Here is a 72,089-nt window from a genome sequence, read left to right as displayed (position 1 = left end):
GGCACAAAACGGGAAGCCGATCAGACACTGTACTAGAAACATACAATACAATAAGCCAATGGCAGGCACAAGCAGGGAAGCCGCATAGACACCTTACAAGTAAAGAAATCGTTACAAAACAACTGCTGACACAAATAGGGACGCCGAACAGACTCTCAACTAGAAACACACACCACCACAAGACAACTGCAGGTACAAGTATAGAAGCCGAACAGACAAAAACTAGAAATGCAAAATACCATAAGGCAACGGCAGGTATAAGTATAGAAGCCGAACAGACAAAAACTAGAAATGCAAAATACCATAAGGCAACGGCAGGTATAAGTATAGAAGCCGAACAGACAAAAACTAGAAATGCAAAATACCATAAGGCAACGGCAGGTATAAGTATAGAAGCCGAACAGACAAAAACTAGAAATGCAAAATACCATAAGGCAACGGCAGGTACAAGTATAGAAGCCGAACAGACAAAAACTAGAAATGCAAAATACCATAAGGCAACGGCAGGTATAAGTATAGAAGCCGAACAGACAAAAACTAGAAATGCAAAATACCATAAGGCAACGGCAGGTATAAGTATAGAAGCCGAACAGACAAAAACTAGAATATGCAAAATACCATAAGGCAACGGCAGGTACAAGTATAGAAGCCGAACAGACAAAAACTAGAAATGCAAAATACCATAAGGCAACGGCAGGTATAAGTATAGAAGCCGAACAGACAAAAACTAGAAATGCAAAATACCATAAGGCAACGGCAGGTATAAGTATAGAAGCCGAACAGACAACACACTAGAAATACACAACACCACAAGAAAACGGCTGCAAAAGAAGGGAAGCCGACCAGATCCCCAATTAGAAACACACAGCACCATAATACAATGTCTGACAAAAGAAGTGAAGCTGAACAGATCCCCATCTAGAAACCCAGGAGCATGTACAAGTAAAGAAGCTGAACAGCCACCAAACTAGAAACACACAACAAAAAAAGCCAACGGCAGACACAAGAAGGGAATCGAACAGATACTCAACACAAAACACAAAACGATACAAGACAACAGCACGCACAAGAAACAAGATCCTACAACAACTCAACGAGAAACAAGGAGAAAGACCTTACCACATAACGAGAAATACACAAAGTCAAACGATACGGCAGGGACTTGGAGTAGGACGTTTAAAACACTAAAATACACCTCGTCAAACAACAAAGAGAGGCATAACAGACATTCATTGGGAAACAAAATATAAACCCCACAGGAAGAGCAACCCACACCGTCAAACGACAACTGCAGGGACGAGGAGCAAGGCCCAATAAGCACTCAGTGCAGAATACACAAGGTAAAACGCCAACGGCGCGACGAGGTGCAAGGTCCATCGGACACTCGACGCAGAACACACTAGGTCAAACGCCAACAGCAGGGACGAGGAGCAAGGTCCAGCAAACACTCAGCGCGGAACACACAACGTCACACGACAACGGCAGGGACGAGGAACAAGGTCCAGCAAACACTCGACGCGGAACACACAAGGTCAAAGAACGACGGCTGAGACGAGGAGCAAGGTCCAGCAAACACAACGCGGAACACACAAAGTCACACAACAACGACAGCGACGAGAAGCAAGGTCCAGCAAACACTCGACGCGGAACACACTAGGTCAAACGCCAACAGCAGGGACGAGGAGCAAGGTCCAGCAAACACTCAGCGCGGAACACACAACGTCACACGACAACGGCAGGGACAAGGAACAAGGTCCAGCAAACACTCGACGCGGAACACACAAAGTCAAATGACGACGGCTGAGACGAGGAGCAAGGTCCAGCAAACACTCGACGCGGAACACACAAGGTCACACAACAACGACAGCGACGAGGAGCAAAGTCCAGCAAACACTCGACGCGGAACACACAAGGTCAAACGACAACGGCAGAGACGAGAAGCAAGGTCTAGCAAACACTCAGCATGAAACTCACAATATTACCCGACTGACAACGGCAGGGGCGATGAGCGAGGCCCAGTTAACACTAAGCGCGGAACACACAAGGATACACGACAATGGCAGGGACGAGGAGCAAGGTAAATCAAACACTCGACGCGGAACACACAATGTCACACGACAACGGTAATGACGAGCAGCAAGGTCCGGCAAACACTCGACGCAGAACACACAAGGTCAAACGCCAACGGCAGCGACGAGGAGGAAAGTCCAGTAAACACTCGACGCGGAACACACAAGGTCAAACAACAACGACAGAGAGGAGGAGCAAGGTTCAGCAAACACTCAGCGCGGAACACACAAGGTCAAACGCCAACGGCAGGGACGAGGAGCAAGGTCCAGCAAACACTCGGCGCGGAACACACAAGGTCAAGCGCCAACGGCAGGCACAAGGAGCAAGGTCCAGCAAACACTCGACGCGGAACACACTAGGTCAAACAACAACGACAGAGACGAGGAGCAAGGTCCAGCAAACCCTCAGCTCGGAACACACAAGGTCAAACGCCAACGGCAGGGACGAGGAGCAAAGCCAGCAAACACATGGCGCGGAACACACAAGGTCACACGACTACGGCAAGGACGAGGAGCAAGTCTTCAGAGACACTCATTGAGAAACACATGACACCACTAGACTACAAACATGTTGATAAATATTCAATTTAGTTAAACAAATAATGGTTGAGGTAAAAGTATTTGTAAAGACAATATGCAAGTATATTTTTAAGATTAAAGTTTCAATAACTTATATGTTTATTATTGATTTTTGTAAAAGCTAATCTCCGTTACCTTGATTTTTTACTGACAAAAAACATTATATATATTCAAAATAAATATATCCATAAATCTTTATGCCTTTCTTTGGTGATTATAACCTTAAAGAAAACACTCCTTGTTAAGTATGTTTTGTATTGACTTGACAATTACATATTATTAATAATTTACGTTCTATATTAAAGCAATAGTTAAACATGTTTAATACGTTATCAGATTAATTGTAATGATTAATGATCAAAATTACCAACAAACGATTAAAAATCGCAATTCAAAGTATTTTTAGCACGCCTCTGGGTAAACCGGCAAATATATTATAGTATTTTATGAGGAAATTGAATTTTTATTAAGGGAGAGAACTCTTTCTCTTTTCCGTTGATTCTTTTGTCCACCTTCCACTCTTTGAAAACATTAATGAGGCGATTACCTTGTAGCTGAAGAAAAGTGCACCACAAGTGTGAGAAACATTATCGTGCGTGACGGTTCTTTGCCGTTCTGTGCCAATAAAATTCATTAGTATCCAGTTTCACCAACTCCAATAACCGAATTTATAATGATATGAAAAGTTTCTATCAATTGATCTGCATATCTTTCTATGAACATGTTACAGACACTGAATATTTATATATCATTCCGTCTTATGTAGCATAAGCCACTATAGTTTCAGTTTTAGTTTATTGGCAATGTCAGCAAATGCATGCTTTTGGTCAAAATCAAAATAAAATTTCACAAAAACGGCCACAAAAAGAAATGAGGAAAAAGAAAACAAAGAGCAATCAACATACAATATTGAGACAATACTCGCCCTAGAGCTTGTCCCAATAGGGTGTTAGTTCCGTTATATTGATTTACCAAAACAAATGCTACCAATGAATGCCATCAATTAAAATGGTGTGTATTTTTAAAGAATAGTTTTTAGTCTAGACGGTACTAGGTGAGAACCTATATCGGAAAAGTGCCTTAATATAGAACACTCGTTATAGGGGTGTTTTTCTGATGGCGATCGGTTTATTTACTATTTTAATCAATATAGACGCTTGCCTTAAATACAAGTTCCAAAGAACACGATACTTCGGTAAGTATTTCAAAAGCTGCAATCATTCAAAGTTAAATGTCAATACATGGCACGAAGGGAAATGACTTCATGCTTGCCACAATGACAGCATATTGGTACAGTCTATATTGTTTTTACTTAAATCGTCAAATTTTACTGTCGAAAATGACAAAAAAAACATGCTGAAAATAATTAAATTATTAACTATTAAAACAAAACATGTAGCAATAACTTCAAAAGGATGCATACAAATAAATAACGAGTTAAATCTGTTCCATATTTAGGTACCCCGAGGACGAAAATGGCAGTCCTTGACTGCGCGGTTAATAAAGTATTTTGCAATTTTGTAGTATCTTGAAAAAATACCATTTATATCAACCAATTGGTCTTGAATCCAAGTATGTTGATGGAAAATAGTGTAGTTGTGGTGCAAGTCTAAATAAAAATTACTTCAAAAATAGTGCCGAAAATGTTCCGATTTAGGTACTCACCCAGTATATATTTACAACGATTGTGAAGTTATGATAACTTAAACTAAGCATTTCTCGTTGGCACGATGTTGCGCGAAAGTGTGGTCTTGTGTTAATAATAGTTTATTGTTTCAATCCATGAAGTACTTGAAGCCAGTTTATCATTTTATTATATTTTATGTTATTATCCATTGGGTCAATTGTTCAGAATCGTAGTAAGACCTCTTTGTACGGTGATTCACCAGCGTTCAATTAGAGCGTTATTTTTGCAATACCCCGCTTAAGGTAGACCGGTTTATGCAAAATGCGGTACTCCGTACCGACCCTGTGCGGTAACCTCATATTTAAAGAGTGTAAAATTTTTATGTATGTTTGGTCTGTCTGTGTTGTCCCTACGCTGCTGACCCTCGTTAAGTGTTTGTAGGGGTAAAGAAAAGATGATTAAAAACAAATTAATTAAGAAGATGTTCAGCAGCTTTAACCCAACTTAGTTTAATATTTATATCTACGAATGAAATGTCTCTTACATTCTTCTCATATACAGATCTTATAAAAGAATTTGGGTAACTCATAACCATACACCATAATTTAAGAGCTCTCTCTCTCTCTCTCTCTCTCTCTCTCTCTCTCTCTCTCTTTACATACAACAGATAAAGGGAAACGACCAAGCTCACCCAGAATACCCGCATTAGAGGTCCGTTGTCGGACACCAAAAATGTGTTGACGAAATTTAACCAGACTTCACAACCATATGATGATAGGCACAACAAAAGAATCAAATATCAATAATTTGGTCTTAACATCTAGCTTAAGTCTGCTAAATACAGATAAGAGATTATCATATGCCTTTAAGGCTATCCTTCGTCAAGTATTCGAAAAGGTTAAGCATTGTTTTTTTAAACAGGTTATCTGTTAATCTCTTAACTACTCGGCTTGTCGCTGTAGTTTGCACTGTGAAATTGCTATGGTAAAGTACATCTTACAGAATTCTAATATATTTTAAATAAATTACACCGTGTTATCATTCCATATTGAACATTACGTTTGTCCAACAGCAATATTCTCTTCCAATGTCGACCAGCATTCTGTTATGTCAATCTTCCAAATCCTTTCACCAATAATGGTATATGTCCATAGGTCAAAAACGAGATTAATGTCCAAAGTTTGTTAAGACCTTTTATCAATACAAATCATAATTTTAGTTTAGAATGAATTCGTGCTGAATAGGATTGCTTATTTTGACAGCAGGAGAAAGGCCAACATGTAAGTACAAGATATATCTCCAGTTTATAGTTATACGATTGTAAAAGGTTTAAAAATCTGTGCAAAAAAGCAAGTCTCTTTATATGAATAACGTAAAAATTGAAGAATGTTCCGGCCAGGCGTATGTGATTTTAAATATCACAATGGTATTTAATATAACACGCATCCTGCTCTATCAATGTGCAGATGTTGGACTCATACATTAACAAAACAACACACATTTTAATCATGATGACTGTGATGTTCTGTTTCAGGTCCCTCGTTTTCTTTTGGCATCAGACATTTCCAGTATAACGACACCCATTTTTATTATTTTTTTATTTAGCTTTTTTTTTGCTTTTTGGATAAACCTAGTATTTCTTTTGATTCAGATGCATTTTGCATATAACACATAATTTTAAAACAGTTTCATTTTAATGTGTTCAATATTGTTATCTGTTTCACTTTAATCAAATCTATTCATCATCATACACAGCTGCTCTACGTATACATAAATGTATGCCGTTGTCATATTCAACAAACTCTGGACGGTTTCATATCCTTCATATTTGGTTCGTTCAAAGAATATTTCAAATGTTTTGGGGGTTTTCAGGTCAGCAATATTAGGTTCGATTCCTGGCTTCAAGCAGCTACAGGGGTCCAAGACGGATGACTTTCTAGACCGTTTGAACCACGTGTACACAACCGTCATCTTGATCGTGTTCGCCGCCCTCGTTAGTACGTCACAATTCGTGGGAAACCCCATCCACTGCTGGCACCCCGCAGAGTTCAACAAGATGGATTGGTATGAACGATATGCTGACAACTACTGCTGGATTTCTAATACATACTACGTACCTTTCACGGAAACCTTATTTCCCGTCAATATCGTTGATCGAAAGGATCGTGAAATTACCTATTATCAATGGGTACCGATAATTCTCCTATTTCAAGCGTTCCTGTTCAAAATGCCGAACGTTATTTGGAAACTGTTACATTCATATTGTGGAATCAACCTAAACAAGATCGTGAAGATGGCTGAACAGAGCCAGCTGTTGGACCCAGTGTCTCGCCAAGAGCTGGTAGAGAACATAGCGGCCCATATTGGCAAATGGTTGAACGCTGAACGTGTGTACAAATGGAATAGAATATCTGTCGTCGGATCAAAACTGGCAAGATTTTGCTGCTTGTTTTGTAGCAAACGAAATGGAACCTACCTCTCCGGATTATCTACAGCCGTAAAACTTATGTATGTTGCTAATGTCATTGGGCAGATCTTTCTCTTGAACGCTTTTATGGCTATGGATTATTCAGTATACGGTTTTGATATACTGGGAGGATTACAGACAAACCAGGCCTGGAAACAGAGCCCAAGGTTTCCCCTGGTCACGTTTTGTGATTTTGAAATCCGACAACTACAGAACATTCAACGCTGGACATTGCAGTGCGTTCTTCCCATTAACCTTTTTAATGAGAAGGTGTTCATCTTTCTGTGGTTCTGGCTGTTCTTGATGGTCATATTGTCTATCTACAACCTCGTCAGCTGGTGTTTCATCGTCATGCAAAAGAGGCACTGCTACCTGTACGTCAGGAAGTATCTGAAAATCACTTGTCAGATACAGAGCGACTTTGACGACAAGTTGTGTCGCCGGTTCGCCGATCACTATTTCCGGGACGACGGGGTGTTCGTACTGCGCATTATCTCAAATAACGCGATGGACCTGGTGACCACTGACCTCGTGAATTACCTGTGGCAAAATTTCCAGAACAAAGGCATTAGGAAAGCCAAAACGGTGGCGGAAAACGAGATGGACAACGCTAGCCATGTTGCTAATAGTAACCCTTATTCTGAGTAATGAATTATTTCGCATTATTGATTTGAATCGAATAAAACTAAACAAAACAACGCTCGATTCTTGTGGGTAATACAGTGGGTTATACAGTGGGTAATACAGTGGGTTATACAGTGGGTAATACAGTGGGTTATACAGTGGGTTATACAGTGAGTAATACAGTAGGTTATACAGTGAGTAATACAGTGGGTTATACAGTGGGTTATACAGTGGGTAATACAGTGGGTAATACAGTGAGTAATACAGTGGGTTATACAGTGGGTTATACAGTAGGTTATACAGTGGGTAATACAGTGGGTTATACAGTGGGTTATACAGTGGGTTATACAGTGAGTAATACAGTGGATTATACAGTGGGTAATACAGTGAGTAATACAGTGGGTTATACAGTGAGTAATACAGTGGGTTATACAGTGGGTTATACAGTGAGTAATACAGTGGGTTATACAGTGGGTAATACAGTGAGTAATACAGTGGGTTATACAGTGAGTTATACAGTGGGTTATACAGTGAGTAATACAGTGAGTAATACAGTGGGTTATACAGTGGGTTATACAGTGAATAATACAGTGGGTTATACAGTGGGTAATACAGTGAGTAATACAATGGGTAATACAGTGAGTTATACAGTGGGTTATACAGTGAGTAATACAGTGAGTAATACAGTGGGTTATACAGTGGGTAATACAGTGAGTAATACAGTGGGTTATACAGTGAGTTATACAGTGGGTTATACAGTGAGTTATACAGTGAGTAATACAGTGAGTTATACAGTGGGTTATACAGTGGGTTATACAGTGAGTAATACAGTGGGTTATACAGTGAGTTATACAGTGGGTTATACAGTGAGTAATACAGTGGGTTATACAGTGAGTAATACAGTGGGTTATACAGTGAGTAATACAGTGGGTAATACAATGGGTTATACAGTGAGTAATACAGTGAGTAATACAGTGGGTTATACAGTGGGTAATACAGTGGGTTATACAGTGAGTAATACAGTGGGTTATACAGTGAGTTATACAGTGGGTTATACAGTGAGTAATACAGTGGGTTATACAGTGAGTAATACAGTGGGTTATACAGTGAGTAATACAGTGGGTAATACAATGGGTTATACAGTGAGTAATACAGTGAGTAATACAGTGGGTTATACAGTGGGTAATACAGTGGGTTATACAGTGAGTAATACAGTGGGTTATACATTGGGTAATACAGTGGATTGTACAGTGGGTAATACAGTGGGTTATACATTGGGTAATACATTGGGTAATACAGTGGGTTATTCAGTTAGTAATACAGTGAGTAATACAGTGGGTTATACAGTGGGTAATACAGTGGGTTATACAGTGAGTAATACAGTGGGTAATACAGTGGGTAATACAGTGGATTGTACAGTGGGTAATACAGTGGGTTATACAGTGAGTAATACAGTGGGTAATATAGTGGGTTATACAGTGGATTATACAGTGGGTTATACAGTGAGTAATACAGTGGGTTATACAGTGGGTAATACAGTGTGTTATACAGTGAGTAATACAGTGGGTTATACAGTGGGTAATACAGTGGGTTATACAGTGGGTAATACAGTGGGTTATACAGTGGGTAATACAGTGGGTTATACAGTGGGTAATACAGTTGTTATACAGTGGGTAATACAGTGGGTTATACAGTGGGTAATACAGTGGGTTATACAGTGGGTAATACAGTGGGTTATACAGTGAGTAATACAGTGGGTTATACATTGGGTAATACAGTGGGTTATACAGTGAGTAATACAGTGGGTTATACAGTGGGTAATACAGTCTGTTATACAGTGGGTTATACAGTGAGTAATACAGTGGGTAATACAGTGGGTAATACAGTGGGTTATACAGTGAGTAATACAGTGGGTTATACAGTGAGTAATACAGTGGGCTATACAGTGGGTAATACAGTGTGTTATACAGTGGGTTATACAGTGAGTAATACAGTGGGTAATACAGTGGGTAATACAGTGGGTTATACAGTGAGTAATACAGTGGGTTATACAGTGAGTAATACAGTGGGTTATACAGTGAGTAATACAGTGGGTTATACAGTGGGTAATACAGTGGGTTATACAGTGGGTAATACAGTGGGTTATACAGTGAGTAATACAGCGGTCAGTCAATGTGAATTAAAGAAGAGAAATTTTCACAGAAACGGGAAATGCAGCAACCACATTAGACAGAAAAGAGATCCGAACTCTAAAATACATTTTAACAACTGTATAGTGTATAGTGTATAGTGTTTAGCTGTGGTTTACTCTTTGATTTGTAAAATTATGTAATCATAGTTAAGAAATATATAATTACGGGTTATTTTATGTTTGAATAGCTGCTATAGGTTTTTACTTGTAATCAATAAAAATGTTACCCTAAATTTGTTTTATTTCGCAAAATGTTACATGCACATTACAGACTGGCTTTATAACTGCTATGATGATAATATAAATTAAATAAAATATGACTCTCATCAAAAAATTTGCAAAGAGTAAGGACCACTTTGAACATAAAACCTACGCGTTAGGGTACATATGGCGAAATGTCTCACAGTTTGAGAAGGTCGTGACCAATGCACTTCTATCTCCCGTACTTACAAGGCCACAATGGTATTTAATTTGCTTACTTTTATGGTCAAACTTAATTTATTTAACCATAACACTTTCATTGAGCCATGTTTGAAATCGAATTTAAGTAAATTTGTTGTGTTGAAGATCAATATTGACAGTTGAAGTCGTCTTATACCGTACTAATACTGCGATGGAGAAATGGATTTAGCTTTTATGATTATGAATTTTTTAACAGATAAAAGTACATACTTTATGAACTTAAAGTGCTTTTCTAAAATATACTCGATTTCGACTGTTATTACAGGAAGTAAAAGAGTGAGTTTAAGTCAAACGTGTTTTGGATCTTAGGGGCTCGGCTCATGAATGTTTTGTTTCAACAGCCATTATGTCAATTGTCAGTAAAATACCTACTGCATAGATTATTAGGCATTTACGCCGCAGAGCATTAGGTCGCAATTATCGCCCTTAGTGTATCATGAATATTGAATAGTGCGATATTTCTGATAACTGAACAGTATCACTATAAAACAGAATATAAATAAATCTTTTTAGCGTATTCATGAACACAAAATAAAAAACCCACTCTACTCTATGGCAATGTCAATACTGGATGATTTTTTTTGGCGCCAAGTTTATTCTTTATTTACATTATTGCATTGAAAAGCTTGTTCTCCAAGCCAGACAAGTAGATCCAATTTTTTGGCCATGCTGGAAATCATATCTTGCCCACCGACAGAGACAAAAAGGTACCCGTTTGTAAAAAATCAATTATAATACTCATATTTTGTTTAACTTATATCCTAATCCGCATGTAAAGTGTCTGCAGGGACTCGGTTAACCTCTTTTCCGCAAAATACACTACGCTTGGGTTGGGATCAACCTACCTTACTTTCTCGGCCATGTAAGATACCTTTAATCTACTGCGTCAGAGTTAGCCCATGGCAAAGGATTTTAAAACGGGCATGAAGTATAGAAATTGAAACAATTACATGTTTTTTGCATTAAGACGCAAATGCCTTGTGGTCTTACAGTCGGGGGAAGTGCTGAATATTCAATAAATTTTATTTTCCAAATTGAAGTGGGCTTAGTATGAAACATGATCAGATTAATATTAGACATAACTTGGAAAGTAGCACTTGGTCATTAAATTTCTCGGCAAAATTCGGGAGCTTCAGTGCTCCATTCGTCTGGCGAACACAAACTTCTCAATATTCAATGGTCTTTCAACGGTAATGATAACATAGGTGGGAATTAAACATATCAGATTTCAGTGCCACGATTTCAACTCCGAGTGAGCTTAAGGCTGTAACCCCAAGCTTTCTAATACATATTGTTTTAATGTATGTGTGGTCTGTCTGTGTTTATTCGTAAAGTGCGTGGCTATCTTAAACTGTCCTTTCGGTCGTAGTATTGTGCCGTAGTAAATGTTTGACTACTGGGCTTGCATCTGTAGTTTACATTGTACTTGGTATGTTCTAGCAGTGCTAGCCCACCATGATTTTACTAGATTTACAATCAGGATTTAGGCACATGTTATAGAACAAGATACCCCACTGGTCATTTTCTTGCGTTTTGTTGCCTTCAGATTGGTGCTGGACACCAAGGGTACTATACTATACGCGTACATTCATTCATAACACCTCACCCAAAATATTTCAAATTTCCAGACACTGTGTCACTTCCAAATCATTGGCATATATACTAGTAGCAAAACACTTACGCAAAAAAGACTAAAATAAAATGCAAAGAATTTCTAGGCTTGCAAATTGTTTTGCAATATCATGACTATATTATGACAATAAACATAATTCCGCAAAAAAATATACTTGCAAACTTGTACGACTATTTGATTTATTTTCATTGCCGGGTAACGCGCCTATACAATGTACCTATGTTTTATCATTGACATTTCTGGCGGTGAAACCACGATATAATACCTATTAGGGCCACTTATCCAAAAACATATATTTCAACTTATAATCAAGCAAAAAAAGGCGTTAGAACAACTTTCAACAGGTATTAAACGCGACTTTATTCATTAAATACCTAATTCTCCTCCAAATCCTCCTCCTCGTCACCGCCATGGTCTGCATGAAGTTTGAAAACTATATCGTCATTTTCTTTCCGTACATTTTTCCTGGGTGTATTTAGATAATGGCGTCATTTTGATGAAGCAAAAATGTAAAGTCGGCGAACATTGCAAAATTAAGGACACACATAATCGTTTGAGAGGAAGATAAAAAGGAGAGTTATTTTAAAATGCCATAAAGCATTGTAAGTTTATATCTGTTCTGATAGTGCGTCTTTCGTAATAATATTCTTGGGCATCAATAAATGTTCGCTGTTTAGCAATATATACGTTAATAATACAGAGCAGAATAATTTCTGTTCTATTCTGTTATGTTCTGTTATATAAATACAATAAAAAGTACTGGGAAAAGTAGTTATATTAAATATAAACCCTTAGGCCGAACCATCTGATAAGAGCTGAAGGAAATTCTAAATTTTTGCAATATGAAAGTGGAAACCGTGGGCAAATTTCTATAATCATGAACGTATATCTTCACGCCTACTAAACGCCAGCTCCACTACTTATCGGTGGTGCCAAGAAAACGAGCTGTCGACACTCCCGTGTTGCAGCTATGCCTTTGTTTATCCAGACTGGAGACAAACTAGTAAATAGCTAAATACAGTGTGTGTATACCACGTGATAAATTGCGTCATAAATGCTACGTCGGAAGGCAATATTTTGCTTCGAGTGAAGACTTTCAACAAAGATAACTTTACTATTTCTTCACCATTTTAAATGAAACATAGCCCAGTCTTCGCCGCTTACGGAGACCCGCCTTCGGTCTATTACCAGAGTTTGATTGAGAGTTTAGTTTCTTAAAACACTTCGACAAACCTTTTCGCAATACGGCCGTCTGACAGAGGACTGCCAAAACATTATTTTGGAAAAAGGTTTTTCGAAGTGTTTGATGAAACTAATCACCTTATCGAACTCCGGTAATAAAACGAAGGCGTGGCTTTTTGAGTAGCATAGACTGCCCTTTGTTTAATTTAAAATGGTGTAGTAAAATTATTCACGTGGTATACACACACTGGAATATTCTGATTATGTTCACAGGCGTCTCATACAACTAGCTTGCTTTCATTTAAATTGCTTAAACTAATAATAATACTTTTTTTACATTTTTATTGGTATCAATATGGGTTTTTTTTCTAGTTTAAAACATAAAGGTCTCTGTAAAAGTAAAATTTAGAATATTTCTTCCTTTTTTCCAAAAAGATTACACTCAAAACGATAATGGAATGAATCGCCTAACTCATCCATGCAATTTCTACAAACTCTCATTCCAGATAAGGCGGCGCCCTTTTCAATGTGGAATCTTTGTTTTGTATGTCCATCAACATCACTGAACCAACAAATGGAAACCAGTTATTGAAGACTGCTGACAAAAAAAAATCACAAATATTTATATTTCAGTTCAAAATTGATGTTTTATGCATTTTTCTTAGACCGTTAGTAACGGTTTAAGCCAAAAAACAATAATTTTCCAATGGAAATTATTATGTAAATCTGCAATCTGATCTTTTGTCAGCAATCTTTTATCATTGGTTTGCGGATATTTACGCAAAAAATTGCTTTTTCCAAGACACAAAAAAGACCGGTATATCTGTGAGAGTGCAGCTTAAAATCATTTTCGTATTTAAAAGTGATAAATGTGTTTTACTACTAATTGTTATCAAAAACATAGAGATTAACAAACGATTTGTCTTTACATCAGCTGTCTTCTTCACAATATTTTTTTTGGATACATATTGAAGAAACCGAATATCAAAAGCTGAAATGACAAATACATGAATAAACTGTATATTGGTGTTTTAGATTTTTGTTCAGTGTTTGTTTCGCATTATATTATCGGAATGAAATGTATCAATATAAGTGCTCCCACGGTTGCTGAGTGTGCGAATCATCCATGTTAACCATATCACAGTTTGAACAAAAAATAACTGCCAAAGCTGTAAATAAATGTATTTGATGTATATGTGCTCAAGTCGTTTTCTTCTTTTGTTGTTTTCATATGGTCTTGGTTCCAAAGGATTAGACCAATACACGTGTTTGTTCCCTTTCTTTTCCCAGGAGAAACACAAAACTGACATAATGTAATGGGTTTATTTTTTCTTGTCAAGTAATAAATTCTCTTTCGCTCAAAATAGTATCCGTTTCGTCCAAGGTAATCTTTTGTTTTCCCCCTCTTGTCTTAGGAGAAACATAACAAGGTAGTTATTGTCTTGAAAAAAGGCATTTGGGGAACAGGTTACACTATGTGATCTTGTAGGAGCAAGTCAATTGGTGATGGAACAATGAAGTCGAGTCATGCTGTGAAAAAAAATCACATTGGGTTCCAGTTTTGAAATCTGGTATATTTGCAGAAAATGTGAATATGATTAGAAAAAAGCTCAAGACCCACTCATGATGCATCCAAAATGGCCGCCAAATTCGAAGATGGCCTCCATTACTATAACTAAGTTTAAATTAATTATTTCAAAATGCATACAAACATTCGCCGAAACCAAGGTGTTTGCTGGCTTGACAACCATAATATCCTTGAAAATGAGTGATTTACCGATTTTAAGGACACATTTACTAATATATTAATAAATTGATTATTATAACTAAGAAAAAAAATGTCAACCGTTTTATGTTTTGCAGTATTGTAAAACGTTCCTGAACATTATTTCGTGTAACCGGACCAAAAACTCAAGATGGTATTCACGGTGACATTCAAGATGGCCACATTGAATATATAATTCAGTACTTTTTCTATATTAATACGGCATACTTTTAAAGTGACACTTTTTATTCGAAATCAATACATAGACATGTATAACTAACATCAGCTTGGATTGACAAACCTTTAACTACTCACTGAATAATGCATTTATGAAAAATATCAATTACTGATAACAAGGCAATAACCGTGTATTTCATAGCAGAAAGCGCAAAAATATTAAATGATGGGTGAATGCTAAAAGATTTACTGCGTTCTACTTTAGTTCCATATGGTAGAAATACCGTGTTTTATGCTCATTTTTTTCAAATCAAACTCGTCATCCTTCATAAGAGCCATTGTTTTCGACATTTATTCATCCTTTTTGGAATATTTAAACAATATTATTAATTGTGGTAAATCTTATTTGGGAGTAAGAGTGCATCTTTAAATATGCTGGGATAACTATTTCAAAAGAATACTGCTCAGTTCAATTATGTAGCACGCTGCATTGACTACATCAAGGTCAAAGTCAATGCCAACTCTTAGTACCGATACGCCACGCTATTTTTCCTTTATAATTTACAAGTAGTTATTGCTAATGCAAATCCATTTGTATTCTCGATGGAATGACATAATTGCTTCAATAAACAACTGTTTACATTTTATGGAATCGTTAACATAATTCAGTAAACTACGGTGATACAATACGATGGCAGAACAACACTTTTATAAAAAAATGTTGTTTGTTTAAAATATAAAATTGCAGACATTCTGCGCCGAGAAGTGAAGCAGCAGCCGGTATCAACTATGTCACGATTATCATGTATCTGCAGTACATGAAACTTCGGACGTTCTTGGTCGAATAGTAAAAGCAGCACCCGATATCTACTATCTCACGACTGTCAAGTACCTGCAGCACATACAACTTCGGACGTTCTTGGTCGAATAGTAAAAGCAGCAGCCGATTTTTACTATCTCACGACTGTCAAGTACCTGCAGCACATACAACTTCGGGCGTTCTTGATCGAATAGTAAAAGCAGTAGCCGATATTTACTATCTCACGACTGTCAAGTACCTGCAGCATATACAACTTGAGACATTCTTGGTCGAATAGTAAAAGCAGCAGCCGATATTTACTATCTCACGACTGTCAAGTACCTGCAGCACATGAAACTTCGGACGTTCTTGGTCGAATAGTAAAAGCAGCAGCCGATATCTTCTATCTCACGACTGTCAAGTACCTGCAGCACATACAACTTCGGACGTTCTTGGTCGAATAGTAAAAGCAGCAGCCGATATCTGCTATCTCACGACTGTCATGTATCTGCAGTACATGAAACTTCGGACGTTCTTGGACGAATAATAAAAGCAGCAGCCGATATTTACTATCTCACGACTGTCAAGTACCTGCAGCATATACAACTTCGGACGTTCTTGGTCGAATAATAAAAGCAGCACCCGATATCTACTATCTTAGGACTGTCAAGTACCTGCAGCACATACAACTTCGGACGTTCTTGGTCGAATAGTAAAAGCAGTAGCCGATATCCACTATCTTAGGGCTGTCAAGTACCTGCAGCACATACAACTTCGGACGTTCTTGGTCGAATAGTAAAAGCAGTAAGCGATATCTAATATCTTAGGACTGCCAAGTACCTGCAGCACATGAGACTTCGGACGTTCTTGATCGAATAGTAAAAGCAGCACCCGATATCTACTATCTCACGACTGTCAAGTACCTGCAGCACATGAGACTTCGGACGTTCTTGGTCGAATAGTAAAAGCAGTAACGTTATCTACTATCTCACGACTGTCGAGTATCTGCAGCACATACAACTTCGGACGTTCTTGGTCGAATAGTAAAAGCAGTAGTAAAAGCAGTAACCGATATCTACTATCTTAGGACTGTCAAGTACCTGCAGCACATACAACTTCGGACGTTCTTGGTTGAATAGTAAAAGCAGTAACCGATATTTACTATCTCACGTTTGTCAAGTACCTGCAGCACATACAACTTCGGACGTTTTTGGTCGAATAGTAAAACCAGTAACCGATATCTACTATCTTAAGACTTTCAAGTATCTGCAGCATGTGATATTAAGGACGTTTTTGGTCGAATAGTAAAAGCAGTAGCCGATATCTACTATCTTACGACTGTCAAGTACCTGCAGCACATACAACTTCGGAAGTTCTTGGTCGAAAAGTAAAAGCAGTAGCCGATATCTACTTTCTTACGACTGTCAAGTACCTGCAGCACATACAACTTCGGACGTTCTTGGTCGAATAGTAAAAGCAGTAAGCGATGTCTGCTATCTCACGACTGTTAAGTACCTGCAGCACATACAACTTCGGAAGTTCTTGGTCGAAAAGTAAAAGCAGTAGCCGATATCTACTTTCTTACGACTGTCAAGTACCTGCAGCACATACAACTTCGGAAGTTCTTGGTCGAAAAGTAAAAGCAGTAGCCGATATCTACTATCTTAAGACTGTCAAGTATCTGCAGCATGTGATATTAAGGACGTTATTGGTCGAAAAGTAAAAGCAGTAGCCGATATCTACTTTCTTACGACTGTCAAGTACCTGCAGCACATACAACTTCGGACGTTCTTGGTTGAATAGTAAAAGCAGTAACCGATATTTACTATCTCACGACTGTTAAGTACCTGCAGCACATACAACTTCGGACGTTTTTGGTCGAATAGTAAAACCAGTAACCGATATCTACTATCTTAAGACTGTCAAGTATCTGCAGCATGTGATATTAAGGACGTTATTGGTCGAAAAGTAAAAGCAGTAACCGATATCTACTTTCTTACGACTGTCAAGTATCTGCAGCACATAAAACTTCACACGGTCTGGGTCGAATAATAAAAGCAGTAGCCGATATCATCTATCTTACGACTGTCAAGTTCCTTCACCATTCAAACTTCGAACGTCCTTGGTCGAATAGTAAAAGCAGTAGCCGATGCCAAATATATTACTTCCTGTAAGTATCTGCATATTAACGAGGACGAGGTGTGACAAAAGGAAGTGGTGTCATTATATGAGAAGCATTTTGGTGGAGTTGTCTGTATCACAGCTAAAAAAATTACCAATACATATTAAATATAATACGTTCATGCATGTATTCCTGTATCAGAATAATGTATGAGAGTTCAGTAAAATTCAAATCTCCCCCGGTTTATATCGCATGGAACGAGTGTTCGTTGACTATATGTTGTCGAACAAACTGATTGATCAAGATTTTCGAAGCAAATGGAATTGCCACACAGTGGAGATGTGGTGAGATTCGAACCTACAACGCAGCGCCGCAGATAAATCACCATCACGAATTACCAAAATATACCGGAAAACGAGGTACATGCTCGATTTCCTGCCAGACATTCCATTTTGTTTATGCAGAAGTTATAGTTCTTACATAAATCTAAAATATTAGGTACTTCATTACTAAAATGAAAATAATACAAAATTAATTATTTGATTATTGTTAATTATAGTGCAAAGATAGGTCCATCACAGGATGTGGTATTGGCCCAACATTATTGACAGAGGGAGCAATGTGAAGTAAAATCAGAAGACTATGTAAATATTGCAAATATTGGTCATGCAAGAAAAGCAGTTAACACATAGTATTAACATTTTTATTGGGTGTTCTATTTTGGTATTTCGTCATTAACCAATGTTCATGTATAAACTAACAATTTGTGAAAAATAACCCGGGGAGATGATCATAGCATAAAAACTATTTAAAGTATATGTCAAAGAGTTCTGGTACGAAGTTTATTACGATCAAACAACACTAACTATGAAAAGGGGGTAACCCTGGGAACTATAAATTACAGAGTTATCGGTCGTACAAACACACGTTGACATAAACCAACTTCAATTGTTCCTTCATGTCATGAATAATTTCAAACATACGTGGTTTCCAAGGCAGATAATTTGTAAACAACAGGTCACAGAGCTATGGATCTTTAAAGGTGAAATTATTATCTTTTAATATGTGATAGCCTAATACATTCTTCGTTTTGCGATTTCAAAATACAACAAGTGCATATTTGTTTATTAACCGAGCCTCGTATCTTACTATTTTTTCCCCCTTTTTTCTATAAAATGATATCCAGAATTTTCGTTCAGAAAAACATTTCATGTTTAAGTGGCACTATGCATTGTACAATTCTTTTACCGTTTTCGGTGTAACCAGGTGTGTTTACTATACTAAATAACAAAGTAAAGGAACCAAATAATATTACATGTATAAGGAAAATATCGTTACCCTAATGTGCCGTAATAGGCAAGTTTCACTGAACTTGCACTGTTTCATAGTTCACATGCATTATATAATTATATACATAATACAAATATGTTCAGTGTTATCTCATACTTATTTTGTTATTAAAGTGGCTATTATACAACTTCTTGCTTTTTACTTCCAATTAATTCTTTTTAAAACCTTACAGTTTTTGTTCTTTATTCAATTTCTTAACAATCGCCATTTAAGCACCTAACTTGCTTCGATTATAGCGGTGTGACTGGACAGGTTGAATCGGGAGGACTCATCGCAACGGTGTGACTGGACATGTTAAATCTGGAGGCCTCACCGCTGCAGTGTGACTGGACAGGTTAAATCTGGAGGTCTCACCGCAGCAGTATGACTGGACAGGTTAAATCTGGAGGCCTCACCGCTGCGGTGTGACTTGACAGGTTGAATCTGGAGGCCTCACTGAAGCGGTGTCACTGGACAGGTTGAATCTGGAGGCCTCACCGCTGCGGTGTGACTTGACAGGTTGAATCTGGAGGCCTCACTACAGCGGTGTCACTGGACAGGTTGAATCTGGAGGTTTCACCGCAGCGGTGTGATTGTACAGGTTGAATCGGAAGGACTCATCGCAACGGTGTGACTGGACAGGTTGAATCGGGAGGACTCATCGCAGCGGTGTGACTGTACAGGTTGAATCGGGAGGACTCACCGCAACGGTGTGATTGTACAGGTTGAATCGGGAGGACTCATCGCAACGGTGTGACTGGACAGGTTGAATCTGGAGGTCTCACCGCAACGGTGTGATTGTACAGGTTGAATCTGGAGGTCTCACCGCAGCGGTGTGACTGTACAGGTTAAATCTGGAGGACTTATCGCAACGGTGTGACTGTAAAGCTTGAATCGGGAGGTCTCACCGCAACGGTGTGATTGTACAGGTTGAATCGGGAGGTCTCACCGCAGCGGAGATACTGGACAGGTTGAATCGGGAGGACTCATCGCAGCGGTGTGACTGTACAGGTTGAATCGGGAGGACTCACCGCAGCGGTGTGATTGTACAGGTTGAATCGGGAGGACTCATCGCAACGGTGTGACTGGACAGGTTGAATCTGGAGGTCTCACCGCAACGGTGTGATTGTACAGGTTGAATCTGGAGGTCTCACCGCAGCGGTGTGACTGTACAGGTTGAATCTGGAGGACTCATCGCAGCGGTGTGACTGTAAAGCTTGAATCGGGAGGTCTCACCGCAACGGTGTGATTGTACAGGTTGAATCGGGAGGTCTCACCGAAGCGGTGTGACTGTACAGGTTGAATCGGGGGATCTCACCGCTGCGGTGTGACTGTATAGGTTGAATCGGGGGGTCTCACCGCTGCGGTGTAACTGTATAGGTTGAATCTAGAGGTCTCACCGCAGAGGTGTGACTGTAAAGGTTGAATCTGGAGGCTCACCGCTGCGGTGTGACTAGACAGGTTGAATCGGGAGGACTCACCGCAACGGTGTGACTGGACAGGTTGAATCTGGAGGACTCACCGCAGCGGTGTGACTGTGCAGGTTGAATCTGGAGGCCTCACCGCTGCAGTGTGACTGGACAGGTTGAATCTGGAGGCCTCACCGCTGCGGTGTGGCTGGACAGGTTGAATCGGGAGGACTCACCGCAGCGGTGTGACTGTACAGGTTGAATCGGGAGGACTCATCGCAACGGTGTGACTGGACAGGTTGAATCGGGGTGTCTCACCGCAGCGGTGTGACTGTACAGGTTGAATCTGGGGGTCTCACCGCTACGGTGTTACTGTATAGGTTGAATTTTGGGGTCTCACCACTGCGGTGTGACTGGACAGGTTAAATCTGGGAGTCTCACCGCTGCCGTGTTACTGTAAAGGTTGAATCTGAAAGTCGCACCGCTGCGGTGTGACTGGACAGGTTGAATCTGGGAGTCTCAGCACTGCGGTGTGACTGGACAGGTTGAATCTAGAGGTCGCATCGCTGCGGTGTGACTGGACAGGTTGAATCTGGGAGTCGCACCACTGCGGTGTGACTGGACATGTTGAATCTGGAGGTCGCAACACTGCGGTGTGACTGGACAGGCTGATTCTGGAGGTCGCACCGCTGCGGTGTGACTGGACAGGTTGAATCTGGAGGTCGCATCGCTGCGGTGTTACTGTATAGGTTGAATCTAGAGGTCTCACCGCAGAGGTGTGACTGTATAGGTTGAATCCGGAGGCCTCATCGCTGCGGTGTGACTGGACAGGTTGAATCCGGAGGCCTCATCGCTGCGGTGTGACTGGACAGGTTGAATCCGGAGGCCTCATCGCTGCGGTGTGACTGGACAGGTTGAATCGGGAGGACTCATCGCTGCGGTGTGACTGGACAGGTTGAATCCGGAGGCCTCATCGCTGCGGTGTGACTGGACAGGTTGAATCGGGAGGCCTCATCGCTGCGGTGTGACTGGACAGGTTGAATCCGGAGGCCTCATCGCTGCGGTGTGACTGGACAGGTTGAATCGGGAGGACTCATCGCAACGGTATGACTGGACAGGTTGAATCTGGAGGTCTCACCGCTGCGGTGTGACTGGACAGGTTGAATCGGGGGGTCTCACCGCTGCGGTGTTACTGTATAGGTTGAATTGGGGGGTCTCACCGCTGCGGTGTTACTGTATAGGTTGAATTTTGGGGTCTCACCACTGCGGTGTGACTGGACAGGTTGAATCTGGGAGTCTCAGCACTGCGGTGTGACTGGAGAGGTTGAATCTAGAGGTCGCATCGCTGTGGTGTGACTGGACAGGTTGAATCTGGGAGTCGCACCACTGCGGTGTGACTGGACAGGTTGAATCTAGAGGTCGCATCGCTGCGGTGTGACTGGACAGGTTGAATCTGGGAGTCGCACCACTGCGGTGTGACTGGACATGTTGAATCTGGAGGTCTCACCGCTGCGGTGTTACTGTATAGGTTGAATCTGGAGGTCTTACCGCTGCTGTGTTACTGTATAGGTTGAATCTGGAGGTCTCACCGCTACGGTGTTACTGTATAGGTTGAATCTAGAGGTCTCACCGCAGAGGTGTGACTGTATAGGTTGAATCAGGGAGTCTCATCGCTGCGGTGTGACTGGACAGGTTGAATCCGGAGGCCTCATCGCTGCGGTGTGACTGGACAGGTTGAATCGGGAGGACTCATCGCAACGGTATGACTGGACAGGTTGAATCTGGAGGTCTCACCGCTGCGGTGTGACTGGACAGGTTGAATCGGGGGGTCTCACCGCTGCGGTGTTACTGTATAGGTTGAATCGGGGGGTCTCACCGCTGCGGTGTTACTGTATAGGTTGAATTTTGGGGTCTCACCACTGCGGTGTGACTGGACAGGTTGAATCTGGGAGTCTCAGCACTGCGGTGTGACTGGACAGGTTGAATCTAGAGGTCGCATCGCTGCGGTGTGACTGGACAGGTTGAATCTGGGAGTCGCATCACTGCGGTGTGACTGGACAGGTTGAATCTAGAGGTCGCATCGCTGCGGTGTGACTGGACAGGTTGAATCTGGGAGTCGCACCACTGCGGTGTGACTGGACATGTTGAATCTGGAGGTCGCAACGCTGCGGTGTGACTGGACAGGTTGAATCTGGGAGTCGCACCACTGCGGTGTGACTGGACATGTTGAATCTGGAGGTCGCAACGCTGCGGTGTGACTGGACAGGTTGAATCTGGGAGTCTCACCGCAGCGGTGTGACTGTATAGGTTGAATTTGAAGGTCGCACCGCTGGGGTGTGACTGGACAGGTTGAATCTGGGAGTCTCACCACTGCGGTGTGACTGGACAGGTTGAATCTGGAGGTCGCACTGCTGCGGTGTGACTGGACAGGTTGAATCTGGGGGGTCTCACCGCTGCCGTGTTACTGTGTAGGTTGATATAGTATATCTGAAAGTCGCACCGCTGCGGTGTGACTGGACAGGTTGAATCTGGGAGTCTCAGCACTGCGGTGTGACTGGACAGGTTGATATAGTATATCTGAAAGTCGCACCGCTGCGGTGTGACTGGACAGGTTGAATCTGGGAGTCTCAGCACTGCGGTGTGACTGGACAGGTTGAATCTAGAGGTCGCATCGCTGCGGTGTGACTGGACAGGTTGAATCTGGGAGTCGCACCACTGCGGTGTGACTGGACATGTTGAATCTGGAGGTCGCAACGCTGCGGTGTGACTGGACAGGTTGAATCTGGGAGTCGCACCACTGCGATGTGACTGGACATGTTGAATCTGGAGGTCGCAACGCTGCGGTGTGACTGGACAGGTTGAATCTAGGAGTCTCACCGCAGCGGTGTGACTGTATAGGTTGAATTTGAAGGTCGCACCGCTGGGGTGTGACTGGACAGGTTGAATCTGGGAGTCTCACCACTGCGGTGTGACTGGACAGGTTGAATCTGGAGGTCGCACCGCTGCGGTGTGACTGGACAGGTTGAATCTGGGAGTTTCACCACTGCGGTGTGACTGGACAGGTTGAATCTGGAGGTCGCACCGCTGCGGTGTGACTGGACAGGTTGAATCTGGGGGTCTCACCGCTGCGATGTGACTGGACAGGTTGAATCTGGGGGTCTTACCGCTGCGGTGTGACTGTATAGGTTGAATCGGTGGGTCTCACCGTTTCGGTGTTACTTTATAGGTTGAATCTTGGAGGTCTCACCGCAGCGGTGTTACTGTATAGGTTGAATCTGGAGGTCACACCGCAGAGGTGTAACTGTAAAGGTTGAATCTGGGGGTCTCACCGCTGCGGTGATACTGTATAGGTTGAATCTGGAGGTATCACCGCAACGGTGTGACTGTATAGGTTGAATCTGGAGGTCTCACCGCAGCGGAGTGACTGGACAGGTTGAATCTGGAGCCCCACGGCTGCGGTGTGCTTGGACAGGCTGAATTGGGAGGTCTCAGCGCAGCGGTGTGACTGGACAGGTTGAATCTGGAGTTGTTCAATCTGTAGGTCTCACCGCAGCGAAGTGACTGGACAGGTTGAATCTGGCGGCATCACCGCAGCGGAGAGACTTTACAGGTCCAATCTGGAGATCTCACCGCAGCGGACTGTACATGTTCAATCTGGAGGTTTCACTGCTGCCGTGTTACTGTAAAGGTTGATTCTGGAGGTCTCACTCCAGCGGTGTGACAGGACAGGTTGAATCTGGAGGTCTTACCGATGCGGTGTTACTGTATAGGTTGAATCTGGAGGTCGCACCGCTGCCGTGTTACTGTATAGGTTGAATCGGGGGGTCTCACCGCAACGGAGACCCTGGACAGGTTCAATCTGGAGGTCTCACAGCAGCGGAGGGACATGACAGGAGGAATCTGGAGGCCTCACCGCAGCGAAGTGACTGTACAGGTTGAATCAGGAGGTCTCACCGCAGCGGAGTGACTGGACAGGTTGAATATGGGGGTCTCACCGCTGCGGTGTGACTGTATAGGTTGAATCTGGATGTCTCACCGCAGCGGAGTGACTTGACAGGTTCAATCTGGAGGTCTCACCGCAGCGTAGTGACTGTACTGGATGAATCTGGAGCTTTCACCGCTGCGGTGTGACTGGACAGGTTCAATCTGGAGGCCTCACCGCAGCAGTGTGACTGGACAGGTTCAATCTGGAGGTCTCACCGCAGCGGAGAGACTGGATAGGTTCAATCTGGAGGTCTCACCGCAGCAGAGAGACTGGACAGGTTCAATATGGAGGTCTTACCGCAGCGGAGTGACTGGACAGGTTCAATCTTGAGGTCTCACCGCAGCGGAGTGACTGGACATGTTCAATTTTGAGGTCTCACCGCAGCGGAGTGACTTGACAGGTTAAATCTGGAGGCCTCACCGCAGCGGATACTGGACAGGTTCAATCTGGAGGTCTCACCTCAGCGGAGTGACTGGACAGGTTCAATCTTGAGGTCTCATCGCAGCGGAGAGAGTGGACAAGTTCAATCTTGAGGTCTCACCGCAGCGGATTGACTTGACTGGTTGAATCTTTAGGCTTCACTGCAGCCGTGTGACTGGACAGGTATAATCTTGAGGAATCACCGCAGCCGTGGGACTGGACAGGTTGAATCTGGAGGTATCACCGCAGCTGAGTGACTAGACAGGTTGAATCTGCAGGTCTCACCGCAGCCGTGTGACTCTACAGGTTGAATCTGGAGTGTGTAACTGGACACGTTGAATCTGGAGGTCCCACCGCTGCCGTGTGACTAGATGGGTTGAATCTGAAGGTCTCACCGCAGCAGTTTAACTGGACACGTTGAATCTGGAGGTCTCCCAGCAGCCGTGTGACTGGACAGGTTGAATCGAGAGGACTCATCGCAACGGTATGACTGAACAGGTTGAATCTGGATGTCTCACCGCTGACACTACACCGATGTTGGGAACTTCTGTGGTGCAGGCTGTGACCCTGGTGCAGAGAAGCTTGCAGGCTGTCTTCTCTAGTATTTTCATTATTCTTCGCAATGAATATAAGGGCATGCCATGGCATATATATATGCACATAAATGATAGTCGAAATTCATAACTATCAAACAATGGTGAAATATGAAAAGCGAACTTCGTGAAACTTCTTATCTCATGATTCCGAAAGACGAGATCTAGTATCCTGGCAGACACTTGTTTTGCACGGAGAAAGAATCCTGAAATGAAATATGCGTCTGACTTTTTATCTGCGCATTATCATGTTCAATTGCTAGTGTCAGATAAATAACTGCAAACAAAACCAATATAGCCACACCATGTTTTCTAACAGTGTCTTTTGGCTAAGTCTTTTCAGAATTTTGCGCCAAATTGTTTGAGATCTTATTTTATTTCACGAATGTCAAAGAAAAACATATGTTAACGAGTTGCAGAAGCCATGAGTGAATATATAGTTTTTATAATCACTGGTGAAATAATGTCGATCGTACACTGAAATAGTTTATTTTATGCTATCGGAGACTTAACAGTATTTTAATTTATGTTTCTAAATACCCCCTTTTTGAATCACCATTTGCCCGAGGGACGCCGCTCAACGGAAAAAGTTTGATCGCTGATGACGTAGACTGTCGTTTCTACGCTGGCTAGTAGAGAAATAGTTTTTCAAGAGATTTTGCTTAAAAGAAACTTTTGAAAAATTGTATTGCCATTTGCAATCTTTTTTATAAGATCAAAAAACGTATTTGATATAATTTACTGGTCAAAAATGACGTATTCAGTGGGAATTAACTACAATTGATTTTAAAAGTAGTTTTTAAAGTTGATAATTTCACTCCTTAGTTTGCAGTGAAAATATCTCTGCTGTTATTTCATTGTAAACCTGATAAAACTCCATATTTAACCGAAAAGTCTGAAAGAAAGTTCTCCATTAGTAATAGTTGAGGAAACCGCTCTAAAACAGACATCGAAAACACAATTTATTAACACATTATTTGTTCCCTTTACATATTTTGTTAGACGTTTTTCGAGCCAAAACAGCCACTATATGCACATTTATTTAGCATGTCGGTAGTGTCTTCAATCTCGAAGAGAGTTCATTCAGTACAACAAAATCATACATCGTATGTATAATCAAAGCACTGAAAGTGCTTAGGGACGGTGCCTCTGGTGTATGGGCAGAAAAATATACAGGGAGAGCTGTCTGGTTTCAAAATCGTGTCGTTGTTATCAACTGTTGACAGTTTGGTTATTTCAAGAGCCAACTTTCGTCATGCATGACTATTTTTTATGAATGCATGTTAAGCAAGCGATCACTTCGTTCGAAGTTGCATACGAAGATTTCTGCGACCGTTTTATTAACGCTTTCGTACGTAATTACTCTTCAAAATGGGGAAGGATCGGACGAAAATGTAAACAAACCGTAGATGTGAGTATACTAAAAAAAATCGCAAATAGTGATTTGATCTGCTTCGCTTTTCGAATGATCAGAATAGACATTTACTATTTATTTTAATAAATATAGTGGGTGGTAACGTTTTGTCGACTACGGTTGCTACGGCATGGTTTGACCAGTTTAAACAGCTGTTTCCTGTGTCACATTGCAATGTTGTCAGGTTATGACACATTTCGATACCAACTATATTCATTTCTTATCGCTTGTATTGTGTATAGTAATTGTTATGGCGTTAACATGTTAAATAATCACATCCCAAAAGGTAAATGTACTATTACGTTCGTTAATTCTTTGTTCTATTCGATTGAAAACCCCGTAAGTACAAATTTAAGAAAGAGTTTAGTTAGCGAATATTATTTGAACTGTTTCCTTAAGGTATGTAAGTTTACACACTCAAATATGTTTTAATATACAATATTATATACTAGCCAGTATACAAATGACATTTGTCATTACAAATAAGTAGACCTATTGTCAATTACAGTATCCTCTTTGTTTGTTATTGATATGATTTATTAAGTTTTTCATTGCAGGCAATCTTTTGAAAAGCTCAGTCATCTGAGATGCAGTGTGGCAGCACTGAAAAACATTGGGTATGACTGTATATCTCAGCGTATGATTAAACCAACTATTGCAAAAACTATGCAAACAGTAATCGGGGAGTAGGATTATTATTATATTTTTTAGTGTTATTAGACCCAGTCTTTCAAAAACAGATGCAATTGCCATTATAACATAGTATGAAATAAGAAAATACTTGCTACTGCTTCTTGCAAACTACCGATTTTTTACCAATATATGTAATCTTAATACAAAATATCACTGTCAAGGCAGGCATTCCATTTGAATTTGAGAAATGGCTTTTACAAAACAAATTTGTACTGTAGTGTTTTTTTATCTTTTCACGTTTTATGGATAATAGTAAAAATTATGTATCTTCTATTTTACAGGTGCCCATCATAGAGTGTTTCTCTTTGCCTGCAATCAGGATACATCAACTGACCTTTGAACTGTGTTTTCCAACTTGGGATTCAAGCACATGCCCTCTTGGGTAGGAGAAAGTCAGACAAACACCTGTGGCTATATCACTATACTTCTTCAAGTCTTGCTCTATGAGTGATCATGATGTGAAATAAAACAAAATGCAGTCATCTTTTTGTTATATTAAATAAGTTGGGAACAAATAAAATATTTCAAACATTTTATTAATTCGTTATTTTGAAAAACAGTATGAATAAAAATACATGTATACCAATAGACAAACAAATAATTGGCAAAGAATGGGCACAAAAATATGAGAATATTGAAGTTGGAGATTTATTGTTAATATTGATTTTGATGTGACAGAAAATGCCCCAATTTGCCAAAAAGCATTGAATATCAAATGACAATGCATGGATTTACAAAATTCTGCCCAAATGAGTATAGATCTGTGAGTTGCTGTTTGGTATTTGTTCATAAAAGTCATGATATATAAATCAAAGTTTAAAAAAAAATGTTACAAACATAAAACAGTGGAGGATCTGATGTTATGTTGAAATGATATACTTGTATAAGCTATATAAATTGTATATGAGCAGATTCTTATGGAAATATGAGCTTTAAGTATTACTTTATTCCAAAATGGTGACCTAGAAGGTTTAGTTCCTTGTATTGGTCAATGTTATATTGTTCACTTAACAGCTTGAGGTAAATGCAAGATATAATACAGTCAAGTTCAGAAACTGCTCAACAATAAACCCTTCCTCTAAATATGGTGTACATTTGTGGGAAGTTATATCAAATCCTTCAAAAGGTTAAAGAGACATGGAGCAGACACAATTTGTTACAGACGGACAGACAGACAACTGGAAATAAAAGAATTAGTCTATTTCAGGAGGAGACATACTTAGCCAAATGGTTCTTGAGAAAAAGTCATTAAAAATAATTTATAAAAAGTACAATAAACAGGCAGTCATAAAAGTTAACATGAACACTAACTTAAGCTTAGATGAGCTGGATGAAAAATGTCTTAAACAAAATAATTGAGAAGTTGCCCAAAATGTTACAGCTACATATAAGAAATGAGCCAAGTATCAACAAGAGATGTTTGTCAAACATAATGCCCCCACCTGAGCGCCATGTTGTCAGAGTTATATGAACAATTGAATGAAATAAGCATGGACCGAGATGACCGCTGATTAGTCACTGACATTGGATGCCGTTAAGGCAGTTTTAAGATTATGACCATTCAAAGTGTGAGGATAGAGTGACTCTATGACCTCAAAATCCATATGATTCATCAGCTGGTCTACAAAAATCTAAATGTCAAGTTTGAGGGACATGGGTTCAGGCATTGACATGTTATCACACACTGACAGACAAGCTTTTTTCAATCAATGTTACTGTGACCTTGACGTTTGACCCGATGACCCCTTAAATGAAAGGGACTCATCTACAGGCCAGACACAACTCCATGTCAGGTTTGAGGGCCATGGGTACAGGCATTGTCAAGTTATCACTCGAAACATTTTCGCATTCAAGGTCACTGTGAACTTGACCTTTGACCCAATGACTCCTAAAATCAATAAGCGTCATCTCCTTGTCAGGACCAACTTCCATGTCAAGTTTGATGATCATAGGTTCAGGCATTGTTGAGATATCCCTGAGAGAGGATTTGTTGTCTTTTTTGCATTAAAGGTTATTGTGACCTTGACCTTGGCTTGATGACCCTCAAAGTCAACAGGGGTCATCTACTGGTCAGGCGGAACCTTTATGTCAAGTTTGATGACCATTCAGACTGAATGGCATGATTGGTCCAGGAATTGTCGAGTTTGCTTTCAAGATCACTTTGACCTTGACCTTTAACCCCTAAAATCAATAGGGGTCATCTACTGGTAAGGCCCAACCTCCGAGTCAAGTTTGATGGCCATGGGGGCATGCATTGTTGATTTATCACTTGGACAACCTTTTACCATTCAAGGTCACTGTGACCTTGATCTTTGGCTCGATGATCCCCAAAACCAATAGGGGTCATCTACTGGTGAGGCCCAACTTCCATATCAAGTTTAATGACGAAAGGTCTAGGCATTGTTGAGTTATCACTCGGACAAGCTTTAAAATTAATTTACCATTCAAGCTCACTGTGACTTTGACCTTTGACCCGATGAGCCCAAAAATCATCTACTGGTCAGGCCCAACCTTCATGTCAAGTTTGATGACCATACGTCCAGGAATTGTTGAGTTATCACTCGGACAAGCTTTGGTCTACAGACGGTAGACGGTACCGACCGACCGACATGTGCAAAGCAATATACCCCTCTTCTTCGAAGGGGCTCATAATAAAAAATGTCTTATTATGCACAGCAGTATTTACATTGACAGAGACATTTTTCCTTTGAAGTAGCTGAGTCCTTGGATGACATAACAGTGTAGTATGTTGGTTATAATATTTGTTTCCTTTTTAAAAGATATGCCTGCATGTATAAAGATGGTCTCTTCTTCCTGTATAGAGTCAACATCAAAGTCCACAGTAAATAGATTCATGTGAGTTGCACGAAGACAGAATTTTCAAGTTTAAACAATTTACAATGTTGAACTGATGTAAATAGCTCAGATCACAGCAAGGGTAAACTGAATCAGAATGAATCCATTGAAGGTGTTGAAACAGTTTCTGTTTGAAGGCTGTTCAACCCAAGCACAATCCTTTGATATGAGATGGTGGCATTAACTGTTTTGTGAATTCTGTCCTTGAAAAGTCTTTGGTAGTCTCAAGTATCACCTTGAAAAACAGTTAAGATGAATTTTGTAGAGATTGGAAAGTCTATTGCTCTTTCGGTAACTTTCATTCTAGGTTCTGAAGTATTTGTGACATGGCGCTGAGTCTCTGAAACGAAAAACAAAAATTATTTAAGAGCAAAATAAACAATGATAAAAAAAATGAGTTCATATACAAAATATTTTAAATTTACACCTTTTAACGGTCACAGAATATTTCACAGAGCCACTTGTAAAATACGTATAATGAAACATCAGTTGTTTTCTCAGTTAGATAAAGGACACAACTCAAAATCACTTAAAGCCGGATTTATAGACCTAATAATTAGGACCTATACATCATATACAAATATAATACAATAACATTAGTGTATTGTCTCTGACATGACGGACGGCTATAATGATACCTTGAATTTGGTTTTTTGACAACAGACTTATCTGCTAGAAATCATTAAAAACCCTTTTTATTTCATTTGTTTTCTTTAAGGCTGCACTCTTACAGATTAAGTTTTGATAAATTTTATCTTTTGTCCAGGAATGAGCAAATTTAGTGTAAACATCTGAAAACCAGCGATACAAGAATGCTGACAAAAGATTTTATCGCAGTTTTTCATATTTCTGTCGCAAATTAATGTTTTTGAAAAATGCATAAAACATCAATTTTTGAAAAAAATATGAAAACTTGCAATGTTTTTTTTTCAGCAGTCTTATATCACTTGTTTCTATGCATTTTTACATGCAATGTTACAAATATACAGTATCCAGTGATGTGGATCATTCCATATATATGCTGCACATCTTTAATATTATAATTATAGAATGTGCATCAAACTATATGCATGATAAGCTTAAAAGTTTGTATTAAATTGAGATTTGGTAAAAAAAAATGCTACAAATGACTGTAAATACATACATAATGCACGACTTCCACTTGATTCACTCTTGCGGTGTATTTACTTTTATCTTGCTTATAAATAACACAAGTAAACCGGAAATATGGAAATTTAGTTACCTATCCAGAAACCTGCAGTTCTGTGTAACAATCCGTCCCGCCTAGTTACCAGAATCTTGGATCCATTTCAAGATCTGAAATAAAAAATGAATAATCTATTTATTTATAAACAGGCTGTTTTCTTTCTGAAGCTTAAAATATGGTTGACATTTTTCTTTAAATGCAAGGTGGTTTCTGTTTTAATAAAGCCATTGCTTGAGCTCAAGTAGTCATCAGTCGTGGGGTTCAAGATCTGAACCTGTCCCACTTTTGCACCCAGGTTTACCGTACTAATATTATACTGTTCATGAGTGTGTCCCAGTACTACCCACAAAGGTCAGATTGTTTGCAAATTAAGTTATCAGGAACAGTTTGTCGAGCTGGTTGAACAATTCAACTGCAAGCTTTAAGTTATTTTAAGTTCTAAAGGCCTTTGAGTCAAGTTGATAGAGCACAAACTTGCAAACAGGGAGCCCCCAGTCCAAGTCCCATTACTAGCTGCAATGTTTTCAGAACCGCAAGAAAATTGAAAAAAATGTAGTTTGGGACAAACAAGTCTCCCAACTGTGACCAATAGAGCTTATGCTTACCTTCTGGCTGCTCTGGATATTTTAAAAAATACTTTTTGACCCATCCAACCCGCCGCATCCCCACCCCCAGGCAACTTTTAAATTTATAAGCTTCAATGTTGATTTAGAATTTCTGAACACTATTAGAGACATGATAATCTTGTAAATATAAGTCAAAGCAAGTTATTGAAAAATAATAAGAACTTTGACAGATGAAATGACAGATCAGTGTAATTACTGTCATAAAATCAGTCTGTTTTTAGCTTGTTTGTTTTACTTAAAACACCGTAAAATTCATATACCATGAGTCTAATGGTTGGATAGTATTTCAGTCTTTATTCCAGTGTTCTTATCACAACAAAACTCTTGAAATGCATCGAAATAAGAGCATTTTGTTTTTCAAAACATTTTGACAGTTGGCGCGAGGTTGCGTCCCCATTCGGAACTCCTCGGCCATTTTTTTCTCGAAAACAACCTCGGATGTATGCCGGTACATCAGTTAAAGTAGTTCGTATTTTTTTTAAATTAAATCATTTTAGAAATGTAGTGTTTTAGAATTGTATTTATTGATCTAAGTTTAAACTGATTGCCAGTGAAGTATATTATTGCAAACATAATTAAGATTTCCTAGAGTAAAGTCATAAAGTTTAACTGCTAAATAAAATCACTACTCGATCTACTTGCAGCGGACTTAAACGTACCTCTTTTTTAGTATGTAAACCGTCCAAATACATCCGAGGTTGTTTTTGAAAAAAATGGCCGAGGAGCTCCGAATGGTTGCGTCCCCTGAAAATTTAGTCAAAACGGCGTCTTAACGATTTGTTAATTTACTCACCGGGTTGCAGATTCCACAGAGTCGTCTTCTGTCTTGAAATTGGCGGTTGGTTTTGCTTAAATACGCCATAATAAATGAAAGATCGCCAATATAGAATATTTCTGTTGTTGTGGCGGCCATTTTATAGTCTACGAAGTTCGTACGCAAGCCTAAGAGCTTTCGTAGAAATTTTCGTAGATCTACGAAGAAACAGGTGCTTGTTCGTACGAAATTCTTAATTAAATGGCTACACAGCCTGAGATACATCGTACAAAGTTCGTAAGCAAAACAGACTTCGTACGAAGTTTAATAAAACTGGCCATTATTCTAGTAAAGCTTGGAGTCCGGATTTATTCTAGCAAGTAATTTGGTTGGTGCCAAAAAAAGGAAATAGTCCAATGTCATTAAATGTAACGGTCAGCTCGCGCAGGAAAAAATCAAGATAAAATAAATCATGCATTCTTAAGTAATGTATTTTAAACATATCCTTTGTGCTTTAGAATCATAGGTTTATTGCATAATTATTAATGTTCTTGTAAGCTATTGAATATTACTGGTGTTTTAAGCATTGAAAAACCGCACTCTTTCTTCGACCGAGACAGGCGGTAAATCGGTTTGTAACTTTTCAGCCGATTGCCCCTACTATGAACGCTGCCCTGAGCGGGCACCGTCCAAAAATAGCACACACGGTCTATAACAGCGATGATAAGTTGAACAATGTCAACCAAGAATTCAACAACCGGTGTCGCTAATTTGTATCTACAAAATTATTAGAAACACGAAGTAGAATAATTTCTTTCGCCCATTATCCCACTTGCATACGTAGTTTATACATACGTGAAGTGGCAGAACCAAATTCCCGATCCTGTTCATATGATCTTATAATTACAAGTGATTATGAAAAATACCAGGCAGAATGGGTCCGGTGGAACCCATCACAGTATGATCATCTATTAATCAGCCCACAAAGCAAGTTGCTTGAGAAAATGGCAGTATTCATAACATTGTACCTGTCTTTTTCTCCCCAAGACTTGACATTTGCTGCTTGGCATGATAAACCTTAGAAGACACGGAGATTGCCGAAAACATCCGAACACTACCGAAACATACCGACGATATGTAACATTGGCGCTCGAACTCGTTCATTACTGGAGAGGGTGCGATTCACGTGCATGTAAGCGTTATCTTGAAGCTTATGAGAGACAAATTATTATTGGGTGATTTCTTAGATAAAAGAATTGTTTTGTATCGTTCTGTGTAAAGCACATAGTGAGAAAAAACATTGCAGGAATATAAAAAAAACTGACAACTCGGACTAAAAATGCGTGTTTGAACGTTCAGGTAATTCTGCAATCCTTTGTTGTTGTTTTATTGTTGTTATATCATATGTAATTACGAATAGGATGTATTTAAACAAATTCTAGATTTACTATGCATTTTATTAAGGAGTATATGATATACATGAACCGAACAATCGTAAATGTATAATCGTGATAAAAATTATAGAAACCTTATCATTTATTTATTATTTTCGCTGGAGTATATCAAGTGATACTAACTGGGGTTTTAATGCTAAGAGAAAGTCATATACTTCTCGCTTATGAATTGCCTTATTGTTTCAACCATCAACATAATGAATTTGCGGTGGAATCTCTCATTCAGGAGCAATAGTGAGCATTTCCTTTGGAAAAAACACGGCATTTACGTAGGAAGGTATTACAGTCAAAGTGAAGAAATATAAAATTGTTCGAATTTCATCTGAAGATATCATACCGTTGAGTAACGTTGCTGATTTGCTAAATAATACTTTTAGTTTTCAAGTGTAGCTCTTTTCAAATATTGTTGAGATAACATACATGAAGTCATTTTCTTTAAACGATGCATTATGAATGGGGGTGGCTTTCCGGTATTATTTGATATTGTTCTCTCCTCGTGAATATACTGAATTGTACGGTGATTCGTGTGTTAAACGTGAGATAAAAGAAACGCCCTAGGTACAAAATTAGTATCCAAGTTCCAAAATGCATTTTCAAAGCAAAGGAATTGGTTTCATTTAAGTGCAAATGCTATTTCCAGGTATTCTTGGTAATTATGATTTTCGTGATATTTTTTGCATATATTAGTTGGAAAGCAGTGAATGGTCTATCGAGTAACGAGGATAACACACGGTATAGTCGCGATATGTTTTGCTAGCTTCCAGGAAAACATGACTTCAAGTCGATTTCTTTCGCTATATGAAATTTCATATTTTTTCATTTGATTTGTGTAGTATTTAAATATTCTTTGTTGATGAATGGTTTTGGCAACATACTCGATTAACTTACTGTCTCATTATAATGCGAAATAAATATACATTGCAAATATAACTTTTTTTGTGCTTTAATGAATGTAAAATTAACTCGTTATTCTCTTTTGTCATTATGATGTGTTTTCTTTTACGAAAACTGCATGTCATCCTTTAAAAATGTACGGATGGTATTATTTACCAAAGGTTTTACTAAACATACCATAATTTTAAACTTTCTTCCTCGAAATAAATTAAAAAGTTTACTAACAAAATAGAAACTAGTAATATCAGTATCCAACCAGGGTTTTCTAAGTACATTATTATTATTATTATTATTATTATTATTATTATTATTATTATTATTATTATTATTATTATAAAACAAATACAATTTTTACCCCGCGCCTTCCCCTAAATTCGTCTCAGCTTTTCTTTTTATTTCAATATAGGTGAAAAGGCAATAAAAAAAAACCGTCAAAAATGCACTATGTTTGAATAGAAATTGACCCCAAAGCCGCCAGCGAACGCTTTAAACTAAATAAGTTTCGGTTCTGAGGGAGGTGCGTAAACTTATGCCCCTAAGTTACGCCCCCTCAGACGTCATATCCTGGAGCCGCCCCTGAGCTTCATTCACTTAATGCACGTGCCGTTAACGACCGGCCTTTTGATTACCCGAACCCAATTAAACAGCCTGGCCTTTCCAAAAAGATTATTATCCACCACATACACAATGTTTAATATGTGTTCGTTCTCACACAAAAGTGACAACATTTACATTCAATACTTCATTAAGAGTCGCCGCCAACTACCATGCCGTACGAATTTTTCAAGAAATCGATTTGTTTTATTCTTAATACATTAAGATAACATAACCTAATCAGTCCAAAAATATATTTCTCTAAACCACACGAAATGGCGTTAAAATACATATTTTTTTGGATTTTACAGTTGCTTAAGCAGTCATTTAGACGTCGTTAGCCCGCAAGTGCTTGTCTTTATTCAGGTTTAATATTTCAATACATTTATGTGTGTGCATTTCTTCGCATTTCCACGCGGTTTCGCACAAGGTCATCTTCTTCTTCTTCTTCTTCTTCTTCTTCTTCTTCTTCTTCTTCTTCTTCTTCAATATTATTATTATTATTATTATTATTATTATTATTATTATTATTATTGTTATTATTATCATTGTTGTTGTTGTTGTTGTTGTTGTTGTTGTTTTGTTAAAGTTATTATAATTATTATTATTATAATTATTATCATTATTAATTATATTATTATTATTATTAATTATATTATTATTATTATTATTATTATTATTATTATTATTATTATTATTGTTGTTGTTTTTATTATTATTATTATTGTTATAATTATTATTATTATTATTATTGTTGTTGTTGTTGTTGTTGTTGTTGTTGTTGTTGTTGTTGTTGTTATTATTTTAAACAGTAGTGTTAGTAGTATAAGTAGTTTTATAGTGGTAGTTGTGGTAGTTTTGGTGGTCGTGATGGTGCTGGTGGTGGTTGTGGTAGCGGTAGCGGTGACAGTGGTAGACAGAAATACATGATCAAGAAATTAAATAGTCTGTGGTTTATGGCGCTTTTGAAATGATGGAATCCTTCTGCTATTGTTGAAAGGGTAATTCATCCATACTCCACATTTTAGATAGAGGGACTAAAGCTAAAGATCAACGACTAACAAAACATTAGGAACTACATGGACAAGACAAGTAGTATTATACTTTCAGTGTGTGTATACCACGTCATAAATTACGTCATATATGCTACGTCGGACGGCAACATTTTGCTTAAAATGAAGTTTTAAATCAAAGATAACTTTTGTTTCACAACACCATTTTAAATGAAACAAAGGGCAGTCTATGCCGCTTAAAGAGCCCCGCATTTGTTGTATTACCGAAATTTGATAAAGTCGTTAGTTTCATTAAACACTTCGACAAACCTGTTTCCAAAATAATGTGTTGACAGTGCTCCGTCAGACGGCCGAAATGCGAAACGATTTGTCGAAGTGTTTAAAGAAACTAAACTCTCAATCAAAATCTGGTAAAATATCGAAGGCAGGGCTCCGTAAGCTGCGTAGACTGCGCTATGTTTCATTTCAAATGGTAAATAAATAGTGAAGATATCTTTGTTTAAAGTCTTTTTTCAAATCAAAACATTCCGACGTAGCATTTAATACGCAATTTATCACGTGGTATACACACACTGACTTTACCCAGCTCCTATTTCAATCAAGGCAAATCAAACACTAAACTAGCGATACACAACATCACAAGACACATGACACAACATCACAAGACACATGACACAACATCACAAGACACATGACACAACATCACAAGACACATGACACAACATCACAAGACACATGACACAAATACAAAATACATTTATTTATAAAGATCGGGGTATCTACATTGGCGTCTCATTATATGTGTTAACACAGCGTTAAATATTGGTGTAAGTTAAAAAGCAGTGGTACACTCAACGTTTATTGATATGTGTGTTTACTTGTCTGCTGTTTTCAATAATTGTACCATTAGATAACGATTTAGGACGTTAGCTCGAAGATGCACTGATACACTGCTTGGTGTGTTGCTTTAAAATTAAGTGAGATAGACACGATTCTTTTATATATTTATATATATTTTGTATATATACATACTTATGTAAACTAGAAATGCATTTACAGATACAATATACTTCAGGTATAATATGCGTCGCCAAACAGCTTTATATGATTATTTCAGAAGATCAGTTTTTCTATCAAATAGTTTATTAACCGATGGCCTCTTAACATCTGCACAATGATGAGAAACCTTTATTGGCAGCAAATCTGTATCGCACAATCAAGAGATTTACCAACACCATTATCATAATATCGTTCCAATTTCTGCGAGCTTAGACGAAATTATCATTGCAAATACGTACACTGCCATGCGATATAGAATTGTTCAGAAGATTTATTATCTTAAGCCACAAAGCGTAGCTAAGAGTGAGTAAATGCGTTCGTTTGTGTAAGAAACAGCATGGTTATTTTCCTTCCGAGATAATTAAGTGTTTATGAGCATTGGACAAACTCAATTACAAGCTAATCAAAATTAATACAACAGTTATTAGTCGATGTTTTTCATCATCGTGCCGGCGTACAGCTGTCAAAGGTCAGAGTCCGATTTTGAAACATATTCTCGGTTACTAGAGCTGGGCCAGGATTTTGTCTAAAGGTTAAACACATTGAAAAGAAAAGCATTTTTATGCAGGACAATGGCAATCGATAATTTTTAACCAACACACCAAATATATTAGAGAAAACAGCAAATAGGGAGGGCGTACCTCGGCTGCTTTATTATCTGTAGATCGCCAAAATTGAACAAATACTTATTATCTGAAATACTTAGTTAACAGTGCAGCTTTTTAAACAAAACAGAACGATTAAAATACAGTTCCGTCTGATTTTCTTCCATTGCAAACGCTAAACAAACATTTTCTTTCATTTAGACCTCGTTTCCTTACATTTATTCTCGATGTTTTGAAGAGGAGTATCTCGTCACATTCTTCTACAAAAAGAAAATTAAAAAAACCTGCTGTTGCAATGAAGAATTGTCCGAATCTTTGTGTTCCTGTTGTTAATGTCTATTACTGGAATACCCTGGCTACTCAAATTTGTTTCCGAAAATTAGATAGAGCAGCAAGTTAATAATTTCCACGTGTGAGCCGCTTCTCCAGAGGCAGGAATGTGCGATAAATATTGCTAGGATTTGGCAATTAGGAAGTGGCCCTACTAGTAACGAGCCTCTAGCGGAAAGTCAAACATTTAGCAATAACAAAGTTTACCGAGCGATACTGGTTTGTCATGAAACGGATCAGATATTATTATTTTAACATTTTAGAATGAACATTCCTACCTTCCTATTTATATAGTTTATTGTAGAATAAACCTGTTTTAGTGCTGTATAGACTAAATAAGATACACACACCCCACCATCAACACCCCCTTTAATTATAATGAAGACTGTGTCAAGGCAAAACAAATTGTCAGTCCATAGTTTGTTCCGATTATTAATTTGTCAAAGTAAAGCAATTCTTTTCATTTATCGGCTGAAAACAAAATCATTTACCAAATTACTAATTTGTCTTTGTGACACATTTGTCCTCGTACGCGCCAGTTTTTAAAAACGTTTTAGAATGTTTATGGATTCCAATGAATAGTTCATGCTTTAATTATTTTGTATTCTCTTTTACAGTCAAAATGACGATGGAATGTACAGGAAGTTGACAGTGAGCTGAAACATCGTTGCTGCATCATGAAGAAGCGAAACAAATCGAGGAAAGGCAGAAGTGACATCAAAGATGATACGGTAGCTACTAAGGTCAACAAAGATGAGGAGAACACAAAGAAAAGCCCTAGCCGAAGTAGATCACGTGGTAAAAGATCGCTTTCTTCTTTGTTCCGCAGATCTGCCAATCGTACAGAAAGCAGTGATGGAGAAAATAACGCAAATCATGAGTCGGCGGAAAGAGAGGTGGAGCAAGTTTCAAATATTAACCCACGTGTTGATCCACGTGGTTACATACAACGTATGACTGTTCGCGAGGCTTTACTTTATAATAAACAAAGAGGAAGATCTCCAAACAGAAGAGCTTTGAAGCTAGAAAAGACCGTTCTTAAAGATGAACCTGACCAAATCCGAAACAGTTTGTCTACGTCCGTTCCCAATTTACTTGATCAAATGACCGATCAAGACGCGGAATCAACTACGGAACAGGGTTATCATAAGGCTAGCGCTACTTTGCCGAGAACCAATAAAAATCGCGGACACTCTGAGGGAGGACGTGTTAAACAACAGTTAGATTTATATACGGATCAGACGGACAATTCTGGAAATCTTCCACTTGATAAGCGAAAATATATGATAAATATATCACCAAATGTTGCAACTAATAAAAGTGTAGATATTTTAAAGCACAAAAGAAATGTATCTCTTCAACAGCATTCCAAACAAATATCGCACGAAGAACAAGACGATGATCAGACTTCTCGCAGGAGACATGAATCTTTCTCACAGTTCATGATGCTTCGAGAGACAAAACCACGTTCCAGATCATCTTCAACAAACACTCGTGCACCTCAACACGAAACAGATAGAGAATCACTTAATGCGTCCAAAAAACAATCTACAATGGATATATCAACTGAAGATGCTTATAAAACTGGCTCTCAAATTAAAGCCCAATTATTGCCACAACACACCCAAACAAAATACAATTCCACACCCAAATCACTTCAAAAATCCAACCTGTCCGTCAATATATCGAAAGAAGATGTTTTCTCACATGCGGAAGAACCCCAACCACAGTCGAGTCAAATCGATAGACAGCGACGACGTTCATACGTTTCCCCAAGACGATTTAGTCGCACATCACGAACTAGTGTCACATCAAACAAGTCCGACTCAAATTCAAGTCAACATATAATAGAACCTTTGATTAATAAAAGTGTAACTTCCGACACGAAAAGTACAAAGTATTGCAGGCAGTTTAGTAGAGATAATAGAATGCCCATGCCTGAAAAATCACCAAAAGTTCTGATTGATGCTGGGACAATCACAGATATTTTAATATCAAAAATAGAAACGGTTGAAGCACTGACGCAAACCGATGCCCAAAATTATTTCAAAGAAATAAATGAAAACAACAAAACACTGGTCGAATGTGGTGTTCAATTTGACCCAGTAGACTTCGATGGATGTGTTGATAACTTTACAGAAACTGGTATTAGTGATATTGTAAGTGAACACACTCCATCGCATCTTCAACGGGATGTTGTAGTTCTAGATAATGACACAGATATTAAATCATTGCGTAAACAAAGAAGTGATAGTGCATTCAAACCTATTCATGGTTCCCATAGTCTACTCAACGAAGAAGGAAAACTGGAGAGCGTTGAATGCCATTCTATGCCAGATCTAAATCAGCCATGCAAGACAAAAGGTAAAAAGGGAAAGGAAAAGAAAAACGAAGCATTTGCTGAAAAGGAGAAGAAAAAATTGGAACGATCAAAGACAGAAAAGCATAAAAGGGAACGACGAAAATCTAAAAAACGTAAAAGTCATTCCAGTGAAAGCGGACTTCTAAAACTAGCAAATGAACCAAATAAAGAGATCACACTTGACCATAGTTCCGAAGCTCAAGTAGGCAAGCAAAACCAGCAACAGCACACACACGTAAATGCCAATAAAAACCCCAAAAAGGCAAAAGGAATTCTTAAGAAGACACATAAGGATAATAAAAAAACAAAAACAATTTCTGATGCCTTGATCAAGGCCGGAAGGGCTGCCTCACTCAGTGACATACTGGACTTGAATGTTACTGAAACGAAAAAAGTGCATTTGTCCAAGCAAAGGAGTGCGTTAACAAGCACTCTTTCTCGATCTCTTGATAGCTTGGATAAGGTCGCCGATGAAACGTTTCAGGACGATTTAAAAAAAGGAAGAAAACATCATGTGAAAGCTCATACCGAGGCTCATTCTGAACATAAACCAAAATTATCCCTTTCAGCAATTGTTGCGCTAAAGGCTAAAATATCTCGTTTTAAAAAGGCTAAACAGCGTGAAAGGGAATTTCAAGAAAATCGTGTTGTTGATGACGAGGCAGAAAACGATGAATCTTTAATTCCAAACAATGATGATGCTTTTGAAAACACGGATCTTGGCGTTGCAAAAGTGTACTATGAAAATGAAATTAATACGAGTATTGGAAAATCAACTAACGATACTACAATTGACGGATCTGATGCCGAAGTAAAAGACCTAGTGTATGATAGAAAGATACAATTTGCAGGATTTCCAGATGATGCTCTGACAGAAGAAGAACTTATCAAGCAAAGACAAAGAAACACGAGACTCACATCCCGTCGAGAAAGTAAAGTCAGACAAAGACAGAAGAAGGTCATAAATTGTTGTAAGAAATTTGTAGCATTTCTATTTTCACATATTGGATTGTGCTCATTGGTTGTCGCGTATTGTATTCTTGGAGGTGTTGTTTTCAAACGCTTGGAAGGCCATTCGGAAATTATGAAGAAAAGGGAAATGACCCAAATGAGGCAGAACTTTACAGAAAGAATACACAGGTTGGCGTTTGAAACAACATTAACTAAAGGTAATAGAGAAGTATTTAAAGTGGAAGTGAATTCAATATTAAAGGAGTTTGCAGTATCAGTGCATAAACAGACTAAAGAGGCAGGATGGGATGGGAAAGAAATCGTGATGAAAGAATCCAAGGATAATACAACCGTAGGCGAAGCACAACCGGAGCAATGGTCGTATCCGAGTTCTCTGTTGTATGCCATCACCGTTATGACGACAATAGGTAAGTGTTTCTTATTCTATGTAGTAATAAATAATAAATTCCAACTAAACAAAAGTATATGCTAAAATGTGTGCAAGTAATTCAAATAAATACACAAATTCTGTAACAGGCCTAACTAAACAGGTAATATGTATTGCACAACTAGGCAAGCCGGTTAGAAATGAAATGAGTTCTATAAGTAAAGCGATGTTAAACACACACAAACTTAGTTAAATGTCGTTGACAACAGAACTAGAACTCGGTACCCATGTTTCTGTAGACAACGACCTTTTATCGTCTACGCCACTGAGGACAAATACACCATTGGGTTTTAGCATATAAACTTATTTCCTTAATTGGGGCATTCTTTCATCACGTTAATGATTTTTGTTGTTTAAGATAAATTAAACATACTTTAGAACAAAGCTATCCTTATTGCCGTCAGTTTTCGTTATAAGCTAGTTGGGAACGAAGTGGTAAGGATGTCTTTTAGCAACCAATACCATACAATACAAACCAATACATCAACCAATACCAACCACCAATACAACCAAGAGCAAAATATAGTTCCTTTCTTGAGGTAGTTTGTAGGAATATGTTAAAGTAGATTGTTCGAAGAGGTTAAAAGAATTTGTAAAACAGATTAAAAGAGATTGTAAGAAGAGGTAAAAGCAGTAAATGAGATTGTAAGAACTTGAACTAGTACTTGTGACCTTTTTGAGAGTCCAAGAGATCTAACCCCTGATGAGAGGCAGATGCATTGACCTCTAGACCACTCTCACTCTCAATAAATTATGTTCTGACCTGTTCAACTAGACTAATGTTCGAGCGTTGCCTACAGTTGACTACAGCTGCCTTCAGCACAGTTATATAGGTTAAAAACTGATGCTTAACAATTACCTTAACGTTTTAACTTTATACAACCGGCCTTTAACCAAATATACGTCAAGTGAAAGTGTGATCAATAAAATTCGAATATTGTGAAATAATATGACTTCAACCATTATAAAGCAATTCAAGCATAATGTTGAATTAAAGAACATGCTGCCAATCAAAATACATGTAAACTGAGTCTGTGTTGTAGCAAGTACTTAACCTTTGCAAGTATTTTAAATTATAAAGAACGAAAATCCGAAATTAAGGGTGTCGTGAAGGGCTGTTTACATTCGCAATAGTTATTGCCATATTGGTATGAGTTTTAACATTCGTTTAAGGTTGGAGACCTCCTTGTTTTTGATTATATATACTTTAATGAATTGACCTAGTTGCGATCGAAATTACATTGATGTCTAGATTTTCACGCCCCACCCACCATCATTTAGGAAGAAAGTTCCGCTTTAGTTGTAAAGAATAAGCAAGGTTAGGTAACATATCCACTAAGAAGACTGAAAGCGCTGCAAGCGCTGATAGCGATGGAAGGATGTAGGTGCGACAAGCATTTAACTTGCTTTATAATGTTGTTTACAGACAATCAAAATCGTATCCAAATAATCTTTCGAGCGGCCCAAAATGTTACCGCATGCTTGCTTGCAAATTCAAATTAACGTTGCAATCTTTAAAGCGTATTTAAGTCAAGTGGTCTTTAATTCTCACCAGACAATGATTGAATGAATGAATTCCATTACCTTTAGACAAATAATGCACATGTGTGGTCATCGTGCAAAGGTTCGCTCGTAACGACGACATTAATTGCGATTAGAACAAATAAGTACAAATTCGACAGTAAAGTATTGACAAAATGCGCCATACGTTTTTATGACAAGAAGCTTATAGACGAGCTAGGTGGGTTTAATCAGTTCTTTATTGAAATGTTTTTTACTACTTATTTTAAGGCAGAAAAGTTAATCAGATAAACGTGAAGCCTATTAAAATTCATGTTCTTCTTTGACTTGCCATTAAATTGAATTATGTGATGGTTTGTGAATCTTAAGATCTTCCCATGGTGCCGCTTAGAACAATATTCGAGTAAAGGAAGAGTCAGAGGGTAAGATGCGATCTGTTTTCATGACGTCATTGTTCACTGAAGTTTAGCGCGAGATAGATTATCCGTCTGGAAACATGTTAATTTATTTCATTTGATCTTGGATGTTCAACTTTACAGGACTGGTTTATAGTTTAAAAGGCATAAAGGAACTTGATTCCTGATTTTTTTGAACGGATTATTTACACAAGGCCCCAATATCCTAAAAAAACACTTACGTCTTTTCGCAATCTCAATATTAACTCATTTTATTACATTGCATGGTTCAAAAGTTTGTGCTTTACTCTTTCTGAAAACGTATTATCTCGTAGATTTTGTCGATAATAAATAATCAATCATAATAAATCAATAATAAAAAATAGTTAACACTTTCTAGAAAATAAAATCTATAGCAAAAAAAAACTGTACACATACATTTTTGCTCTAGAAATTATTTTCTTTCTTAGGATATTAAGCAATAATGTTAATCAATATATTGCAAAAAAGAGAGTTACGCATCAATTTCTGTGAAACATGAAATATTGCTTTCCGGATGAGCCAGACGACCTATGAAAAGTGCATACGTAGACATCGCACAGCCTCACGCTTGGTGTTCATGGGAGCCCTAAAATAGACGATTGGAAATTAACAAAATTTACCCGACCCATATGACCTGTGTAACGGGTGTTATAAGAAAGATGTGGTTGAGTTCAAGTTATATTGTTATAGATTTACTATGTAATACGTTGTATTGGCGGTTACACTTATGTGGGGGTAAGTTCGTTCAAACAAGAGGTGTTTATGACTTTACCATCGCCATCAAATGAGCAGCGCAATGAAACTGCACACTTGCCAACAGTGCGTGAAATATTCCCGCCAGATTGACGTCTACCTTTCCGCCGTAAACCACTTCCAAGCTTTTCCGAAACAATGAACGATTTGTTGAAAGTGATTTGTGATTAATTATACATTAATAGATAATCAAAGTTCATAATAAATATTGTTTTGGTTTGTATGTACAATGAGTGCGATAGAATGGGTATCAAACAATTAAATGGGGCAATACTTCCCCACCCACTATCATTGTATTTAAATAAAAATTAATTCTAAGACAAGAATAAGCTTTAATGATTCAGGTATTAAAATCAAAAAAGTTTGTTCGTGTTACTATGGCAACGGTTTGTCTTTTAATACTATGAATTCCATTTAAAGTACTGTATGTGGCTGCTTCATTGATCATGCAATATTTGGTTATTTTATCTGAAAAATAATTGATGTAAACTTCAGAACTTTATAGTTCAAACATGTCCATTTCGTCAACTCGCTCTTTGCGACGTGACTTAAAAACTGACTTGTAAAATTCCATTCAAGAATGGTGTTCAAGAGCACGCCACTTAAATAGGTTAACATGTATTTGTTATATATTTTTGTAGAATCTGGGAGTGTTAATCTTATGAACTATAATTGAAGTGAATATGTGATATGACTATATATATATAAGCATATCTTGAATTTAGATGGCCCCGTAGCCACCCACTTTTTCAAGTACAACAGTAAAGCATGTCAATTTAATTAATATGCTATATTCAACCACTAATTTAGCATCACCACTCAATCTGATAAATTCAGTAAGTAAAATCATAATTGTGAACACGTATACACATGTTATTTGCATTTAAAACGCATTGCCACGTTTCAACACAAAGTGGTTGTAGGTAATAAATAGTTAATGTTTAAGATGCAGTGTGTATGCATATTAGAATGTTTATGACATTGTATTAATCTTGAAGCGGGTGGATGAATGAACCAGTAATTGCAGCTTATCAGGGTGCGGCCTATAAAGGTTCCTAGGACTGCTGTAGACTGATTAATGGCCATATTACCGCCGTCTTTATTAGTGATGCAAATACAAATGTTACACACAAAGAATGTTTATGTACCGACTAGCAAATGTTCCAGTCACAGGTAATGCTAATGAAACGACGAATTCTTATAATTGGGTTACAACTTACCTAGTATTTTTGGAAAATGGATACGGTTTTTCTTCTTTGAAATAAACTTATTGCAGTATTTTTCGAACGTTCTATTGTTTCTTCGATTATGAGGCGACATTACTTTTGTTACGACAAAGCATTCACCTTCGTACCACATGAATGTATTTTATTTACTATGCAAAAAATACATGTCTCTATTATATTCTAAGAAAAAGACATGAAATAAATCGATTTGAATTGAATACTTATTTTTTTGTGTGAAGTTAAGCACCCGAAATCCGCTTAATTCTTCGGTAAGTTCTTAATTTTCTACCCCCAAAATGTATTGAAACAGTTTCAGCTACTAATACAACAGTGTCATTTCTCTGTCCTGGATAATGTTGGCCATGTCGTTCTCATATAATCAGTATTTGTCTCGATTTCAATGTTCAGTGTGTGTATACCACGTGATAAATTACGTCATATATGCTACGTCGAAAGGCAATATTTTGCTTAAAATGAAGACTTAATTCAAAGATAACTTTTGTTTCACAACACCATTTTAAATGAAACAAAGGGCAGTCTATGCCGCTTAAAGAGCCCCGCATTTGTTTTATTACCGAAATTTGATAAAGTCATTAGTTTCATCAAACACTTCGACAAACCTGTTTCCAAAATAATGTGTTGACAGTGCTCCGTCAGACGGCCGAATTGCGAAACGATTTGTCGAAGTGTTTAAAGAAACTAAACTCTCAATCAAAATCTGGTAAAATATCGAAGGCAGGGCTCCGTAAGCTGCGTAGACTGCGCTATGTTTCATTTCAAATGGTAAATAAATAGTGAAGATATCTTTGTTTAAAGTCTTTTTTCAAATCAAAACATTCCGACGTAGCATTTAATACGCAATTCATCACGTGGTATACACACACTGACTTTACCCAGCTCCTATTTCAATCAAGGCAAATCAAACACTAAACTAGCGAAACACTTTTCTTTTACTACACCATTTTTAATGAAACAAAGGGCAGTCTATGCCGCTTGCAGAGCACCGCCTTCGTTTCATTACCGCAGTTTGATAAGGTGATTAGTTTCCACAAACACTTCGACAAACCTGTCCCCAAAATAATATTTTGACAGTACTCCGTCAGACAGCCGTATTGTGAAAAGGTTTGTCGAAGTGTTTTAAGTAACTAAACTCTCAATCAAACTCTAGTAAAAGACCGAAGGCGGGGCTCCTTAAGCGGCATAGACTGCGCTATGTTGCATTTTAACTGGTGCAGAAATAGTGAAGTTATCTTTGTTTAAAGTCTTCATTCGAAGCAAAATGTTGCCTTCCGACATAGCATTTATGACGCAATTTATCACGTGGCATACACACACTGATGTTAATGCATGTGTTATCAGATGCGTGACGTTGAGCGCTTGTGAATTGGTTTAGCCGAAATTAACATCGCTGACCGTCAAAAGTCAGTAACATAAACATTAACCGATACACCATTTGTTGAAATGTATTGAAATGGTGTGAAGCTGTGTATGCCAATTTTCATTTCAGATTTTAATCCGTGTTTCAACAGCATGTTCGCAATATGGTTTGACATGGTGGCGATTCCCTTGTATTAAATTGGTACCTCAGGCAAAAGTTTTTTTTTGAAGTCTGATATTATTAATAATGTAATAAAGTCAAAATCAGCACCATCACTAAATAGTTGTAAATAAATTCCAGACAGATAAAAGCGAACTGATTTAGGAGAACACCACGCATAATCACACATAGCAAGTAAATGTTGTATGGTAAAGTCATCAACGTTATCAAACTGGTGTTGATAGATAGCAACAATAAGTTACTGACATCAGCTCACTATTATGAACGTACAAAAATGCACCGTTTGCAGTGAATGGCAACATTGTGAAACAAACTTCAGACTTAGCGTCTGCGTTTACATTGAAACTCGGTTAGTTGTTTGTGTCTTCCAATATTAAAACATTGTTTGTTTTCCTGGCATTTTCTTGGGCCCCTCAAGTCAGAGTTGCGGAAGTTTGCCTTTGTGGCTGTCACTTGTGTTACTGTTAAAATATATAAATAGTTCGGTTATTTGCAGAAAATGATTTTATACATCCCTCTGTGGCTAGTTGAATAATGCAATATGCTACTATGATAAAAGATAAAGAGACAACAGCGATTACATTTACACCTATTATGAAATTAATTGTTTTATGGCACAAAGACCAAATGTAATGAAAACAGACAACTACCACTATTCTAAAGGAAAACTGATGTAATCTATACACACATACAATATAACACACGTAATCTACACAAACATGACAACACACGCAATTTACACGAACATGATAACACACGCAACCTACACGAACATGATAACACACGCAATCTACAACCACATGACAACATACGCACTCTTCACACACACATGACAGCATACGCACTCTTCACACACACATGACAATAAACGCAATCTATAACCACATGACAACATAAGCACTCTTCACACACACACGACAACATACGCAATCTACAACCACTTGACAACATACGCAATCTACAACCACATGACAACATACGCACTCTTCACACACACACACACACACACACATGACAACATACGCACTCTTCACACACACATGACAACATATGCAATCTACAACCACATGACAACATCCGCACTCTTCACACACACACACACACACACACACGCACACACGCACACACGCACACACGCACACACATGACAACATACACACTCTTCACACACACATGACAACATACGCAATACACACACACATGATAAAACGCGCAATCTACAACCACATGATAACACACGCAATTTAAACGAACTTGACAACATACGCAATCTACACACATATGATAACACACGCGAACTACACATACATGACAACATACGCAATCTACACACATATGACAACATACGCAATCTACACACATATGATAACACACGCGAACTAAACTCACATGATGACATACGCAAACAACACACACATGACAACATACACACTCTTCACACACACATGACAACATACGCAATACACACACACATGATAAAACGCGCAATCTACAACCACATGATAACACACGCAATTTAAACGAACTTGACAAAACACCCAACCTACACGAACATGATAACACACTCAATCTACAACCAAATGATAACACACGCAATCTACACACACATGACACCATACGCAATCTACACAAACATGATAACACGCAATCTACATCCACATAATAACACACGCAATCTACAACCAAATGACAACATTCGCAATCTACACACACATGATGACACACGCAATCTACAACCAAATGACAACATACGCAATCTACACACACATGATAACACACGCAATCTAAAACCACATGAAAACTTACGCAATCTACACACACATGATAACACACTCAATCTACACACACATGATGACACACGCATTCTACAACCACATGACAACATACGCAATCTACACACACATGATAACACACACAATCTACACACACATGATAAAACATGTAGTCTACAACCAAATGATAACACACGCAATCTACACACACATGACACCATACGCAATCTACACACACATGATAACATACGCAATCTACAACCAAATGATAACACACGCAATCTACACACACATGACACCATACGCAATCTACACACACATGATAACATACGCAATCTACACACACATGATAACATATGCAGTCTACACAAACATAATAACCTACGCAATCTACACACACATAATAACCTACGCAATCTAGACACACATGCCAACACACACAATCTACACACACATGAAACATTCGCAATCTACACACATATGCTAACACACGTAATTTACACACATATGATAACAAACGCAATCTACACACACACATGATAACATACGGAATCTACACACACATGATAACATACGCAATCTACACACAAATGATAACATACGAAATCTTCACACACATGACAACAAATGCGTAATCTACACACACATGATAACATTCGCAATATACACACATACATTATAACATACACAATACACACACATGGCAACACACGTAATCTTCAACCACATGACAACATACGTAATATACACACATACATTATAACATACACAATACACACACACACATGGCAACACACGCAATCTACACACACATGACACCATACGCAATCTACACACACATGATAACATACGCAATCTACACACACATGATAACATATGCAGTCTACACAAACATAATAACCTACGCAATCTACACACACATAATAACCTACGCAATCTAGACACGCATGCCAACACACGCAATCTACACACACATGAAACATTCGCAATCTACACACATATGCTAACACACGTAATTTACACGCATATGATAACAAACGCAATCTACACACACACATGATAACATACGGAATCTACACACACATGATAACATACGCAATCTACACACAAATGATAACATACGAAATCTTCACACACATGACAACAAATGCGTAATCTACACACACATGATAACATTCGCAATATACACACATACATTATAACATACACAATACACACACATGGCAACACACGTAATCTTCAACCACATGACAACATACGTAATATACACACATACATTATAACATACACAATACACACACACACATGGCAACACACGCAATCTACACACACATGACACCATACGCAATCTACACACATACATTATAACATACATAATACACACACACACATGGCAACACACGCAATCTACACACACATGACAACATACGTAATATACACACATACATTATAACATACACAATACACACATACACATGGCAACACACGCAATCTACACACACATGACAACATACGTAATATACACACATACATTATAACATACACAATACACACACACACATGGCAACACACGCAATCTACACACACATGACAACATACGTAATATACACACATACATTATAACATACACAATACACACACACACATTGCAACACACGCAATCTACACACACATGACAACATACGTAATATACACACATACATTATAACATACATAATACACACACATGGCAACACACGTAATCTACACACACATAACAACGTACGTAATATACACACATACATTATAACATACACAATACACACACATGATAACACCCGTAATCTACACACACATGATAATATACGTAATACACACACGTGATAACATATACAATACACACACATAATAACACACACAATCTACAAACACACATGATAACATACGCAATCTACACACACATGATAACAAACGCAATCTACACACATATGATAACACACGCAATCTACACACACATGATAACATACGCAATTTACACAAACATGATAACACACGCAATCTACACACACATGACAACATACGCAATGTACACACACATGACAAACAAACGCAAACTACACAGACATTATAACACACATAATCTTCACGAATAGGACAACACCAGCGTGTAACACTGAGCTTAGTTTGAACTCTCTATGATATTATTAATGAAACACTTATATGTGTGCGTTGTGGCCTCGTTGTTCACATGTCTTTTTGGTGTTCACCCTGGTGCTTTTTAACAAGTTCATAGTTAATGTGTTGGCTGTTGGCTTATCCCTGTAGCCATGTGGCACAAAAGGAACACACTGGGCTAGTGTTTTTAATAATCCTTACCAAGACAAAAAAATATGCTTTCGACCCGACCTACCAACAGATCTTGCAGCACTAAGCTATTGCAATAATATTTCAGATAATAACTATTGCTTGTTTGTTTTTGTTATAGAATATCGAATATATTCACTTATAATGATAATAATAATAATAATCTCACAGTTAGCTATTGTTTGTTTGTTTTTGTTATAGAATATCGAATATATTCACTTATACTGATAATAATAATAATAATCTCACAGTTAGCTATTGTTTGTTTGTTTTTGTTATAGAATATCGAATATATTCACTTATACTGATAATAATAATAATAATCTCACAGTTAGCTATTGTTTGTTTGTTTTTGTTATAGAATATCGAATATATTTACTTATACTGATAATAATAATAATAATCCCACAGTTAGCTAATAACATCATCATCTAAACGTGGCAGTGTGCTTCTAACATTCGTTAAAAAATAGGGAATAACACTCCATTCCAATATAAAAACAAAACAAATGAGCGTTGGCACACATTTCCGGTTTTACATTTTTTGCCAGGTTTTGTAAGATAATATTATCGAATTATAATTATTTACAGATTCCCTACATTATAATGGTAACAATGTCAAAAGCGAAAACAGACAATATCTTATCAAAATATAGCATGTTTTTGTTGGTTTGTTGTAACAGTGTTCTGATTAATAGAGAATAATTTCGCATTTCGCTCACCTTTTATTTAATTTTCTTCCTGTTGTGAAGATAAAGTTTGATTAACTGATAATGTAAAATAAGCATTGCCAATATTGTCTTAATTATATTACACATTGAAATGATACAGACAATTAGAACATTATGGATTGATAATGCCACAGTAAACACCACGGATTGATTACCCCACTCTGAACATAACGGATTGATTACCCCACACTGAACATCACGGGTTGATTACCCCACTCTCAAAATCACGGATTGATACCCCCACTCTGAACATAACGTATTGACTACCCAACTCTAAACATAACGGATTTATCACCCAACTCTGAACATCACGGATTTATCACACACTCACACCCCCCAATCCGAACATCACGGATTTATAACCCCACTCTGAACTTCACGGATTTATAACCCCACTCTGAACATCACGTATTGATTACCCCACTCTGATTATCACGGATTTATTACCCCACTCTGAACATAACGTATTGATTACCCAACTCTAAACATAACGGATTGATAACCCCACACTGAACATCACGGATTTATTACCCCACTCTGAACATAACGGATTGTTTACCCCACTCTCAACATAAAGGATTGATATCCCCACTCTGAACATAAGGTATTAATTACCCAACTCTAAACATAACGTATTTAGAACCCAACTCTGGTCACAACGTATTGATTATCCAACTCTAAACATAACGGATTGATAACCCCACTCTGATTATAACGGATTGATAACTCCACTCTGAACATAACGGATTTATTACCCCACTCTCATCATAAAGGATTGATAACCCCACTCTGAACATAACGGATTGATTACCACACTCTCATCATAAAGGATTGATTACCCAACTCTAAACATAAAGTATTGATAATCCCACTCTGATCATAACGTATTGATTATCCAACTCTAAACATAACGTATTGATAACCTCACTCTGAACATAACGTATTGATAACCCCACTCTGATCATAACGTATTGATTATCCAACTCTAAACATAACGTATTGATAACCTCACTCTGAACATAAAGTATTGATAATCCCACTTTGATCATAACGTATTGATTATCCAACTCTAAACATAAAGTATTGATAACCCCACTCTGAACATAACGTATTGATTACCCAACTCTAAACATAACGTATTGTTAACCCCACTCTGATAAAAAAGTATTGATTATCCAACTCTAAACATAACGGATTTATTACCCCACTCTGATCATAACGGATTGATTACCCCAATCTGAATTGATTATCCAACTCTTAACATAACGGATTGATAACGCCACACTGATCATCACGGATTTATTACCCCATCCTGGACATAACGTATTGATTATCATACTCACAACATAAAGAATTGATATCCCAACTCTGATTATAACGGATTGATAACTCCACTCTTAACATAACGGATTATTTACACCACTCTGAACATAACGGTTCTATTACCCCACTCTGAACATAACGTAGTTATCACCCATTACTCCGAACAACACGGAAATTATTACCCCACACTGAACATCACAGATGTATTACCCCACTCTGAACATCACGGATTTATTATTCCACTCTAAACATCACAGATTTATCACCCCACTCTGAAAATCACGGATTTATTACCACCACTCTGAACATCACGGATTGGTAACCTCTCACTAAACTTCGCAGATTGGTTACCTCTCACTGAACATTACGAATTGAGAACCCTTCACTGAACATCACGAAATGGTTACCTCTCACTGAACATCATGAAATGGATACCCTTTACTGAACATCACGGATTTGGTTACCTCTCACTGAACATCACGGATTGGTTACCTCTCACTGAACATCACGGATTGGTTATATCTCACTGAACGTCACGGATTGGTTACATCTCACTGAACATCACCGAATGGTTACCTCTCACTGAACATCATGGAATGGTAACCTCTCACTAAACATCATTGATTGGTTACGTCTCACTGAACATCACGGATTGGTAACCTCTCACTGAACATCACGGATTGGTAACCTCTCATTGAACATCACGGATTGTTTACCTCTCACTGAACATAACGGATTGGTTACCTCTCACTAAACATCACGGATCGGTTTCCTCTCACTGAAGATCACGGATTGGTCACCTCTCACTAAACATCACGAATTGGTCACCTCTCACTGAACATCTAGGATTGGTTACCTCTCACTGAACATCACGGATTGGTAACCTCTCACTGAACATCACGGATTGGTTACCTCTCACTGAACATCACGGATTGGTTACCTCTCACTGAACATCACGGATTGGTTACCTCTCACTGAATATCACGGAATCTTAACCTCTCACTGAACATCACGGATCGGTTACATCTCACTGAACATCACGGATTTTTTACCTCTCATTGAACAACACGGAATGTTAACCTTTCACTGAATATCACGGATTGGTTACCTCTCACTAAACATCACGGATTGAGAACCCTTCACTGAACATCACGGAATGGTTACCTCTCACTGAACATCATGAAATGAGTGCCCTTTACTGAACATCACGGATTGGTTACCTCTCACTGAAAATTACGGATTGGTACCTCTCACTGAACATCACGGATTGTTTACCAATCACTGAACATAACGGATTGGTTACCTCTCACTAAACATCACGGATTGGTTTCCTCTCACTGAAGATCACGGATTGGTTACCTCTCACTAAACATCACGAATTGGTTACCTCTCACTGAACATCTAGGATTGGTTACCTCTCACTGAACATCATGGATTGGTAACCTCTCACTGAACATCACGGATTGGTTACCTCTCACTGAACATCACGGATTGGTAACCTCTCACTGAACATCACGGATTGGTTACCTCTCACTGAATATCACGGAATCTTAACCTCTCACTGAACATCACGGATCGGTTACCTCTAACTGATCATCACGGATTGGTTACCTTTCACTGAACATAACGGATTGATTACCTCTCACTGAACATCACGGTTTAATTATCCTAAAGTGATAGCATCATTTCATTTAAAAATATCTGAGTTCTTAAATGCATTCAAACAGTAATAAACAGTCAAAAAAGAGATAATTTTAATAGCAATACAGGCCCAAAGTATCAACACAGGAATCTCGGTTTGATTGAAACTATTGATAGACATCAAAGGTTGGTGCAACACGGTCGATATCCCCCTTTGTTTGGCCTGTTCACTGAAAGACTGACGGATGCGCACTTGTCTCCTAGCAAATATTATATGGGCCCCAATAGCAACGATTTCAACGAAGAATGTAATTCAACATGTTTATTATTGAAACAATATCTGGGCTTTAGTACAATGAAAGATACGCAGTCCTAAAGTATTCATATAGCTAGCTATATAGCGAGACAGTATAAGTTCCGCTATATACATATCGTATACCCGGTTACACACGTTTTGTAAAACCACTGTCACACTAGGGCTTCGTTCCAACTGCGTCCATTAAAAATTCAGAACACCGATCTGCGCGCAGTGGAATCACAAGCATCACCGCGGCAACACAGTGGCATCGCCGGTGAACGCTGTGGGATCGCATAGAACGCCGAGCGACGGCGCGCACAATCGGCGTTTGCATAACAACGAACCTATCCAACAAAATAGTATAAAGGAATGATATATGCAAATAATCGTTCATTTCACCATGATTGATGTGCAAATCGGTGGTTGACTTGCTTCCGTCTGCGGTGGGCATTTATCTTTCATCCTCTTCATTCGGACATGGTCGCAACTGTTCGAGAGCAAACGAAAGAATAGAGAACTGATGGAGATATTGTTGTATAGGTAGTATAACACAACACGCCGTCAGTGCAGTGTGGGCGCCAGAAAGCGCAGTGCATACATTTTATCCACTTTTTTTTATTATTTTCCGAATAACTTTCCTATTTGACAAGATATCATCCAGAACTCTCAAGACCTTGTTGAATATGTAGTCTGGGAGATTTTGACATAAACACAAAGTAATAATGTCTACAGAGTTTTCCGGAATAATGTGAATGTTTTTTGTTCAAAATCTGTTAGAATCTTCTTTTGTAAAATTTGTTTATCTCTTTACTACCCGGAAACATGTCAGCAAGAATGAATGTTAAACCTCCAAAAAATAACGTTCCTCTAAACTAAATAAAACATGTTCTTTAAACGTTTTAGTTTTTGACCTTCCCCACCCACTTTTGCATTGTGGCCGACCCTAAATTGTGCAATGTTACAGATTGAGATTGTGGCATAGGAAGCAATATTGCAGTATTAGAGGAGCAATAGATAAACACGCAATAATCAAAACCTAGCAGGCCATCAACGAATGACACACACCGTCAGAAGACAACGGACACATTTAAAATGCGCATCAAAATAAAATGCCGTTTTGCCTTTTAAAACAAATAACTCCACGTGTAAACTTAAACCGTAGTAAAATGTTTTGGTCATTCGGGATCATGGTATACGACTAAGTCATATATTTGCGTAAATCCACATTAGCGCTTAGCCGGTACTGGCTGGCAATGAAAGTGAGATACCTTGCCTTCAATATTTGGCAAGGACAGTTTGATTGAGAGTGCTGTTTCCATGATTAAAATAATGTTATTCTGCTGAAGAATCCATTTATCATAGAGTAACTTATGTTGCCTCTGAAGCCTCTTAGTGCGAGAACTAAATTGTATCTGAACATAAATGTAAATGTATGATGCATTGCCAAAACGCAGCGCAATGGCCTAAAGATCGTACACGTATCAGGTAGAACTAATTTAAAAAAAAAACTCGACCCGAAGCTACAAGACACTTATATCCGTTGCACAACAAGCGCTGGTATTTTTTCCAAAAATATACCATGATATATGGCAGTGTCATATATTTCACCTGTAAATGTAGTAATAAGTGATTTATTCCTCAGGCTATTACACTTGCGTAGAAAGGCATATTTCATTTCAACGATAATTACATGAAAACCTGCATATTAGTATAGCGATAATTCGATAAAATTGTTTACAAATATTTCCCCTTGTTCGGCCATTTAATACGTTATTCCATGGATCATAAACAATTTTGCTGTCTACATAAAATGGTTAAATACATTTCTGAACTACCATTGGTGTGTAAGTTCTGTTTTAATGGATCGATTTGTTACCGAAACGCTAAGGATAACGAAGTTAAATGAACGTTACATGGGCAACTAAACATTAGCAAGGAAGTAAGCCTAGGTCAATGACTTCGCCACAAGAACGGGAAAACACAAGAAAACATGACTATTCTAAAAATCTACACTGAGTTACATCAAAACGGTGTATAATAACAACACAAATACTCAATAAGCACAATCATCTACGTCAGGGGTCGTCTTAGCGCACGTGAAAATATATCCTAGGTACATCCTATCCACAATGCCATAGGACATATTGGCGCATGAAAATTTACACTTCAAGCGAACAAAGTGGTTTTCGGTTGCCAAACATTCGTGTAAGTCTAGGTCAACGCTTGTTATCTCAGCATCTCTATGACGACAAATGACAGGTCTGATACTGACCAGGTCAGCTGCTTTGATGTCAGAATGTCCTTGTCGTGATCAGTACAAACGTACACTGCTTGAAACATATTAGAGCATGGGCAATGTTGCAAAGACACGAACAAGGATGTGGATATTTATTGCTGCTTTGTGTATTGAATTATGGCTGGGAGTTGGTTTTCTTATTAGCTTTCAATTAACTTGCTTCATAAATGGCACCTTTTATGTTAGGAAAAGATTACTGGTCTACATAATCTGGAAATGATATTATCCATATCTGTCTGATCGTTTCCACGGTGAACATTATTCTATTTTGATTCAAAGTCTTATCCAATATTCTGTCTTTGTAATCATAAAGGTGTATGAATTAGCTAAGTTGATCTCAGGCTTTGCATGATGTTACATTACTTATTGCCAGAACTAGCTCACTTTGTAAACAGTACTGAATGATAATAATTAAACGCCTGTCAATTAACATGAATTATACTTAATTGATATACGGATGAATTGCATGAAGAATATGTTGAATAATTTATTTTATTCATCATAAAAAAGTCGCATCCGAAGCCAGATTAAGAACATGGTCTATAAGTTGGTTGTGAGGAAACCACACACTTAATCTGTTTAAATGACCGATACTTACGGTATTTTTAACTGATGACATCATTTCCATTTAAAACGGAAGTACTGAAAGACAATAAACCGTTCCATTTTATTGTGGTAAAACTAGTCACTCGATTCACATGGATTGGCTATGGCCTAAACTTGCCAGAGAGTGAATGTTTCGCTCGTCCTTCACCTATAAACGTGCGCAGTATCGTTTTTCTTTCTTCTTTCTATATGTTTAATATCAGGGCTAATTTAAATTTATTGTCATGACAGTCTCTTCAATTTCCTCTAAACATCGTAGTGTACACTGAACTTATAGCAGCATTTTTTTCACAAATGCAAAGCGTCTGTCCCATGACTTAGGGCCTCCGCTGCTTGTACAGCATGTTCAGACCACATGTTTGGATAACGGGTGCATGTCATACTCCTCAATATAATTTAAGGACACAATATTGTATGCATTATATTTTAAATATGGCAATCAAATACATTCCAATGACATTTGTACAAATATAGTTTATGTTAACATTTAGAAAGAAAACGCATACAGGAAAATAAAATGACAGCGTATGAGAGCTAAGCTATTTTTCAGGTGCACACTCAGGTACCTACCAAATGCAATGATATTTCGGTCATATGGACAGGGTATAAGTCATTTCAAAATGTCAAGTAAAAAACTACAGAAATTCGTTCAAAATGGATTTTAAAGTATAATTATGCCCATCTTATAGTTTTAAACGTGCCTGACACGGAAGTTATCGTTGGTCTGAAGCATATTTTAGACCCAAGATAAAAACAAGGAATGCCTCAAAACTTGAATTAAAGGAGAATAACCAGAGTGGATGGCTATTGCTGATATTGTCAGGAAACAGGATTTTTAAAATGCATTTCTTAACAGTTTCTAAATGCAAATATGGTAGTCTTTAATGATAAAACTGAACGTGATAAACTTCATGGTAATGATATATGATTTAGGCCGGTTGTGGGTTCACATTTAGTCGTAAGACAAAGGCAAACACGTTCTAATTCACTGGAAAATACAAACAAATTGCGTTTACTCTATGAAGTCCATTCTTTTTATGAAGGAATAAAAATATTTGGTGGCTTATTTTTATGGAGTGGATCTGGTATGGGAACAAAGTTATAATGGTTGGCAATTTGCCTGTCCAATCACATATAGTTGTCCTTCTTTGGTAGCTATGGATGCCGGGAGTGTGTAATGCTGTTTTCTATACCACTATGAGGTAAAGACCAAGGTATGACTTCGCTTCGTTACCGAAATAAAGTCCAAAAAGGTCTTCTAAGTGCATTTACAAGTTGTACCGGTTTTACCTTTGCTTTGAAAGCTAACACACTCGGTCAAACAGGGCAAGACTAGCTTAAGCGTTATTCAAAAGGTCTGGGATAAATGCGTAAATGTAATGCATATGTTTTTAGATTGCAAATGTTCGATGCACATGTACGACCAGCAGGTGTTAGAAAACAGCATATTAGCAGCATACCGTGCACTCTTTCGTATGCACAATTTAAAGCTAAAGCATATCCAGAAAATAGCTCCAAACATTGAGAAAAGATTAGTTTAACTTTCTATAAAGTTTATAAAAATATATCCATGAAGTCGAAAAACTACCCATGAGGTCCAAGTACTAGCCATGAGGCTCATGTACTATCAATGAGGTCCAAGTACTACCCATGAGGTCCAAGTACTACCTATGAACTCCAAGTACTACCCAATAAGTCGAAAGACTACCCATGAGGTCCAAGTACTACCCATGAGGTCCAAGTACTATCCTTGAGGTCCAAGTACTACCCATGAGATCCAAGTACTACCAATGAAGTCCAAGTACTACCTTATAAGTCGAAAGACTACCCATGAGGTCCAAGTACTACCCATGAGGTCCAAGTACTATCTATGAAGTCCAAGTACCACCCATGAGGTCCAAGTACTACCTACGAAGTCCAAGTACCACCCATGAGGTCCAAGTACTACCCATTAGGCCGAAATACTACCCATGAGGTCCAAGTACTACCCATGAGGTCCAAGTACTATCCTTGAGGTCCAAGTACTACCCAATAAGTCGAAAGACTACCCATGAGGTCCAAGTACTACCCAATAAGTCGAAAGACAACCCATGAGGTCCAAGTACTACCAAATAAGTCGAAAGACTACCAATGGGTCCAAGTACTACCCAATAAGTCGAAAGACTACCCATGAGGTCCAAGTACTACCCATGAGGTCCAAGTACTATCCTTGAGGTCCAAGTACTACCCATGAGGTCCAAGTACTACCCATGAGGTCCAAGTACTATCCTTGAAGTCCAAGTACTACCCAATTAGTCGAAAGACTACCCATGAGGTCCAAGTACTACCCATGAGGTCCAAGTATTATCCTTGAGGTCCAAGTACTACCCATGAGGTCCAAGTACTACCCAAGAAGTCGAAAGACTACCCATGAGGTCCAAAAATAACCCATGAGGTCCTAGTACTATCCTTGAGGTCCAAGTACTACCCATTATGTCGAAATACTACCAATGAGGTCCAAGTACTACCCATGAGGTTCAAGTACTATCCATGAGGTTCAAGTACCACCCATGAGGCTCATGTACTACCAATGAGGTCCAAGTACTACCCATCAGGTCCAAATACTACCTATGAGGTCCAAGTACTACCAATGAGGTCCAAGTACTACCCATCAGGTCGAAGTACTACCCATGAGGTCCAAGAACTACCCATGAGGTCCAAGTACTACCCATGAGGTCCAAGTACTACCCATGAGGTCCAAGAACTACCCATGAGGTCCAAGTACTACCCTTGAGGTCCAAGTACTGCCATGGGGTCAAAACTTGCTCCGCCCATGATAGTTATATTTCACCCTAAGCTAAATGGTAGTACAGTCACAAGTAATTCCAAAAGGCTTAGTCTTGACTTCAATAATCTTAATTTTGTAGAAGCGTTACAAATGTAGCAAATAAATGAAAATATTACTATAAGATTATTTCTGTTTACGACTAACATCGACTAAGACCTTAAATTAAACGGGGCTCGGTGTAGGTTATTATGCTAAAGTGCCAACATTTCAAATAGATCTTTGTCGATATTTTGCATGGCAAATAGACAGGTATTTAACAACGATCATTAACTGCAATTAAGCTCTGTCTGTGTTAAAAATATTATCCCTTGGATAATGTTTTAATCCAACATTATAGTGAGTAGTACATTCATTACAAATGTTCATGCTGTTTGGTAATGCAACAGATGCTATTGAGCCTGTTTCATGAATTAGGTAGCTTGACCCTTAGTTTTATAGATCATTAAAGCTGCACGCTCACAGATAAAACAATTATACCGTTTTTACAACTTTTTTTATTTTTTTTTGTCTTGGAAAGAGCAATTTTTGCGTAAATATTTGCAAACCAACGATCAAAGATTGCTGACAAAAGACCAGATCGCAGATTTTCATATTTCTGTTCGAAAATTAAAACAATTTGTTTTGTGGCTTCAACCCTTTTTAACAATTTGAGAAAAAAGCATAAAACATTATTTTCTTTTTCGTAATATAAAAATCTGCGATCTATTTTTTTAATTTATGTTTTACATCAGTCTTATATAATTGGTTTCCATAAATATTCGTAAAAATTGGCTCGTTCCAAGACAAAAAAATAAAAATAGTTGTCAGAACGTCCAATCTATGAGAGTGCAGCTTTAAGACTCAAAACCAAACCAGTTAATCCTATTCATAATCACTATCTATATATTCATTACAATAAGGTGTTTCTACAAAGAAGAACTGTGGTCTAGCTCTTTATACTACAACATGTACGTATTAAAACACGGCTCAATGTTGATGAACAACGCCATTACATTGTGCATTGTGGCTAGAGAATATATATCATTTATTCGTAGAAACAACCTCCAGGTACATCTTATGTTTTGTTTTCTCAGTATTTGTTGTTGATGAAAGACAAACATACATTAATGTCATTTCATTTCGAGTGATATATGAAAATCCCCACATAACAAAAATATGAACATTGGCGTGTATGTGGGTAACCTGTGTTTTGTATCAATGTCATGATATCATAAAAGATTCCATTTTAACTGTAATTAATACTTATTGGAAAAATTCACGACACCCAACAGGAGTTCTCTGACTCAGTACATGGGTTCAACATCATCTTCAGTTTGAGGTTTCATTTCTGTAGAATTTTGTCCATAACATGTAATCAATAAGAATTTTATTAAAAGTCGATGTCACAATCCGTGCAATTTGGTATTCTTCTTCACAATTCCTGAGGTAGAAATTGTGAAAAAGCGGGAAATTACTCACAATCAACTTTCCACATACTACATTCGAAATACATCCAAATGAGATCCAAAGGCTGAGAATTTTGCACTGACTGATTACAGTATACTTCATATCATCATTAGAATATGGCTACACTGAACTTAATAATATCTTATCCTCTTACTATCACAAAAACTGAACAGTGACCGTCAAATTCTAGAACACACAGGATATAGAAAAGACAATAAATCCATATTGGTGGACTAAAAGCTTCGAAACTTAAGCAGAATGGTAACTTGACTTAATGTTAGTGTGAAATAACCTAATATGGTCGATCGTAGAAATACTTGTAAGGAACGAACACACCATTTTCTTTCCGTTAGACAAAGCCTTACGTACAATTCGGACTTTATGTTAAACAGCAACACCCATAGCTAAATAACATGGTATTTATTATAGTTTAGAAGTTTAAAGTCATGACCCACCCTACTTATTTCTAGTGTTTATTTTTGTATTAATAGATAACAAATGTATTTCAAGTTTTCAACACATACCAATACATAAGGCCTTTTTTATTCCATGTTTTACAATCAGCGCCGCTCAAAAAACCCTCTTTTTGAAATTTGCAGGCTGGTGCTAAAAACCCGGAATCCGGTACCTGTAATCGCCCGGTACACGGTATCACTTACCGATACACCGGGTTATGTTGATATCGGGGTTAATTTCAGATGATAACTCAAAGTATCACACGGTCCATTATTTATTGCCGATTGACAACCAATGCATACGTTGAAAAAAACCCGGTATCAGCATAATCCGGTATCATAAACTAACTGTGATACCGGCTTTCCCGATATCGATACCTAGCTCCGGGTTTTAGCACCACCCGGATTTATATCGTCATTAATAAAATGGCTGCCCCCACTAGTTCCTGGTGGATAAATATTCGCTCAATAGAATGATGAAATATATAAAAGGAAATATTATAACATGCATTTACAAAGTATAAAGAGTAATTTATGAAAATATGAAGTGAACTTGTCAGATAAAACAAAAAATAAATGTGCACATACTTACATATTGACTTGACATTCAAAAAGAAAATCATAAGGGATACATCACAGCTTTCGCTTTTCTGTGGAGATTTTTTCTGGCCAAAAAATAAAATTCCAGAAATGTAGTTGTATTTATACTTCCTCCTCATCTGACACTTCATGTCTTAGGCCGTTCGTAAAACATATAATTAAAAAAATGCCTAAATGAAATCGGTTGTTATAGTCCATGAACCTCTAAATCATTTTGCATTACTTCGCGGTTTTCATAAGTTTTAGAGACAATTGGAATTTATATTAAAAGAGATATTAGGAATTATATAAGCAATAAACTTATGTAAGAGTAATTAATCATTGTGTAAATAAACTTACCAAGAGTAATTAAACATTGTGGTGAATTCATCACGCCATGCATTGAGTCTATGATAAATAACAGTATCATGAACGGAATATTTCCTGACTCCTTGAAAACTGCACGTGTATTACCATGGTTTAGATTAGGATGTAAAGATGATTCAAGTAATTATCGTCCAATTTCGATATTGCCAACAATATCAAAAATATTTGAAAGGCACATTGCAAACCAAGTTCAAGATTACTTCCATTCTACAAACATTATACACACTAAACAGTCTGGAGTTAGGAAAAACATTCCTGTTGTACAGCGTTAACAAGTTTAATAGATGCATGGGTAAAATATATTGACAGTGGCAAAATTGTTGGTGCTGTCTTTCTAGACCTACGAAAACTACTTGGAATCTATATTGATAATAACCTAAAATGGCGTCCGCAAATAGAAATTGTATGCAAAAAAATCAACTGTAAAATCTCACTTTTGAAATGTCTATTGTTCTACCTCAATGATGAGATGAAACGTTTGCTTTACAATGCATATATCCTTCCAATTTTAGATTATTGTTGTCATATTTGGGGCAAAGGAAACTCAAGTTACTTACATAAAGTTTAATCCTTGCAAAATAGGGCTGCAAAAATCATTCTTAAAATTCCTAAACGATCATCTTCAAACGGATTGTTACAAGAACTTCAGTGGCTAACGTTTACAGACAGGTGTAAATATCACTGTGCAACCCTTGTCTATAATACCCTTAATGGAAAGACTCCGAGGTATATGTCTGAATTGCTAATCTTTGCAAATAATGAACACTATTCTCTAAGATCAACTTCAAAACAAGATTTAGTTTTGATACACACACCGCGAACTAACTATTTCATGGATTCCTTTTCGTACTACAGTATGAAGGTTTGGAATACTATTTCGGATGAAATACGAAATGCAAAAAGTTAAACACATTTAAGCATAATTATTAAGTGCACCTCTTGAAATGTGCATATCATTAGTTTCAAAAAGGTATATGATCTTTTCATTATCTTAAAGATTAAAATAACTGTTGTTTTATAAATTGTTGTTTTTTATTGAGTGTCTGTCGGCGTGTACATGATGTATATTGAAATAATTGTTATGTTAATTAAACATGATTTGTATAGAATAATTATATTCAAAACATCAAAAGTTCTTGTATAGGAATGTATAAGTGCGATGCAGATGTTTTATGATTTACCAAATGCATTTTGTTTCTGTTTGTTTGTTTTTCTTCAGAGAAGGCCACATTGTAAATATGATGTTGTTATGGTTGAACCTGTAATTATATCATAATGTGTTTATACCTTTTCTAAATAAAGATATTATTAATATTATTATTATTATTACTGAGCGTTTTCTAATGATTCAGGATTGCATTATTGTACAGTAGTAATCTTAACAAGACAAACTATTTTTGCTAAGTGCTAACAAATTAACAATTGATTAACTTATAACTCATAAAAGTCTTCTCTAAGAAAATGCTTTGTTTACGAAAATAAGAAGACTTAAAAAATTTAACGTAACGAAATATTCTGTACTCAACAATAGTGTGATACATATTTGGATGAATACAAAAACAACAACTTGATATATGTTTAGTTCGCATATAAGTATATAGGTTGCATTCAATCAAAATATTAAGATCGTCTTCTAATACATTACACTGTTGACGAATTCTTTGTTCAAAATATGTATTATTTCATCTACCAACTTCTATTTTATGCCTAAATGTTGATACTCTGAATCGACTTAAAGCAATACCCATTTTTTGGTACATTTGCATATTAAAGGTAAGGTTAAAATTCAAAAATTAATATGTTCTATAAAATCACGCCTTGTTGAGTCTACTTTTCAAATCTTATAGGCTTGACCAGACATAATTTTGGTTGTATGAATATTTGTATGGATATATTATTTATTTTGTTCTTTCATGTTTGCAATAATTGTATTTGTTCTTGTGTGTATAACGATGAGCTATATAGGTTTAAGTTAAATACATATTCTGTTCTGCTCTGTTTTTTAATCCACCTGAGATAAAGACTATACCTAAATATGTAAATGTATTAACAATTTCCATATGCGATCCCTGATACAAAACCTAATGATTTAAAGAAGAGATTTAAATATCCCCCTTTCCGAAATACGATTATCTTTGGTTTATCTTAAATCATTTTCAGTTTCCAGTTATGACACTGTTCGTGTTAATTTTATTGATGCACTCCAAATAAGTCTTACCACAATTATTAAAATTGTTTTAATATACAAAAAAGATTAATTAATACCGAAAACGATGATTCTAATGAAGGATATCGAGTTTAATTTGAAAGAAAGGTGCAGAAAACACAGTATTTCTATCTTATGAAACGATAGTAGATCACAGTACATCTTTTAGCATTCACCAATCATTTGATATGTTTTGCGTTTTTCGCTATTAAATACACGGTTACAATCTTGTTATCAGTATAAATATTTTCCATAAATGCATTATTTAGTAAGTAGTTAAAGATTAATCACTCAAAAGTTATGTTTGTTATACATGTGTATGCATTGATTTTTAGCTCGACTATTCGAAGAATAAGGAGAGCTATACTACTCACCCTGGCGTCGGCGTTGGCGTCACACCTTGGTTAAGGTTTTGCATGTAAGTCATTATCTCAGTAAATACATCAGTTATTGCATTGAAACTTTGGATATGTATTCTCAACTATCTTACATACTAAATTAATGAAGTAACAATTATTTGAATATAATGCAAATAATAGGCCTTTATTATTTGACTTAGAAATTCTGGTTAAGGTTTTGCGTGTAAGCACACATAGGTTAATATCTCAGCAACTACTTGAGGTATTGCATTGAGACTTTATACAATGGTACTCAACCATCCAACCTACTTAATTAACCAAGTTAGATAACTCTAGTTTGCAATTAATGCAAAATAATTGCCTTTTATTATTCGACTTAGAAATTCTGGTTAAGGTTTTGCATGGAACCACATTTAAGTCAATATCTCAGCAAATATATCATGTATTGCATTGAAACATTAGATATGTATTCCCAGATAACACTTTTTTGAATATAATGCAAATTATGGGCCTTTATTATTTGACTTAGACATTCTGGTTAAGGTTTTGCATGTAAGCACACATAGGTTAATATCTCAGCAATTACTTGATGGATTGCATTGAGACTTTATACAATGGTACTCAACCATCCAATATACTTAAATAACCAAGTAAGATAACTCCAGTTTGCATTAAATTAAAATTATGACCCCTTTTTTATTCTAGAAATTCTGGTTAAGGTTTTGCATGTAACCACTTTAAAGTCAATACCTCAGCGAATACATCATGTATTGCATTGAAACTTTACACACAGGCTCCCATCTATTTAACCTTCTTATTTAATCAAGTAAGATGACTCTATCTTTTATAATATATAATTTTTGCCCCTTTATTATGCGACTTAGAAATTCTGGTTAAGGTCTTGCATGTTAGCACACATAGGATAATATCTCAGCAACTATTTGATGTATTGCATTGAGACTTTATACAATGGTATTTAACCACCCAACTTAATTGAATAACCAAGTTAGATAACTGTATTTTGCAAATAATGGCCCTTTATTATTAGACTTAGAAATTCTCGTTAAAATTTTGCATGGAACCAAATTTATGTTAATATCTCAGCACACCATGTATTGCATTGAAATCTAATCTAACAGTGATCCTACACGTTTCGCCTCAACGTTTCAATCCTTACATTGAAAAGCGGCGGAATAGTCGAGCGCGCTGTCTCTGTGACAGCTCTTGTTAATAAGAGTGTCACTTTAAGATTCGCTTGTATTTCTTCAGCTGAATTATCAAAAAGAGCTATATCGTCTAAATATAAAAGTAAAATGAACAATCCTGAGTCGACCCCTTTGACGCTTATACGATAGAACACTCGAAATCGTTAATTAGCAAAATAAATAATAATGGCGATAAACATTTGCGTTGGCGTACATCTAAATGACTTCGATCACTGCACCCAGTTTCTTGGTGCTTAACTCTTGAATAAACGGGAAAATAAATATTTCTTATAATAGAGAAAAGTTGGTTTCTTAGTCCTTACCCATATAGTTTGAACCACAAATTATATTGTACCTTGTATTCAAATGCTTTCTTGAAATCAATCACAACACACAATGTGTGTTTTATTTAGTTCAAATCTATTACAATACCTATCTTTGCCATGACATCAGAGTATTTCTGTCCAACAACGATTGGTAAATGCTTATATAAATGGTGATCAAGTATAATATAACATTTTATTATAGTTCCTTCCATAGAGAATTATACTGCTGAAACTAAAATAATAATCGTTGTTGCAATTTATTTTTATATCACGATGAATAATTTATTCACTGTAGGATCAAACATATGGTTCTTTTTATCACAAATACCAGTGAAATCAAAACATAAGCATTATAGTCTTTAACACATATACATTTTGTAATTTATCAACGTTCCGTTACAACAAATAAGCTAGACTGGCATTAGGAGAAGTAATAACATACGCGGCTTTGTAAAAACTTGCAAGAAAGACAGGAATTCAAAACAACCCATGGGAATTAATGCCTTTACATTTTCGTCTGATATATTGTGGATGTGTTTGGTGTAAATAACCAAGAATTTTCTATAAATTGCTTACGAATGGAAGATTCAAGTACATTGCTAATTATCTCGGCATAGTTACGTAACTGTCAGTACATTACTGTCCCGGCTTTTCTTCTCATTAGCTCTGTCTGAGCATCGGCAGGCGAGCTGTACTTACCGATGATCCAATCGCTGCAAAAGTTATCATGGAAAGGATCATGAAAAATAGAATTCAATGTTTCTCTTTGCCAGTGAAATTAAATTGCAATGATTATATACTGACAGTCACTTTGAAGTATATCGAAGTAGCTAAACATTGTCTAACCATGTGCGTTTTCATTCAGCTATAACTTCCTCGCTCGTTTTGAACTGTATGCATAACATAAAGTCGGAGTATTATTGCTAATGCTAAAACAACAAGAGTGAAACATATATGTTGAACCAAAAGTTAGTAATAGGTGCCGATATTTTCATAAATGTGTCTAGGTTGTCATAAAAACATTTAACTTTTAATTTTGCAGACACTATAATACCTTATATATATATATATATATTAAGTTTATACTAAGCTATTCTTGATTGCTGTTGTACACGATTTCTCCCTAGTGGCAATAATTGTAATAGCTCGGTAATAACTCTGATAATTACCGCAATGTAAAACCAGTGCTTACATTGTACGGCTCATGCCTGGTTGACACTTGAGTTTTACGAGTGTTCCCCGGCACCATCATATGTTCGAGTGTGGCATCGTGGGAAGAAATAAATGTTGTAGGCGGAAACACAACAATAGCTATATGTCAGATGGATGTCATTGGCAGCATTAACTGAAAGTGTCTTTATAAACAAGCATGTAACATAACATACACTTAAAGCTTTGTTTTCTTTATACTTGCAGGATATGGGCATGTTGCACCGATCACAGTAGAAGGGCGTGTCGCTACCATTGCCTACGCTTTGCTAGGCATACCGTTGACGTTACTATGCCTTACGAACATTGGTGACGTCATGGCGCACGGCTTTCGTTGGCTCTACGGCCGCGTCTGTTGTGGCTGGTGCTGCATACTTTTCAAGCCAAGACGACGTCGACGTCTTGATCCAGAACGGAGCATGCCCGTGGACGATCGAATCATGACCCCCACTGCGTCAATCCAAGTGCCAACTTCAGTCTGCTTCCTTCTAATGACCTCATATATCATGTTAGGAACCTTTTTATTTGCTTACTGGGAAGGCTGGGATGTAATTACAGGAACGTATTTCTGTTTCATTACATTAAGCACGATAGGTTTTGGTGACGTTGTACCAGGAGTTGGTTCGGCTGACTGGAACCAAAACGAGAAACTCGTGCTGTGTGCTCTCTACCTGGTTGTTGGTCTCGCTCTTATCGCAATGTGTTTCAATCTCGTACAAGAGGACGTGAAAGCAAAATGTAAGTGGTTAGGTACAAAACTAGGTATTATTGACAAACCTGTCAGCTCCGTTTAGCCTACACATAAGTAACCCAACTATGCAAGTCAAAGAAGAAATGTTAATTAACCGGGAAAATATGTGTTACTGTGCTACAATAGGAACGGAATTTTAAGTGCCAGGCTGGCAAGATGTTATTTCAACAAGTTAAAACCTTCTGGATTTACCCATGGATAAGTGACACGTTTAACCCTTTGTCATATTCACACCTCATAAATGAAATATGTAGATGTAACAAACATAAATCCTTAACACGGTTCCTTTTACACTTTACAGTCGCCTAAATTTACCATTGGCAAATAGAATACACATTTCATGTGGATTCATTGTTATTACGTTTATGTATATAATTATGGTTACTTCATGGTTATTCTGTTTAGTTTTTTCCCAAAAATCAACATTATCATTGCATTTGTGGTTGTTTTTCTTTCCGATCGGAATAACTTAAAGATGGAAACATGTTACATGTTTTCTCCTACCGTAGACACTGTTACTGTCAAAACATGAGCGAATTTCAGCGGTCTTGCTGTTGTTATGTTAATGTGTTGCTGTTGTTGTTGTTCCTTTGGGAACTTTTTTAAACACTTGGCATTCTACCTGTGTCTCCCTTTCTAATGAAATGAATTATCAAGCCAAAATACCACACCACAGTTGTTTGAGGAGCAGATAGAGAACAATGCATGCTCAGCATACCAACAAGAGACACGATGTGTAGATGGATAGATGGCAACTGTTCGCCAATTTATCATGTCTCACTTTTACGGGTATCAAACTTCCTTTACATACCTTGAAGTAGCTGGAATTCACGAAACCCGCGAGTGTATAAATCAAAGTCATTTACTAACATTTCAGTCAGACGGGAAACACTAAACCAATGATAACCCGAACTACACTCAGTTGCAAAACCTAATTACATTATGATATTATTTTAATTGACATTCAAAACTAGCATTGATGCTAAAGACACCTGGATATTGTGATATTGTGTTTTTTTCAAATACCAACTGTCGAACCATGGTTTCGCTGTTGTTGCTTTTATTTTCAATGAAATGTTATCAATTTGTTTTTGAATAGATACATTGTTTAAAAAAAACGTGACTGCTAGTATTTATATGAT

At 37.6% G+C, this 72,089-nt stretch overlaps 2 protein-coding genes across 2 annotated transcripts; both read left to right on the top strand.

The window, feature by feature from the left end:
* The first annotated feature begins 6,568 nt into the window (after positions 1-6,568).
* On the top strand, positions 6,569-7,390 carry LOC128231038 (innexin unc-9-like). The gene has a single exon (XM_052943460.1). It carries the CDS (start codon positions 6,569-6,571, stop codon positions 7,388-7,390), a length of 822 nt encoding a protein of 273 aa, XP_052799420.1.
* Positions 7,391-34,139: 26,749 nt separating this feature from the next.
* On the top strand, positions 34,140-71,383 carry LOC128232612 (uncharacterized). The gene is made up of 3 exons (XM_052946277.1): positions 34,140-34,342; positions 39,550-42,673; positions 70,404-71,383. The coding sequence occupies exons 2-3, from the start codon at positions 39,610-39,612 to the stop codon at positions 70,988-70,990; spliced, it is 3,651 nt and encodes a 1,216-aa protein (XP_052802237.1). The 5' UTR covers positions 34,140-34,342; positions 39,550-39,609; the 3' UTR covers positions 70,991-71,383.
* Positions 71,384-72,089: the final 706 nt, after the last annotated feature.

This window comes from Mya arenaria, chromosome 4, assembly GCF_026914265.1.
Source record: "Mya arenaria isolate MELC-2E11 chromosome 4, ASM2691426v1".
Taxonomy (NCBI): domain Eukaryota; kingdom Metazoa; phylum Mollusca; class Bivalvia; order Myida; family Myidae; genus Mya; species Mya arenaria.
Note: the sequence above shows the minus strand (reverse complement) of the source record. Positions and strands in the feature narration are given on the sequence as shown.

Excerpts from the sequence above, each read along its gene's own strand:
- LOC128232612 (XM_052946277.1), top strand. The coding sequence starts at position 39,610 with ATGAAGAAGCGAAACAAATCGAGGAAAGGCAGAAGTGACATCAAAGAT. Across the intron at positions 42,674-70,403 it reads CACCGTTATGACGACAATAG|GATATGGGCATGTTGCACCG; the intron begins GTAAGTGTTTCT and ends TTATACTTGCAG.
- LOC128231038 (XM_052943460.1), top strand. The coding sequence starts at position 6,569 with ATGGCTGAACAGAGCCAGCTGTTGGACCCAGTGTCTCGCCAAGAGCTG.